Source organism: Boleophthalmus pectinirostris, unplaced genomic scaffold, assembly GCF_026225935.1.
Source record: "Boleophthalmus pectinirostris isolate CB_2022bp ecotype Guang Dong unplaced genomic scaffold, ASM2622593v1 HiC_scaffold_17, whole genome shotgun sequence".
NCBI lineage: Eukaryota > Metazoa > Chordata > Actinopteri > Gobiiformes > Gobiidae > Boleophthalmus > Boleophthalmus pectinirostris.
In genome coordinates, this window is record NW_026571115.1 from 27071367 (window position 1) to 27143455 (window position 72089).

At 38.1% G+C, this 72089-nt stretch overlaps 1 protein-coding gene across 2 annotated transcripts; it reads left to right on the forward strand.

The window, feature by feature from the left end:
* The first annotated feature begins 10987 nt into the window (after positions 1-10987).
* LOC110160571 (SEC14-like protein 1) lies at positions 10988-56831 on the forward strand. Of its 2 annotated transcripts, none has more exons than XM_055152531.1 (16): positions 10988-11154; positions 11449-11534; positions 24835-24984; positions 26877-27008; positions 31223-31351; positions 35180-35351; positions 39238-39347; positions 40618-40807; positions 42208-42296; positions 44261-44331; positions 45577-45748; positions 48029-48163; positions 48238-48372; positions 49762-50013; positions 52170-52348; positions 54221-56831. In XM_055152531.1, exons 2-16 carry the CDS (start codon positions 11472-11474, stop codon positions 54354-54356), a joined length of 2115 nt encoding a protein of 704 aa, XP_055008506.1. In that variant the 5' UTR covers positions 10988-11154; positions 11449-11471; the 3' UTR covers positions 54357-56831. The 2 variants fall into 2 exon arrangements, with proteins under 2 accessions (XP_055008506.1, XP_055008507.1); XM_055152532.1 differs by lacking the exon at positions 10988-11154 and adding an exon at positions 11170-11308.
* The last annotated feature ends 15258 nt before the right edge of the window (positions 56832-72089 follow it).

Consider the following 72089-nt stretch of genomic DNA (forward strand, 5'->3'; position numbering starts at 1 on the left):
CAGCGGGCGCATACATCACACTGAAACATTCTGAGCAGACTGAGCAGAGACGTCATTAGTTAAACTGTCCCTATACCGCTCATACATTTCTCCCTATAGCCAAAACACACAGAGGATTCCACTGCACATGAATACAAGCTGCTGTTTTTAGTATTCAACAGCTTGCATTTTACAACCTTTTTTTTTTTTTTTTTTTTTTTAAAGGGTTCTGTATTATGCTGCTTTCTGATCTGTTATAATGTTGTTTCCTCATCAAAAACACACCTGGAGTTAGTTTTTTCTACATCTGTACATGTTTAAAAGGAGCGTTAAGTCATGTTAGAATCTTATTACCTCCACGAAAACATACCTGGAGTTATTTTTTGCTTCAAGTTGATCTATTACTCATATTATAATTTCAGTGTTTTTTTATGTATTTATTTTATGGGCCTATTTATTTGACTTTTATTAAGTGCTGCGCACAATTATTATTAATACAATTTAGTTAAACAAGTTAATATGAACAGGCCAACCTACAATTTGTAATTTTTCACTCACCTTTGCCAATGTCAATCACCAGATGTTTCTTACCTTGACAGTTTCTTACGTTGATATTTATACCTTTGATGTTATTGTTATTAGAAAATATTAATAAAATAAATGGAATATCTGTGGTATTACTTACTACTTTTGCAAACCAGTAGTAACGATAAACAAATATGTGCCAAGAATTATGTGATGATATAGTGTGTGTAATTTCTACTGCACAATGAGGCCTGCTGGTGGTCATTTTTAGCCTGATTCATCAGCCGGTTTTACTTTGTTTTGCTTTATACAAACCGTCTTACCTCGCAGCCTAAGATTTCGTTCGCTCAACGGTAAGCGGGTACTTTTTATCATTTAACCAATCGCTGCTATTTGGTCATGATGTTTGTAATGCGCCGCTAACGGGGCTAACTGGTATATTAAGCTTTTTCCCAAATCCCGTAGGAAGAAGGAGAATAACGTCTTTCCCCTTGATAAAATTCACCAAACATTCTCTTTGTTCCGGCTTTAAATCCTCGATCTCGGGAATCGTTGACAACGCTGAATATATCACTCTTCACTGATTGGCTGGGGCTCGAACTCGCACTTATATTGTATTTTGATTCCTGACCTAGTGGCTGGAGAGACATTCAATTGAGCGGAGTCAGTCACAGAGAAAAAAGTTTGGTGATCCCTGTGACAAAACCAGGGATTCAGCAGCAGCGCTCTTCACAACCTGTCAAAGCTTTCCACGAGGGACACGACTCTAATCGCGTCTTCGATGTCAGGCAGCTGGTTGATCCACCGAATGGAACAGAAAGCTACAATGACATATTTTTAACATTAAATTAGACAGATGATAATACACTAAGTAATAGGCAATTTCTAAAAGGAAAAAAACCCTGAAAACTAGAGCTTCATAACATCACAAAGTGGATCTGAGCGTTTTGAGCTTTGGAGATGTAGACAGACTAATAACGCAGGATTACTCAAACATATGTGAATGAAACAAAACACAACTCCAGGTCTGTTTTTGATGAGGTAACAACATTATAACATGGCTTAAAGTTCGCAAGAGTCAAATTTGTGTGATATAGAAGCTTCAGACTCACACCTGCATGTCTGTTTTTAAACTCATCGATGCTGGCAAAATCCACAGCAAGAAAATCACAGGTAGCTAACGAGTTTTCTGAGCCAAATTGGACATTTAACTAAGAAACATAATTACACAAAATGACTGGAGCAAGATGGCGCCATTCCGAGTGAAGATTTTTGGCTCAGTTCTTTGCTTGATTTGCACCATCAAATTACTTTTCTGGGGGCGTCAGTAGTTTCTGTCTTACGGGGATGAGAATTTGAGGTTTTTGAGTTTTAGTTTTCTCGATGATTCTTGGAACAGTTACAAGTCTTAAGATTTTCTCTCCAACTTTGATGCTCTGAAGTTTTGGATTTGTAAAGTTTGCAGAATTTCAGTTTAAAAACAAATCAGAAAAAGGTGAAAAGGGGGTAGACGTGATCCTTCATAATGATGCTTTTTAAAAAGTTGGCACAAACTTAAAGCCAGTATGTTTTTAGCCAGACAATAAACTAAAATCAAAGCTTTTTTACTTATTTTAGTTGTGTTTATTGAAAAGAAAAGAATGGAAAAAACATGCATCCTTACTCCATAAACCTTACTCTTACTTGTCTTGGAAAAGGGCCTCTTCTTGTTTGTTTTAATGGAAATGTTGTTCCTTTGGCTATAATCTTTCATTGTATGGCATTAGCAGTGATTGAAATTTCCAGAGCTGAAATTTCCAAAAGATTCTACTGAAGGTATATAAAGTTTAAAAACACAGTGGAGCACTTCCTGTATCGTACAAACACACACTCACACACCTTATCCCTGTCTTCCTGTCAAAAATAGTAACATAAACAAGGGAAATGTAATTTACTAACTGCATCAAGAAAAATAAAAAACAACTATTTTCTTTATTATTTGTCTCCAAAACCAAAATTTAAAAAAAAAAAAAAAAAAGGATAATGATTCGTTTTTTTACTTTTCAATTTGTTTTTAAATGAATAATGAAAAAAATGGTTTTCCTGACTTAAACGGCGATGCTGGACTGAACCAGGACTGAACCAGGACTAAACGAAGACTAAACCGAGACTAAACTGGTCTCAGTCCTGGTTTCGGTCCCGGTCTCAGTCCCGGTCTCAGTCCCGGTCTCAGTTCTGCTCTGGTCCCAATCTGGTCCCGGTCTCAGTCCTGGTCTTGTCCCCAGTCTCAGTCCTGGTCTCAGTTCTGGTTTGGTCCTGGTCTGGTCCCGATCTCAGTCCCTGTCTCAGTCCTGGTCCGGGTCCCAGTCTCAGTCCTGGTCTCAGTTCTGCTCTGGTCCCGGTCTGGTCCTGGTCTCAGTCCCCATCTCAGTCCTGGTCCTGTTCGTGGTCTCAATTGTGGTCTGAGTCCTGGTCTGGTCCTGATCTCAGTCCTGGTCTCAGTCCCGGTCTCAGTCCTGGTCTCAGTTCTGGTCTGGTCCCGGATAATGATTTGTTTTTTTACTTTTAAATTTTTTTTTTAAATGAATAATGAAAAAAATGGTTTTCCTGACTTAAACGGCGATGCTGGACTGAACCAGAACTAAACGAAGACTAAACCGAGACTAAACTGGTCTCAGTCCTGGTTTCGGTCCCGGTCTCAGTCCCGTCTCAGTCCCGTCTCAGTCCCGGTCTCAGTCCCGGTCTCAGTCCCGGTCTCAGTTCTGCTCTGGTCCCGATCTGGTCCTGGTCTCAGTCCTGGTCTTGTCCCCAGTCTCAGTCCTGGTCTCAGTTCTGGTTTGGTCCTGGTCTGGTCCCGATCTCAGTCCCTGTCTCAGTCCTGGTCCTGGTCCCAGTCTCAGTCCTGGTCTCAGTTCTGCTCTGGTCCCAGTCTGGTCCTGGTCTCAGTCCCCATCTCAGTCCTGGTCCTGTTCGTGGTCTCAGTCGTGGTCTGAGTCCTGGTCTGGTCCTGATCTCAGTCCTGGTCTCAGTCCCGGTCTCAGTCCCAGTCTCAGTTCTGGTCTGGTCCCGGTCTCAGTCCTGGTCTCAGTCCCGGTCTCAGTCCTGGTCCTGTCCGTGGTCTCAGTCCTGGTTTCAGTCCAGGTCTGGTCCCGGTCTCAGTCCCCGTCTCAGTCCTGGTCCTGTTCATGGTCTCAGTCCTGGTCTCAGTCCTGGTTAAACCTGGTTCAAACAAACTTGATAATGACTGGAACTTGGTGAGGTGTTTTTCTTTTGAACTCATTTTTCTCAGTTTCACACTCTGGAAAGTTCAAGTCTTTACCTGGAGACCAAACTAGACATATGTTTTTAAAGATATTTTTGAGCAGTAAAACACCTGTAACTGAATAAAAGTAAAGTAGAGCTGTTTAATGTCATACTGCAGAACATTCCAGGCAGAGCAGTGACAACAAAACCCAACCAAAAAGTTACACAATGCACCTTTAAGATATAATTTGGACATTTTAAAACGCAATATTCATCTAAAAAGAGTTAAAAGATAGTCTGCGTTAGAAAACTGTGGTGCCCAGTGGGAGCTGACGTCGCCGTAAACGTCATCGCAACAAAGAATCGTCGATGCCAGCTTATTTTGTTTAATTTGTACCGAAATGACTACGAAAACACTGACGAATTCTGCGTGTTTCATCGATCAAGAAAGTAAAAATGGACAACAGAGTAAGTACAGAGGAGCGTGCGTGTGAAAATGGTAATTAATCTGCAAAATGGGGTCTCGAAAATAAGCCATTACCCAAATATACACGAATCCGGTGAGTAAATAAAAAGAGTAAACAACTATAACATGGATAAAAGCTCTGAAAAGTCGATTTGGATTTCAATTACACTCCATTTAGAATCACCTTGCATCTTTGACACTAGTAATACCGAGATCACTATTACGTTTTAGCCCATTCACCTTGTGTGAAGAGATAATATTATAAATGCCCCAAAATATGATTGCTTTATTTGACATCAAGCAGTACAAGCACTTTCTCTCCCATACTGCAGCTGTCATATCTGCAATTCCAAGATTACGCTTTGGCATCTCTGACTGTGAAGTGAATTGGACGTAACAGCGGCCATTTTGTGCAGGTAAGTGGCTATTTAAAAATAAAGGGACAGTTGAATGACTCCAGAGAACGTGTGGTGCAAAAATAAAGATTTCTTCTTCAGAGCCTGATGGGAAAACAGGCTAAATATTTCACTGTATAAACACCACCCAAAGTCTGCCAAAACGATATCCAGATCTCTCGATACGATATTATCACGATATGAATCTCACGGTACGATATTTATTGTGATATTTTGGACACTTTTTAGCTTTTAAATGACCCTGACAAGATTTTGGTGTGAATTATTACCATCATAATCCCAAGAATTCCAGTAAAAAACATATTTCTTCATGTTGTCTGCGCTGAAATGAATCATGGGATATGTAGTTCCCGATGTTTTTAGCTATTATTAAAGGAACTTGTAATATTTTGATATACTGTGACAGCCCACGATATTATTATTAGACTTTTGACGATACGATATCACAATATTTTGGTTATTGTTACATCCCTACAAACCACACAACAAAACATGCACATGTTTAACACACAAATCCTGCATATTTAGCCTGAATTCTTCTCTCAGATGTCATGTGGTAATACAAACAAGCGCTCCACTATGTTTTTAAACTCCATACCCCTTCACTAGAATCATGTGGATTACTTCAACCCCACAATTTGCCAATCTCTTCTAAACGAAAAGTAAAAAGTAGCTGTTAAACTAGATTACATGACATCACAAGGTAGGACAGAGCATATTATGTTATTAGCTTATTTTTTCAGACCAAGAGTTTGTTTTCTGATGGTTTCGACTACTGACTAGCGACCTTTCTCAGAGTCGTCACGTGATGTTACTGTGACGTGTCCAGTCAGCTGATTTAAACAGGTTTTGGCGCTGTTTTCCTACCAGTGGAGGCAGGACGACAGCGCCATCTGCAGTCCGACTTCCTCAGGACAGTATCCCAGGTGTGTGGGAGTAAAAAAGCCCCCTCATCCCGGTTTATAGTCCCGTGAGCACGTTTCCGTATTTCGATTGCCTCTTTAATCCAGCGACGGTGTTTGTTTTCCTCTGTCCCAGTGATGTTTGCTCTGTCTCAGTCCATAATGTGCTTCTCTCTTTTAAAGCAGTCAGAGGCCAATTTGAGTTGTTCCTGTTCTGCTTTGTGTTTTGTTGCTTGTGTGTCTGCCTTCACGCTTTCTTTCTCGCGTTATGCCCTATGTTCAGTTCAATTCAATGTAACTTTTTTCCACAATTTTAAATTATAATTCCACAAGGCACAACTTTATACACACATATATATAAATATGTACACGCATTTGACATATATATTATGTATACCATATGTGTTTACTGTGATAAAAAGCAACTCCCAAAGAAGCTGGGGAAGATCATATATATGGGACCCATCACCACAGCATGATTAATTTAGTGGCTTGACACTAGTTTTGGTAGAATTACAACCACAGACAAGACAGTAAATTAATTTAAAAAATTATAATAATATAATACAAATTTTCCTTTTTCCATGTACTGAACACCCTCCCTGTTTCCCCAATGTATGTTTTATTGCAGGACGTGCAGCGTATTTCATATATGACATTATATTTATGCTTCGGTTCTATTTTATCTAGCACCAAAACCTGTATAAATCAGCTGAGCGGACACGTCACAGCAACATCACGTGACCGCTCTGACGAAGACCGCCAATGAGCAGCCCAAACTGTCAGGTATGAAAACAAACTCTTGGTCTGAAAAAAAGAATCTAATAACATAAGTTATCGTAACAGCAAATGAACCTCATTGGACTATGTGGGACAGAGCATTTTGAGCTTTGGAGATGTGGCCAGATGAATAATAAAGGGTTACTCAAACATGTGTGAATGAAACAAAACACAACTCTGGATGTGTTTTTGATAAGGTAACAGCATGATAACAAGGCTAAAGCTCACAAGAGACAATCCAGCATAATATAAGACCTTACATTTTACCTTTAGTTCAGAAGAAAAGGGCAATTCCAGGGTTGAAATTACCTTTTCAAAATCAGGTACAGCACCTTTAATGGTCCAATATTTAGAATTTGTAGTTAATCTTTTATTCCGACTTTGCAGTTCAAAGCTCAAACTCCAAACCAGGTCAAGCTCCGCCCCTCCCCCCTCGCCATTCCAGCTTCATAATTGGGGAAATATTCATGCAGGAATTGACATAAATTCCTAATTGGAATGTGATCGCACATTCTTTTAACATCTTGCTGTAAGTGTAGAAGGACTGAGTCGGATTTTAAAACGCAGGGTCAGAGTGAGGGGGTGGAGGAGAGCAGCCAGCCACGGAGAGAATCATTTTGTTGAGGAAAAAATTTAAGTAAAATGAACTCGGTCATGTATTTTTGATGAGGGGAATTTAACTTACACATTTCTAGACCCCTGTATGAAATATGTATTAGTCTATAGGCTCAGATTGAATTCTTGCCAATACTGCAGTGTAGGCTGTAATAGTATAAACCGTCGCCATTATATAGCAATCCAACATGAACCGAAATGTACTTTAGTAAGCGTATTTTTGTATTGCGTAGAAACCAGAGCATTGCTGGTTCAAATCCCACAAATAAATGGTCACGTTTTTATATAGAGCGTTTCCACCTTCAAGCCGCTCATCAAGGAACCACTCACCCATTCACACACACACTGATACACCAGTGTACGCAGACACTGGAGGTGGAGTAGGTTAATCTTGCTCAAGGACACAACAACAGCATTCATCTGTGGGAGCTGGAATCGCAGTCTCAACCTGTGGGTCACTGGATCTGACCGCTCAACCAGTGATGTTTATGTCAAGCAGGATTTGAAGTGCCAACATTCGGATCAGTGAACAAACACTGACAAACACAACTGAGCTACTCCATCCAACCATTCATTTTCTTCAACTTATCCGGGCCGAGTTGTGAAGGCAGCAGACTTCCTTCACCCCGGACACTTCCTCCAGCTCCTCCGTTGGGACCACAAGGTGTTCCCAGGCCAGCTGAGAGACACAGTCCCTCCAGCGTGTCCTGGGTCTTCCTCCTGTCCTCCTTCCAGTGGCACATGCCCGGAACATCTCCCAAGGGAGGTGCCCATGTAGCGTCTGGAACAGATGCCCGAGCCACTTCAGCTGGTTCCTCTCGACGTGGAGGAGCAGCGGTTTTACTCCGAGCTCCTCCTGTGTGACTGAGCTCCTCACCCTATCTCTAAGAGTGCGCCCAGCCACCCTGCAGAGGAAACTCATTTCGACTGCTTGTATCTGCGATCTCGTCCTTTCAGTCATTACCCAGAGCTCATGACCATAGGTGAAGGTAGGAGTGTACATTGACGGTAAATCGAGAGCTTTGCCTTTCAGATCAACTCTGTCTTCACCACAACATTCCGATACAGCGACCACATCACTGTCGAAGCTGCACCGATCCACCTGTCAATCTCACGCTCCATCCTCCCCTCACTCGTGAACAAGACCCTGAGATACTTACTCCACTTGAAGCAAGGTCTCTCCACCTGAGCTACTGTCGCCCAAAAATCACATCACTGTTGTTGTTTCATTGTGCAAGACACATCACTAACGTTGCCCACGCCAGTTAAAGCCATGTTATAATGTTGTTACCTCATCAAAAACAGACCTGGTGTTATGTCTTGAGATTACCAATTTCAGGATTGAAATTATCGAGATGATTCTAGTGAAAGCGTATGTTTAAAAACACAGTGGAGCACTTCCTGTATTATCACGACATCACAAGGTGCTTTCTGTTTTAAGACAAAGAACGATGCAGGTTTGTGTGTTACACATGTGTGAATGTTTGTGATGAGGAAACAACATTATAACAGATCAGAAAATAGAGTAATATGAGTCTTTTAACTTTGACAAACTTCAGTTATTGACAACAAAACTATGACTATGTTTTAATCTAAAAAAAAAAAAAAAAAAAAAAGCAGCAACAATATTCTAGTATTCTTTTATATGAGTTCTGACTTTGCATATTTTGTATCACTTGTGGACTGTTTTTGTTGAAGGAATGGGGACATCTAGTGGACAATTTGAAAACGTTTTTTTTTCATAGCACGTCTTTTTTTTCTTCTTTTTTTTAGAAACAGGATGATAGGTTAGACTACACTTGTCCTTAAGATGTAGTAACATGTAACATAACCTTGTCTAGATCATGTTGACTATTCAAATTACAAAAATGGAACAATATAGGGAGCCTATATTCCCAAAACTTAACAAAAGGTTTTTACTTAATACCCCTCAATACCCCAAATCAGCGCATTTACCCCAACAAGCTTGAATGAATTCCTAATGTGAAGACCCATTATTGAAATATTTTACTGAGATTCCCTTTGGACTATAAAGAATAATTTCTAACTCTACATTTTGCTAAACCTTGATGGGTGAAAATTCTACGAACAGCTGCTAAAGGTGGAGCTATTTCATCCTTAACACCACAGGGACACAGCTGGAGTCTTCATGCCTGTGGTGAATCCTCAAAAACATTTACGTGCACTTCATTTCCCCTCTCCATATGTCCCCCACTGGACACTGTACTTCACACGCACTGACAGATGCAGGACTTTGAATCCCTCTCCTTATACGTCTCTCAGCGTGATACCCAGAATGCACCACTCTGGAAAGAAGAGGAGAAACAATGTGGAAGATGACAAAGTGACGTTCTAAAAATGAACCAAAACTCTGGGGAAATTAACACAGAGATAACCCCATATGTGATTAAGAGTTAAACACAAAACTATTATGGAAGCTGTGAAAGATAAGTGCGTAATCGACCGAAGCCAAGGCTGTTAATGAAGATTCAAACCAAAATACTCAATGTGCCAATGTGGAAAATAGCTACTTTAGCTCACGTACTGTTAAAGTCTGACAGATGCTTTAACGGAGTAATTAAAGATCCTGAAAATGATTTTGAAACACTCGTGAGGTCAGAACATCTTGAACTGTTGCTTTTGGCATAGTCCCAGTTCTCTGCTGAGATTGGCCTTATTATTTAAAAGTACAAGTCTAATTCATGTACAATTTTGACTTTTATTTACAGGTGTTAAAGAATATTTACTCCTGGGACAATAAAACTGTTTCTGATATCACCTGAAATTCACAAGAGGGTCAAGATGAGGCTGCTGTATGAAGTAGAAGGTTGGCATCATTGTTTGAAAAGTGGAGCCCCACGCTTGTCATATCCTCTGTCAAAAATGAAATTACTTTTTTAAAAATGGGAAGTCATTTATTCATTATTTATTAATTTTTAGTAGCTACACGGTTAAGTTGGTTAAGGTTATTGAGATAAAGTTAAGGGTTGATAATAGACTACTTAAACTAAACTGGAAACTCCAATCATCATGGCTTTCCCTTATTGAATGTCATATCTATTATATACAATATTTTTTTCGATCAATACCAACAGTATCAGCTATAAAAAGCTAATTGAAGCAGTCTTGACAAGTAACAGCAACAGCCAGACTCTTCTTGAAATGCAGTAGTTGATGTATTATTTTAAGTAAAGTATTTTGTATTACTGTTGTTTTATTACAATATATATTTAATTAATAGCAAATGTAGGGTGACCAGATTTCCAAAATAAAAAAACTAGGACATCCCTGGTTTGGGTTGGCAATAATAAAATTGTGAAATGAGTGCGCAGTTAAATAAAATTGTACAGTATAGTCACATTTTCTTTGTGTTTTGGTCAATTTTAAGCAGCTTTTCTGTATTTTACCTCAACAAATGCCCATTTATGCCTCTTTTTTACTGTTGGCAGGTGTCAGATTGGTCAAAAATAGGGACACCTGGCACATTTCTTGTATAAAATTGGGACAAATTACTGGTTTTGGATAAATCTGCTGGGACAGGGGACAAAACTGGGACTGTCCCGGGTAAATAGGAACGTCTTGTCACCTTAAGCAAATATGTTACTTATAAAAAGCTAGTTGGGGCAATCTTGACACTTGTTGCATAGGCCTGGCTGATTAAGACTACAACGGGATAATTATTTAGCCTCTCATTCAGAATGTTACACCAACTTTTAGGATATCAAACAAATATTTTCTTCCTTTTTTTTTGGAGAGTGTTGAAATTCTAAAGTACTGGCTGTGCTGACCATTGCTGCTGACTCTGCTCCTCTGGGCCGCGTTCAATTCACAATACTCAAACCTTGCTACAACTAAACCTTAACTTTCAGCAGAGTATTTAAAAGTAGTCCGATAAAAACAGTAAAGATTGAAATGTATGTGTTTCTTATAGAACTGAAATGACTTTGAACTAAGTTAAGTATTCAAATTTAACAATTAATAATAATCGATAAGTGAAATAAGTAAGCTTTGAAGAGACAAGTCGCGAGAAACTGGACGCAGCCGCATTGACAGCCGCTTCCTGTTTATCTCCGGTGAGTGGGCGGGGCTAACTCTGACGCCGCTGACGTCCCGTGCTACACTTTTTATAATCTCATTTTTTTAGCACTTTAGAGGTGAACTTTCGCTTCGGAGTTTACATCACGGGACAGTCATGGACACTTTATGACTTTCGGAGGCTTTATTCTCTCCCTGACTGTTCGTAACTAGCGTAAGTAAACTTTTTTTCAGACGGCGGTTACAGCCCACGCCCGAGGAGACGTTTTTCAGTGGAATTTCTAACCCTGAGGCCACTAGCCTTTTGCGTAATACAGCAACAATTTTAATCAAAAGCTGAATATTTGAGCAACCTTTCGTAGATTAAGGTAGCTGCATCTCCTAAAGCTATTAAAAGCAATATAAAATGAATGCAGATCATAAATATCTTTGAAAAGCCAAATAATAGTGAAGAAGCTGCTACTACTAGCCTATATGTAAGTGTAATTTTTCGTGTTTTCTGTCACAGATCGCTGCATACAAGAAGAAAACATGGTGCAAGAATATCAGTCTCCCGTGAGGGTCTACAAGTACCCATTTGAGTTAATTATGGAGGTAAGTAAGCCTGAACAACACTACAATATTGTGTCTTAAGTGTTATTGCTTATGACTGAATGGTGCTCAGTTCATTGTAACTGTATTCACTTTTTAATTAAAAGCATTCAACCTAAAATAATAATATAAAAGCATGTAATAATACCTAGGGGTGTGCAAAAATATTGTTTTGTTTAATATGATGATACAGTATTGATATCGGGGACTGATGTGTCAATATATCATATTTTTGGTATATTTTACTAAATATTTTGTTACAGAGCTACAGTTTTGTTGCTTGTTTAGAAGAAGGAAACTCTTTTATGCAACACATTTGACATTTGCACAGTTTTGAGGATTAAAATGTTTGTGTTTCATATGAACTTTGAATAAGAAGTGGTTTAACAAAGACTTTTAGTATCACAGCCATAATTTTGCCACTGTTTTTTTTATTAAACCACATCGAATAGATTTGAAATATATTGTATTGAATCGAAAGCTCATTGTATCGAGATATGTATTGTATCTTGGCCTATGTTTCGAGGTATGTATTGTATTGGCAACTCCTTAATGATACCCAGCCCTAATAATAACTACTAATTTAACAATTGTGCATTACATATACAAGCCTATTACAATTTGAGTTTGGGTTAATATGTCAATGAATTACATTAATTACATTACTAATTGCAATTTTACTGACGGGCATTGCGATTTATGTTTTAATAACAGAATTATTTTGAAATGTCTGACAAACTAAAACAAGAATCATATTTCAGAACATGTTTGCACATCTAAACTACAGGGTTAGCAGTTTTTTATGCAGAATAAGGTATTTTGTTGTTTGTGGAGGAGATGATGTTACTTAAAAAATTGCAGCCTGCGATTTCGATTTGATGGAGATTAATTTTTTGGCCCAGGGCTAAAGCGTACAACAGGAAATTAACAAAAAATGGCTCCAGCAAAGCTTATCTAACCATTTCCTAAACATCTAAACTTAGACCTTTTATTTAATTTAATCATTAAGAATTTCATAAAGTCTGAGTCACCATTTTGTAACGCCTTGCTTCGCTTTTTCAAATATACCACAAATAACCCGATTACAAAATTGACCTCCGGAGGGTTTCTGGGCCGGGGTTGTCAAGTACAGCTGTTAAAGTGCTGCTGACATAACACAGTGATAAGCAGTGCTCCGCGAGCCAGGCAAAAGCTTGAACTTCTGGTACATTTTGTATTTAAACTCTACAATCACAACAAGTATTTTTTTTTACCTTTTTTGAGTGGCAGCACGTTTTATTTATTCATTGCTTTGGTTGAAAGGATGCTGTGTCTCACTATATGCTATATTGTTGTCAAAATACAAAAATGTCAAGCTTGATTTTGATACTAAGGAATAGACTTGATACTCAATACAGATTCTGATACTACAACACTCTTTCTTTAGAGAATAGAATTTGATTTTCAACATTAAATCGCAGTACTTTCTTATATATTAACTAGAGATGCACCGAAATGAAAATTTGTTGCCGAAACTGAAACTGAATAAAAATTAATCACTTGGCCGAATATCGTAACCGAAACCGAATATCAAATATGTCTGTTAAGTTTTTCACAATGTTTTTTTTAATATTGCCTAAATAGCGTAGAATGCATTTTTAGACATGTTTTTTTTTTAAGTACATGTTTATTTAATATTCTTTAAATATTCCAGTAGCCTTTCCAGTAAGTATACCAGTAAGTTTTTCATTTATATTAGGTTAAACCTTCAAAACAAAACAACAATTCCAAAAAAAAAGTTCATTAAAGTGGATAAACCCACAACAAATTAATTCTTGTCCTTTTGGCACAAGTCTGCTGAGCCACAGTAGATAAGCTAATAATGTAAACAGAAGGCTCAAGTAAAGGTCAATAAGTGTGTGCTTGTAACCTCAAACACTTTGGGTGCATTCACACTTGATCTTTAGAACTGTGCCCAAGCACGGATCGCCCCTAAAGTGCAGTGCGTTAGTCCAGTGTAAGTGCAGTTGATCCATGCCCAGGCACGGCACAGCTGGGACTTTGGCCCGTTTGGAGGAGGTGGGCCAAAGCACGGCCTGGAGCCCATGTACGTGCAAATGCACAACTTCACTTTAAGAGCCCTGTGTGTGCGTCTGTGTGTGCGTCTGTGTGTGCGTCTGTGTGTGCGTCTGTGTGTGCGTCTGTGTGTGTCTGTGTGCGTCTGTGTGTGTGCGTCTGTGTGTGCGTCTGTGTGTGCGTCTGTGTGTGCGTCTGTGTGTGCACTGTGTCACTCATACGAGAAATACAGTGAATAAACTCCACTCCAAAACATACAGCAAATTGATGCTCACATAAAATGAGGACTGTGACAGACAGAAGTTTCGCTTTCTCTCGTGTCCAGCTGTCATCACTGCTCCACGCTCTTTTTATATCCATAAAGTCACGGAGGAGCGCGTATTTTAAGAGAACACACATCTGTCTCATTATTTTTCAAAATATTGCATTTTTCACTGCCGCTTGGATTCATCATTAACTGATCACTAAAGTCGATAGCATAACTAGTCTATCTATACTTGTTCTGCTCAAAATCATTCTAAAGCTATTCAGGAAAGATTCATTTCTGTCCTGTGAATGTGACTTTTTTTAGTATTGATACTCATTCAAATGAGTATCTAGTTTTGATACTAGTTTTAGTATTGATTACTATCTGATTTTTGATCCTTTAGACCACCGTAATGTGCTAAAACACGATCAAATGACTCCAATTAGAAAAAACTGTGTAAATAGCGTGTCACTGTCTGGCATTAGGGATTTTCTGGTTAAGAAGTTTGCTCAGGGCATTCCAAAATTGGCAATTATTAGATTAAACAACTTTGTGAAGTCAAATTGGATTTTTTCTTTCAGAGCACACCCAGCGGGCCCTCGAGGCACAGTGGTTAAAAATCAGGGAATTACAGAGTCAGATGTGCCGCAAGAACAACACAATTTTCCATGTTTTGATTAAACTCATTCAAATCCCTCTCTCTTTAGTTACATATTAAACCACCTACTTGTGTCACCAGCACAGGCAAAAGTCAGTCTGTACATCGAAGCACTAAACATTTTATTTCCATACTGTTCCATAGTCCAGAGTGGTCATGTAATACACTTTAATCTGATTGGAGTTACGTGTTTTTTTATATAGATTACAGATTATTTAATAGGTTCTGTTCATAATAGCACAGAAGTTCACTGTAAAGAAATAATTATTTAAACTTAACAAAACTAAACAAAAAAATCCTTGTATGTTTAAAGCAGACCTATAATGCAAACTGGACTTTTCAGAGCTTTTCACCATGTTATATTGTGTTGTATTTGGAGTGATTTGTGCATGAGTAATCTTTAATCTCTTATTTTCAACACATAATTTTGTCGATCAGCTCCCGTTTTCACCGCCACCAGCATGCGCCCACTGCTCTATACTTATTTCGCTTTCAAATTGTACCTTTTATTTTATTTCTGGATTGTCATTTTGGTAGAAATCAAAATGTTATGTGATTGTGTTGACGTTTACGACGACGTCAGCTCCCATCGGGCACCACAGAAGTCTTGTTTTGTTTGTCTTGTGCTTTTGTCAATTTAAAGCTTAAGTGAGCAAATTAATTTTAGTTCATTTGCACTTAAAACGGCACTTAACTTTATGCCAGTTTTTGTTTCCTGAATTAATTACAGAGATATAAATAAGGACAGCATTTTGACTATGGCTTCAACTAATTATTATTTTAGTAGCTGATTAGTCAAGCAATTATTTCTATTGTAGATTCCACTTTATCTTTGCTAAAAATGTCTTTCGGCATGTATTTAAGAGGCTAAACGGTCCATAGTGATAACAAAGATGTTCAAAATACGATTATTTTAATAGTCAACTACTCGTGATTATTTCAGTGAACTGTTGCAGCAGTTCTTATGAGATTTAAGTCATGTTAAAATGTTGTTACCTCCTCAAAAACAGACCTGGAGTTGTGTTTTGTTTCATTCACACATGTTTGAGTAATCCTGCATTATTACTCTGTCTACATCTCCCAAGTTCAAAATGCCCTCTTCCACCTTGTGATGTCATTAAGTGGCATCCTTTAAAGTCCTTTACAGAATAATAAATAGATTAAAATCCCAATAAAAACAAATCAAAACTTTAATAATCATAAAATTAAAAAAAGAGAGAGACATTAATTACATAAATTTGAGAGAAGAGTGCGGAATGAAAACCTTTCAGTCATAAGCACAGCTAAACAGAACTTATCAACATTTTGAGTTTAGAACAAACACTCCACAAAAAAAAAAAAAAAAAAAAAAACTCACAAGGACGAGCTCACTGTTGGTGCCAGATAATCATTAAAACACACTGTAAGAGTAAAAAAATAAAAATAAATAAATAATAATAAATAATAATAATAATAAAAATAATAATAATAATAATAATAGTTAATTTTAATTCTATGACTTACATAACAAAAACACATGTTAATAAAATAGCCAAATAATAACAACAAGAGTTACCAAATAAAAAAAATTTAAACGTAAAACACACACAGCAAGTTTTTCAATTTACTATGGCTTTAAGTATCTGCTGATACCCGATATCATCCAATACAAATACAGAGACTAAAAACAGTATTTATTTCCTTTAAACAAAAATAAAATAAGACAGAACTGATCCAAATGTGTTTTATGTAGCTTCGTTGTTATGTGTCACTTAAGTATCCGCAGAACAGCTCTGTGGCCTCTTTCTCTCAGCAAATATGACCAGGAAATAGTCTTATCACATCAGTTCATATGTAAAACCAGGATATCGACTGAACCCATATTTGGAAGCCAATATCCAACACAGTAAAGTTTTCCATATAAGTGCCGATTAGGAAAGTAACGATATCCAAATCCCTCGATACAATATTTTTTGCATCCCTAGTGCCAATATCTGATACCAGTATTGGATAGGTGCGTCCCTAAAAAACACAGTGGAGCGCTTCCTGTGTTATTTTCAGTTTGAGAGAAGAACTCAGCCTAAATATGCAGGTTTTCTGTGTTAAACATGTGTGAATGAAACAAAACACAACTCCAGGTGGGTTTGTAATGAGGAAACAAAGATCAGAAAATAGCGTAATGTGGGCATTTTTAAAGACAAATTCTAATTTAAGCTTAATCTGTAAAGCATGAATTCTAACATAACACAGTCAAATCAAATGCTTTAAGCCCAGTGGATCGAAAAAAGGCAAAGAGAAAATCCAATCTGCAGTTTCCTGTTATGTTCTGGCCGCTGATGGTCCGCTGACAGCAATTAAAGCTGCTAATAGTCTCCAGGATATTAGCTCTGGCTGGATGTCTTAACTAGTCATGTCTTTATCAGCGCTACTATCATTGCAGTGAGTTCATGTATTTTTAGATGTTAGGATTTGGAAAGAATTTGTTCTCATGATACTTGAATGTCTTGATGATTCTAAGGAAGGAATATACTAAGGAATAGACTCGATACCGATTCTGATCATTGGAAAAAAACACATTTATTTACACAGTAGAATGTAATTTCTGACATTAAATCATAATACTTTCATTTATATGATTAACAGACAAGAATGTTGTTGTTATGTGTGGTTCTGTTTGTCACATATAACAAGAAACTGTCCTAAGTTATAGCCCCTCTAAGTAACATGTCAGTCCTTAGACATACTACTGTACATTAGGACTATAAGTTGCTCTGGAGTATAAGTCACACCAGCCAAAAAATGCATAATGAAGAAGAAAGAAACATCGCACATTTTGGGGAAATTTATTTTATAAAATCAGAGACCAGGAGCCAATATTTTGTCTTGAAAGGCAAGTTTTAGTAATAACAATAGAGTAGAGAACAACAAACTGTTAACGTCACATATTAAGAGTTATTGAGATAACTGTAGCACAAACAACATAACAAGTTTACCAAACTCTTCATCTCACTCCAAACCACTAAATCCATTGAATTCGTCATCCTCTGTGTCACTTCTGAGCAACTCTGTGACTGCGAGGTAAACAGAGCACCACTTCCTCTTCTGCGTAGCTGTCGTCAGACTCAGCATCAGTTCCAGTTAGAATTATTCCGGTCTTTCTGAATCCCGACAGGATGTTTCAGTTGTCACTAAAGTCCAGGCTTTGTCGATCCATTCAATGACTTCCAGGAAAGTTGCATGGTACGTCCTCCCGGATACCGTGAAGCTGTGTTTTCCATCCCCGCCTTTCGCCAGTCCCTATTATAATATTTCACTACTTACAGCAGGACAGCTGCTCTTTCTGCAGGAGACGTGCAGTAGAGCCAAGTGACAGTGGTACAGGAGTAATAGGAGGAGCAGATACTGACACTCGCCTAGAGCGCCCTCTTGAGGCTGTCAGTGTGAAAATTTTAATATATAAGTTGCACCGTAGTATAAGTAGCAGGAACCACCCGAACCATGAAAAAAGTGCAACTTATAGTCTGAATAATACGGTAATATAAAAGCATCCATTTGGTTATAAGTGCTTTTAATGCTCAGAAAGCTATTAAAAAAAAAAAAAAAAAACATGCATTTTTACTGTGAGTGGGCATGCCTCTCCACAGACCTGCCTTGTAACTTCACCTGGTAGTGGGCATGTCACCATCTTGCATTTGATCAAACAGTGAACATTCATATTTAGCCTACTTAGTGAGACTTAATTTTGCTACATCACAATAGTAACAACTATGGTTGATTTCAGATTTTATTTCCATCCTCAAGACTCGATACTCGATACCAGTTTGATCCTGCAGTGATAAAAAAGACAGTTTAGACAATAGAATGTAAGTTTCTTTAATATTATCTTGTGGTCTTATACTAGTTTTAATAGATTCAAACATTCTAAAAATATGCCTGGAAGAATAATTACATTTTGTATTGATTAGTTAGGGCTGCACAGTGCACTATATACATTACAATCAAATCAAAATTGCAATTTGAGTAGACATAATTATCACTAGCGAGTATCATAAAGGCTGAACTTATTTAGAAAGCACCATGTCCTCTGTAAACAAAGTGTTCTGTTTTTATAGACAAATCTTGTTGTAGCTGTAGTTTAGACCTCTGCAAACATGTTCTGAAATGCATGGGTTCTTGTACAGGGTCAAAATAAAACAGACAACGCACATCAAAGTTCTTGTAGAAGTGCAAATGCAACGAACAGCAATTTAAGAGTGAAAAAAATGCATAGCACACTCAGATGGCCGACGTTCAAAATAGTCCAGGTGCTCATACCAATGAACCCCCACCACCATTCGTTTGTTGAAAATCAAATATTAACCGATACTTAAACTAGTATTGAAACTAAATACTCAACAAATGATTGACTAAGGGAGTGTGATGACCCTCATAGCATTTGGTTGCAACCAAATGAAGGTCGCCGATTAGCCGCTATAACTGATAGCGGCTGCAAACAGGGACCATATTTGGAAATCTCAGCCAAATCAGCCAAATGAGGAGTGAGGCTGTTGAAGGTACATGCCCCCTCCCACTCGCACCTCCAGGGAAAGTAGTTAGTTATTAATGTTCATATCTTAATTTAGAGACAGAATAGTGAAATAAACCCCAGCATGATGTAGAGCAGGTTAATACAAACATTTTAAGACCAAAAATGATGAGGCTCACAGCGAGGGGGTGATGTTGTTTTTAATAAAAGTCTATTCCAACCAGTGCTCGAAAAAAACACTCTGCACCCTTGATCTCTTCCTAATTGGAACATGACTAGCATATTAGCTTTGTCCAGTTTAATACAGTTTGTGATACTCATTTAACAAGTACTGATACTGAAAAGAATCACATAATTGGATAAAATTAGACCTTTCCTGAACTGTTTTATCTTGAGTTTCATCCTTGTAAGACTAGGGGTGTTCAAAAATATCTAAATATCAATATATTGTATTGTTTAATGTGATGATACAGTATCAATATTGTGGGCTGCTGTATTAATATATCTCCAAGGTATTTTTTGGTATATTTTGCAAAATTATTTTGTTAGAGCGCTACAGTTTTATCGCTTGTTTAGTGGAAGGAAACTTGTATGACATTTCACTGACTGTTTCACGGCGTGTTTCTCATTAATTTTACACAAGAAGTGGTTTAACAAAGACTTTCAGTATCACAGCCATGATTTAGCCATTATTATTTAATGAACCGTATTGAATTGATTTGAAATATATCGTACCAAACTGCAAGTGCACTGTATCAAGATATGTATCATATCGTGGCCTATGTATCGAGGTATGTATCGTACAGCTCTATGTAAGACCACATGGTGTAATGAACAATTTCTTACGTATCCAAATGTTTCCTTTTTGGTTCTTCCTGTGGATCAATCCTGCCCATCGCCTTCACCTTTCACTATTTTCGAATTCCGTTGTGAAGAGAAACAGGTTGAACAGAGGTTTGGAGTCACAAAAATCTGATTCCCTTTTGCATTTATGGAGTTCACAAACTTCTGAAGCCCCAGCCGTTTTCCGCTGTTAGGACATCCAACAACCGCACAATTACGATGTCCGAATCCCATAACTAAAATATGACAATATCAGAACCAGAAACAAAAGCGATATGGTTCAAAAGACTTGAAAAGACTGGCTTTGTCAATAGATGCATCAGACTGGGAAATCAAACATGGTGGTTTGATCCTCACCTTTTCAGAAAATCCTTCCCAGTGTGCATTGCGCGATGATCGTAAGTCTGAAATTCATGATGCATGTATAGCTAAAAAAACAGAGGGAACTACATAGACCATGATCCTTTGCTCCATTTCAGTGCAGACTACATGAAGAAACTAGAAAAGCACTCAGAGAGCGCAGACCTCCGCCAAGGACTACCCCCATTTTTTATATAAATTGCGATAAAATCAGTCTTCTGGATCAGATCCGGATCAGCCTTTGGAATATGAAAGAGGATCCCATTGTCCATCCCTGAGTCAAATTTCATGGGGTTTGGTCAATAATTAACCGAGATATTGAGAAACAAAATTTTTGGCCCCATTTACCACAATGTTAACTAAAATTTCAAAGTGATCCAGAATCCAGGATTTCTTCCGGATCACCCCCAAAATGAAGTCAGTTCTTCCTTTTCACATTTCCAACAAATCCTGAAAATGTCATCAAAATCGGTCCATAACTTTTTGAGTTATGTTGCTAAACAGACAAACAAACAAACAAAAACAACAAACAAACAAACAAACAAACAGACAAACGCCGGCAAAAACATAACCTCCTTGGCGGAGGTAATAACAGCTCTGAGTCACTTCTAGTTCTTTGGATTAAGTCTTGTCAAGGCATTTTACGAGAATAAAGTAACATATTCAGTTTTGTTAACCTCCACAAAACATCACAATAAATATACCGTGAGATATTTATCGTGAAAACATCGTACCGAGAGATTTGGATATTGTTACATCCCTAATCGCGAACTTTCCCACTTTATCGCAATAAATATCGTACCGCGAGGTTCATACCGTGACGATATCGTACCGTGACACTTGGATATCATTACACCCCTAATAAACGCTATTATTTTGTGTTGAAAATTACAATATTATCTAAAAAAGAGCTTTTAAAATGATCACTTAGGTGTCAAAATCGGTGTTGAGTATCAAGTGTATTCTTAAATATTGTTAGGTTTGAAAGTGTGAAATGTTAGTATTAGTTTATCGGTTCATATTTCAGTCTTCGCTTAATGAGTTGTTTACATTGTGGACTGTGAGCAGAATCCCTAGTATCTGTTGCCAATATTACCACATACTGTATGTCGTATATAAAGCGTATACTCGTAATAGACGGGGGCTTCTTGTACGTGCCAAGACAGTGAAAAGACTATTAGAGGCGTTTTGACAGTCCCTCTCAAACACTGGTAGAATGAGTCCACTCCTGCCGTCAGTGCATTTCATGTGGAGCTTTATTCTCTCTGTTTGTTGATCGTCTAAGAGGGAGGTTTGAAGGCTGCTCGTCTAGGCTCGTCTCCGGCCATCTGCTCGGCTGCGTTTGAACTGCTCCCACGCCGAAAGAGGGAATATGAAAGAGAGAGGGAGAGATGGAGAGAGGGACGGAGGGTAAGAGAGAAAGAGAGAGACATATAGGGAGAAACATGGACAGATATGAAGAGAAAAAAAGAGTGGCTAGGAGAGGGACAGAGAGAGAATGTGAGACATGGAGAGATAGATGGAGAGAGGGAGGATAAGAGAGAAAGAGAGAGAGGCTAGGAGAGAGAGACAGAAAGAGAGTATAAGATAGAGAGAGAAAGTGAAACAGAGAGACTAACAAAAAGGGAAAGAGAGAGTGAGAGAGACACAGAGAAAGCAAAAGAGAACATTTGAGAGAAAAGAGAGGCCAGAGAAAGAGAGGCCAGAGAAAGACAGAGAATTGCTCCTACACCGAAAGAGGGAATATGAGAGAGAGAGCGAGTGAGATGAGAGAGTGATGGAGGATAAGAGAGAGAGAGAGAGAGAAAGAGAGAGAGACATATAAGGAGAAACATGGACAGACATGGAGAGAAAGAGAGAGAGAGTTGCTAGGAGAGGGACAGAGAGAGAATGTGAGACATGGAGAGAGAGATGGAGAGAGGAAGAGACAGAGAGGATAAGAGAGAAACAGAGAGAAAGACATATATGAGAGAAAGAGGCTAGGAGAGAGAGACAGAAAGAGAATATAGGATTGAGAGAGAAAGTGAGGCATAGAAGGACTAACAAAGAGGGAAAAAGAGAGTGAGAAAGAGACTGAGAAAGAGAGACGAAGAGTGGTTGAGAGAGAGATAGAGGGTGACAGTCTAGGATAGAGAGAGACCGTGAGACATAGAGAGAGTAACAAAGAAGGAACAGAGAGAGTGAAAGAAAGAGACAAAGAGAAAGAGAGAGTATCTGAGAGAAAGAGAGAGGCGAGAGAAAGAGACTGAGAGAAAGAGACGGAGAACTGCTGCCTCGCCGAAAGAGGGAATATGAGAGAGAGAGAGAGAGAGGGAGAGAGGGATGGAGACATACAGGGAGAAACATGGACAGACATGGAGATAAAGAGAGAGAGTATAGGACAGAGAGAGAATGTGAGACATGGAGAGAGAGATGGAGAGAGGGAGAGGGAGGGAGGATAAGAGAGAAACAGAGAGAAAGACATATGGAGAGAAATAGAGAGCCAAAGAAAGAGAATGTAGGATAGAGAGAGAGTGAGACATAGAGAGACTAACAAAGAGGGAAAAAGAGAGTGAGAAAGAGACTGAGAGAAAGAGACTGAGAGAAAGAGAGACGAAGCGTGACTGAGAGAGAGAGAGAGATAAAGGCTGAGAGTATAGGATAGAGAGAGAAACTGAGAAATAGAGAGACTAACAAAGAGGGAAAGAGACTGTGAGAAAGAGAGATGAAGAGTAGCTGAGAGAGAGAGCTAGAGAGTGAGATTATAGGGTAAAGAGAGAAAGTGAGACATAGAGAGACTAAGAGAGTGAGAAAGAGACTGAGAGAAAGAGAGAGGCGAGAGAAATAGACTGATAGAAAGAGACGGAGAGTGGCTGAGAGACAAAAATAAAGAGAGAGAGAGAGGGAAACAGAGACAGGAAGAGAGACAGAGACAAATAAGGGAGAGGGAGACAGAAAGAAAGAAACGCAGAGAGAGTGAGAAACAGAGAGGGGGACAGAGAGACACAAAAAAAGACAGACAGACAGAGAGAATGACAAAAAGAGAGAGAGAAAGAGAGAGACAAATAGAAGAAGACAGAGAGAGACAGTTCAAAGTCCAGGTGTCCCGGTGTGTCCTGTCTGCAGCCTGATCACTGGTGACAGGTGCAATTAAAAGTTGTCAGTGAAGCAAAAAACTGTTTATAAAAGCACTTACATAATCCCACATATAAAACAGATTCTTATTCTTATGCAATTTGTGTTTAAGGAAAGACACAGCATGCAAGTAAAGTTTAAGTATTTTTTTTTTTCTATCATCTCTAATTCTCAAATGTCTCTCTTTGCAAATAGTTTTTGCTCCCAAATCTCATCATCTATTTGTGTTCAGGAATTAGTTTTGACATAATCATTTTTGGGCTAAGCAAACATTTCAAAAACATGTCTGCCAGTGATACCACGACTAAACCATGTTAACATAAAGCTTTTAAATGCATCACATATCTATAGAGACTACTACTACTAGTACTACTACTACTACAATTATTTACTACTACTACTATTATAATTATTACAGAGATTTCAATGTGATAACTTTATTTGTGTTCTGTTTTATTACTGTATTGTTACTATAATGTTTGTGTTATTGTATTGTCTACTGCTACTACTACTACAACTACAACTACTATTAATACTACTACTACTACTACTACTACTACTACTACTACTACTACTACTACTACTACAATTACTACTACTACTACAACAGCTACAACTACAACAACAACAACCACAATTGCAACTACAATTATTACTACTACAACAACTGCTACTACTACAACAAGTACAACAACAACTACTACTACTACTACTACTACTACTACAACTAGTACTACTACTACTACAACAACTACAATTACTACTCCTACTACTACAACTACAATTACTACTACTACAACAACTACAACTACAACTATAGTTACTACTACAACTACAGCTACAGTTACCACTACTACAACAACAACTACAATTACAACAACTACAACAGCTACTACTACTGCTACTATCATTACTACAGAGATTTCCATGTGATATCTTTATTTGTGTTCTGTTTTATTACTATATTGTTATTATAATGTTTGTGTTATTGTCTTGTCTACAGTTACTACTAGGGGAGTGCAAAAAAATTAAAATATTGATATATATCGTATCGTTTAATGTGATGATTCAGTATTGATATTGTGGACTGCTGTATTGATATCACCAAAAGTATTTTTTGGTATATTTGACAAAATTATTTTGTTATACGTGTTTGACATTTTCACTGTTTTTATAAGTAAAATTTTTAAAGTTTAACAAAGACTTTTAGTGTCACTGCCAAGATTTAACATTTATTTTTGATTGAACTATATCAAATCGATATGAAATATATCGAACCGAAAGTGCACTGTATCCAGATATGTATTGTATCGTGGCCTATGTGTCAAGATATGCATTGTATCTGCAACTTCTTAATGATACCCAGCCCTAATTACTACTACAATCACTACTACTACTACTACTACTACTACTACTACTACTACTACTACTACTACTATAATAATAAACAGAAATTTTCATGTGATCTCTTTATTTGTGTTGTGTTGTATCACTCTAATGTTTGTGTTATTGTCTTGTACAGGCGTATGTGCGCAGGTTCCCAAAGTGTCCTCTGATCCCGGTGCTGGTGGACTGTCAGGTCCTGAGTGAGACTCACAGTGAGGACGGCTCTGTGGTCGTGACCGAGAGACGCTGCACTATTGATATCGAGATCCCCAGACTCCTCAAAAGGGTAAACAAAACCGGCCGAGCAAAATAAAGGGCTGGATTGGAGGGAAAGAAGTACAAGTAGTAAAATACTGTAGTAGTAATGTAGAATTTGTAGGTATCTACTTTATTTATGTCAATTTTACTCTGGATACTTTTTACTTTGAATTCACTAAAATTTAAAACTAAGTAGCTACTACTTTCTCCACAACATTTTTGAGCTGGACTGAAAAGTAAAACGTAATTTTCATATGATTTGAGGGGTAATTTTTGCCTTAAATACTTTTACTGGAGTAGCTGTTTTGCCTCTGCATCTGTACTTTTACTGAAGTAATAAAATTGAGAACTTCATCCATCACTGCTTAATAGCAATGTGTTGTGTTAAAGCCACAGTATGTAACTTTTTAACCAAAAATATACTTGTTCCTTTGGGTATAATCAGTGATGGAAGAAGTACTCAAGTTTGTTACTTAAGTGAAAGTACAGATATTGGAGGAAAAAATACTCACTTGAAAAATTTGCGTAAGTAAAAGTATTAAAGTTAAAGTTTTTAGCACAGATTTTAAGATAAAGCTTCAAATGTAGTGATTTTGGTAAAGATTTGTGCTGAATTTTGTTCAACAGAAACAACTGAATCGATCGTTTTTTTTCCTTTCTGTTTTTATTTGTATGTTCTTGTTTGCTCAAGCTGTGAGCATGTTAAAAATAAACCCCCAGGATTTTCAGCAGATCTCAAACTATAGTAAATCAATACTTTTACTTTTTCAGTCCTGTGAAAAAAATACAGTGGAGTAGAAAGCAAAGATACTTGATCTGAAATGTATCAAATATGAAAAGTATGCACTTTAAAATCTACTTAAGTAAAGAACATATACCTAAATACTTATACTTAAGTAGAGTATTGTAGTACTTTTACTTCGTTAAGATCCACGGTATGGTATAAAACGCATCTATCTCCATGAAGAATGTGCTGAAGCAGGAGTGTCAAACTTAACAGAGGGCCAAAATTAAAAACTGGGACGAAGTCATGGGCCAAACTAAATATTTACTGAAATAATTTCAACAACACCTGCATGTTTTCTCTTCTTTCGAGATATGTTAAACCTTTTCTTATTATATAAATGTTTAATAATAGTTTTGCTTAAACATTGAATCCAGAAAAAGCAAAATATAAAATAAAAATAAAGTCTCTATAGCCTTACTGTAGCCAGCTCTAATACATATTTGATATTTTCTCGCGGGCCAAATATAATTATATTGCGGGCCAAATTTGGACCCCGGACCTGAGTCTGACATGTCTGTGCTGAAGTGTGCTTTTAATTTGTATTTCCATGGAATAATACAGATGATGTTTCACCTCCAGAAAGTTACATACTGTACCTTTAATGAAGCTTAATATAAACCACCTTATTTATGTAAAAATATATATACATCAAAAATAATTAATAAATATGTATACATAAATACAATTAAATCACAAATCATAATTAATCAAATGAAAAAAAAAAGAATAAATTTTTGTTCATATCATATTCAATCCAACTCCAATTTTCTATACTATATATATTTATAGTATTATACCATTATTTGGGATCCAGAATACACTTCTTCAATACTTTACGAAGATGTGAGTCTGTATTTTTTATACATGTCCCCCTGTATAAAAAATACAGAGAGATATCATTCTAATTCACTCTAGTCAGACTGACCAAATTAATTATTACTGAACCAGACCTAGGATCAGGCTCAAACTGAAATTATTTTCTTTTTCAAATTTGTTCAGTTTCTTGCGATGTGTCTACTTCTCTTAGTGGATCACAGGCTAATAAATTTGTAACATTTTGTGCAGCCCCAAGAAATACGAGTCTGTGGAAAATCCTTGTGAAAGTTTTCATGTTTGTTTTTTTACCGTTTCAGATTGCTGGTCTGGACTACTTGTACTTCATTCAGAAAAACACACTGAACCGCAGGGAGAGGACTTTGGACATCAGGATCCACAACGAGACCTTCTCCAGCAGAGTCCTGGTCCGGGAGCACTGCAGGTACTCGGTGAGTTATGCAACGTGTCCTCTGCTCGGTTTATGGTTTTTACATAACTCTTTTACATACAGGCCCTTTCCATAACACCGTGGAAGACAGTTTGTAAGTCCATACAAAGTACCAGGTCATGAAATACTGTACAGTGGTCCCTCGTTTATCGTGGGAGTTATGTTCTAAAAATAGTAGAAGTAGTCAACTTTATATTTTACAATTATTACATATGTTTTAAGGCTGTGAAACCCCTCACCACACACTTTATACACTTTTCTCAGACAGGACAGTTACAACTCTTTACTCTTTACTCTTTTTGCATCCTTCTTAATACTTATTGCTGCTGTCATCTTTATGTTATTTTCCTCCTTCTTTATGTAACGAACCAAAGATTAATTTATTCCGTTATGGAGCCCTACAGCGCACAGTCCTGCACGGGTCCATTTTTAAATCATACACAAATTAAGAGCACTCTAACTCAAGCATCCATCAGAATATGAATTGAAAAGTTACGACTTCAAGAATTACAATCATAAAATGAAATGAAACTGTTACTCTTTCTTCAGTACGAATACAAATTCACAGACGCGACTCGACTGTCTTCACTTCACAGGTTTTATTTAATGAGCAGAAGAAACACGCCACGGACTGAACCAGGACTAACTCAGGACTAATCAGGACTGATTCCAGGATTAAACCAGGACTGAACTCAGGACTAAAACTGGACTAAACCAGAACAAAACCAGGACTAAACCAGAACTGAACTCAGGACTCACTGTCGGATCGGCACACAGAACACCCCACGGAGGTAGAGTAAGCACAGCCGTCACCCGATTGCAGACTCGGGGTTCTCTCTCTTAAGTCCAAGATTAGTCCTGGTGTAGCCCTGGTTTAGTCCTGATTACCTGGTCCCCGAAGTGTTGACCGGGTTTTGTATTCACCCAGTGTGTCTGTGTGTGTGTCTGTCCACCCGCGATAATTCCGCCATGTATGAACTGATTGTCACCAAATTTGATACGTGGGTCAAGCCCCCGTGCCTGATGCCCCCCAAAAAGTTTGGTGACGATCCGAGGTCATTTGAGTTCACACGGGTCAATTCAAAGGTCACGCCGTTATAAAGGATAGGCAATTTCGGCAATTTCTGAACCATCTGCGGGCTAAAATATTCACCCAATCATTACACAAGTTGGCACACACATAACCGGGGTGTGGGCTGGGCTCCTCATAAGCTGCTTCTGTAGTGATGAACTGCCCCCACCGATGCCTCATGGGGGACCAGGTTGCTGTCTTTGATTGCGCTTGTTTAGTCCTGACCTGCCCTTGTGTAATCACTACCTGCCTGCATACTCGCCCGTAAAATTCCACAACGTTAAAACCCGCCCGTTTCAGCAACTATTTGCCTGACCCAGTGCAGGACTCTGGTCTACAAAAAAAATGTTTTAAAAATCCGTGAAACAGCGAGGCCGCAAAAGGAGAACCGCGTTATAGTGAGGGACGACTGTATACACTAGCTGTCAAAAGTTTGGACACACTTTTCCACTTTTGTTTCCTTTGTATTTCCGTAGTTGGTGAAATATTGGATACTGGATCGGATATCTGCTTCAAGTACTGCTCCAGCCGTCAGTAGTCAGCCCAGAAAGTCTCATGATGTTTGAACTTTAATTTAGTTTAGTTAGTTAGTTGTTCTGTAGCTACTTGAGGATAAATAACATCTAGACACATTTGGATCACTTTTATTTTTGTTTGAAGAAAATAAATGGTGTTTTCAGTCTCTGCATTGGTATCAGTTAATATCAACATAGTCCAAATCAGTACTGCAACTGAAAAAGCTAGATATGTGCAGCCATAGAAAAAATAAACTCAAAGTCACGCAACTTGTTTGAGATAAAAAAAAAAGCCCTTGCCCTTTGCTTTGAACCCCGGTATTCAGTCTTGGCATTTCTTGACCCTGACCCGGCACAACTGTGAAGTGAAAACCATTTTAGGAGACTTTGTCAAGAAGCTGACTGAGAGAAGGCCAAGGGATTTGCAGCGCTGTCAACGAAGCAAAGGGTGAAAACTCTGAGGATATGAATATAAAAAAATGTAGTTGAGTTATTTCATTTTTATTTTCTTTACTACATAACTCCATATTCTTGCTTCATTAGTAGTATGTATATAAAATGTTGAAAGTAGTAAACATAAAGAAAAACAAAATGAGGAAGTGACTAGTAGTTAGGAGTGTGCAAAAATATTGAAATTTCGATATATCGTATCGTTTAATGTGATGATACAGTCTTAATATCATGGGCTGAGGTACCGATATATCGCCAAGAGTGTGTTTGGTATATTTTACTAAAGTATTTTGTTTCATTGCTGCAGTTCTGTTGCTTATTCAGAGGAAGAAAACTTGTTTATGCAACACATTTTACACATTTGACATTTTCACAGTTTTAGTGTGTGAAGTTGGTGTGTTTCATTTTCACTTTGCACAAGAACTGGTTTAACAAAGACTTTTAGTATCATAACCATGATTTAACCTTTATTTTTTATTGAACCATATTTAATCGATTTTAAATATATTGAATTGAATCGTATTGAATTGAAAGGTCATTGTATCAAGATGTATATCGTATCGTGACCCGTGTATCGAGATATGTATCGTATTGGCAACTTCTGAATAATACCCAGCCCTACTGGTAGTGTAGGTTAAAATTTGTGTTCTTATTATATTTGAGATATATGTTTAAAAAGTAGGTTTTAGTTCACATATAAACAACTCCAGGAGCACTGACATTTAAATACCCATTTTTTCCCCTTGTATTTAAAGATGCACTATGTAACTTTTTGACTGGGGGGGGGGCGTGTCCTTCTTGTTTTTATGGAATGTTCCACAGTATGACATTAAACAGTTCTACTTTACGTTTATTCAATTACAGGTGGTTTAGTTGGTCACAAATACATAGAAAATCAGGTATTCTGACTGAGAGCGGGGTTGCCTCTCCACAGATCTGACCTGTAACTTGGTCTAGTTCGGTCTCCGTGAAGATGGAAAGGTTTAATACAGGGGTGTCAAACTCATTTTTGTCCGGAGGCTGTATCCAACCTACTTTGATCCCAAAGGGGCCGGATCAGAAAACTACCCCAAAAATAGCAATAACTTCAAATATTTGTGCAGAGAAACACAAATCTATTACAGAAATCTTTTTTAATTGATGAACTCTTTTCTTTTACAAAATATTATAATATTATGAACAACCTGAAATTTTAAGAAAAATGCCATTTCAACACAATGTTTTAACATGAACCTGTATGCATTTCATAGAATTTAATCATGCTTTCTTTTTGCTCCTGAAACTTGGCATCTTTTAGTAACTGTAAGTCTATTATTTCTAGTTGCATGTCTGCAGGCACATCAGAGATTTTGACTGTGAATGGTGTGCGAAAAATTGCAAATTCTGTCTTCAGGTTTTAAAATATAATTAAAATATTTTAGTCGAACATCAGCTGAGGGCCAGATTAAAGGTCTTGGTGGGCCGTATCTGGCCCCTGGGCCGTATGTTTGACACCCCTGGTTTAATACCAGTGCACTGTGAAACATTCCAGCATCTGATGGACCCTTCACCAGAAAAGTTACACAGTGCACCTTTAAGCAACTTTTGTCTTGCTCCGTTGCAGAATATTGTATAGTTTTTGAGGTCAGAATGGATCGTATGTGTAATGTCTGCATCAATTTAGCAAGTGGTTTATAAGTGATAACAAGGAAGTGCGTGGTTAGCATGTTAGTTTTTGTTACCATGATGACACATGCAGCTATAACCTCTGAAAGTAGTGAAAAACTCTTATAAACTAATTGCAGTGAATAATTAAAATGCTTGAGATACATAAGGTAAGTGAGGAATAATTTTTAAATGAACTAGTTCTGCTTTTCATCTTTTTAAAACAGTAAAATTCTGGCACGGCGCACAGAGAGGACTGAAATCTAAACTGATAAACTGGCGCAAGAATCCCATGCATTTCAGAACATGTTTGTAGACGTCTAAACTACAAGGTTAGCAGCTTTTGCAGATAAGACCCAGTGGAAGCACCAGGACTTTCAGCCCACTGCAAAGAACATCATATGACCTACATAACTGCAGACTTTGCCATTTTGCTATAATTCACTTGAGATTTGAAAACATTTAATCTTTCTACACACATGTATTTACTTATGGCAATCTTTTTTTTTTCCTTTTCAATGTTTGTTTTTCTAGGTTCATCCAGAAAATGAAAACTGGACATGCTACGAGCAGACTGCCAGTATGGACATCAAGTCTTTTTTTGGCTTTGAGAGCACTGCGGAGAAGATAGTCGGAAAACAATACGCTAGTAACATTAAAAAGGTGTGTATTTTTTATAATTAGGGAAATAATAGGTGGGTAATACTTAGGGGTGTGCAAAAATACTGAAATATTGATATATCGTATCATTTAATGTAATGATATAGTATTGATATCATGGGCTGCTGTATCGATATGTCTCCAAGAGTATTTTTTGGTATATTTTACCTAATTATTTTGTTACAACTGCAGTTTTGTTGCTTGTTTGGATGAAGGAAACTCGTTTATCCAACACATTTAACATTTTCACTGTTTTGATGATTAAAAAGTTTGTGTTTCATCTTAACTTTTTACAAGAAGTGGTTTAACAAAGACTTTTAGTATCACAGCCATGATTTAGACTTTATTTTTATTGAACCGTATCCAATGTTGGGAAGGTTACTTTTAAAATGTATTCCCCTACAGATTACAGTTTACATACCCCAAAATGTAGTTTGTAACGGAATCCATTAAGTTACTTAAAGTGAGTAATGTAATCTGAATACTTTTGATTACTTGATTTATTGTAGAGTAGCAAAGATAAGGAACTCTTCACATAAGATGTTTTGTTTGCTAAAATAAATGAAAAGGCAGATTCTTTAAAAATATTATTGATAGAAGATGAGGAGACACAGCATCATGGTTTAGTCCTGTTAAATCCTGGTTTAGTCCTGGTTTTAGTCCTTGTTTAGTCCTGGTTTAGACCTGGTTTTAGACCTGGGATTAGATCTGGTTTTAGACCTGGGTTTAGATCTGGTTTTAGACCTGGGTTTAGATCTGGTTTAGTGTCCTGGTTTAGTGAGTGGAATTACAGAGGGGAAAAAAAAAGCCCCAAATGTGAAAACAGGAAAATACCGCCATGTAATCCATTTATTTCAACAAAGTAACTGTAATCCAATTACCACTCACTGAAACAGTAACTGTAACAAAATACAGTTACTCATAATTTGTACTCTGATTACGTAACTCTGGTACATGTAATCTGTTACTCGCCAACAGTGACCGTATCGAATTGATTTGAAATATATCGTATTGAAACAAAAGCTCACTGTATCGAGATGTGTATCATATTGGCAACTTCTCAATGATACCCAGCCCTAGTGATACTGTAGCATTCTGGTGTGAGGAAACATGCCAAAATTCTTCTTGTTTATTTTCTGAACACGAGGGATACTGTAGGCTGGAACTCACACCAAAACAACAAAATAACAGCAGTCTCAACTCAGCAGAGCCAGTCTAAAACCTCACCAGTAACAGACCAATGGGACTTTGACATTTGTCTGCACAGCAACCGAAAGTGTCACATACAAAAGTAAACATTATCAAAAACACATGAACAGTTACAGGAACAATGAAAGGGGTCAACCCTGAACAAACACAAAGATCATTACATCACTTTTGCTTGAGTAATTATTTATTGTATTTTTTGGACTATAAGGCGCACTTAAAATCCTTTAATTTTCTCAAAAATCGACTTTAGTGTGCTTTATAATCCGTTGCACCTTATGTAGTAATTCTAGTTGTGCTTACTGACCTCGAACTGATTTCATGTGGCACACGGCGCTCAAAAATCTGTCAAAATGTTTTAGTATGACTTTGGTAAACTACGAAGCCGCGCCGCTTGATGGATTGTCGGAGCATTACGGCTACAGTAGTCAGGAGCCTCGTAGAGCATTTTTTCAGCTCTTATAGTTTATGCAAATTGTCCATGTGGTTTTAAGTTTTGTTTCTGTAAATGTAAACAAATGTGCGCAAAGCTGCATTACACACATTATTACTCGATGTATATTTGAGTTCCCTTTGTAGGAAATAATAAAACAAATTTAAATTATCCATCCACATTCACATTCATAATACACATTCACCAACAATTATGCCAGGATCTGCCAATGGATCATGGACGCCTGGGCTAAGGGATCAGTCTCAAGTGTCATCCGTTTGTTTTGCTTATTGCGCATTATAATCCGATGCACCTTATGTATGAATATAGACAAGAGAATTCAACATTATTGATATTGCACCTTATAATCCGAAAAATATGGTAATCAAATCATACTTTTACTTGAGTGGTCTATTTTACAGAACTGCAGTGCTCTTACTTTTTAAGTGTTGGCTGCTCTTCTCACTGTGAGTAAGCTCCTGTCCCAATCCCCACACAGTTTCTGAAAGCGCCTGAAGTGTGTGAGTGCTCAGGGTGCAGGGCTGTGAAGAGTGAGAATTGGGACAGTCCTCTTCAGATCACTCTCTTAGTGAACATGGTATTAGTGTGTCAAATATAAGAGCAGTGCTTTAACCTTTAGTTACCTGTCGTCATATTTATCAGTATGATCAGTTTAACTACTGAGGCATTCCTTTTTTATTGCACCCACTTGACGCTCTCTCTGCTAAGTTGCTCATAAGTTGCAAAGGTACAGGCGCTGCACCACTTGAAAACTTTCCAGTGAAGAGCGTCGTGGGGAAGTCTGCATCGCTCCACACTCGCTGAGAGTACGGAGAGAGCGGGGTGGTGGAGTGTGGATCAAAACGCTGTACAGAATGTGCACTTGAGCTCCTCTTGAGCAAGTGCACAGTAGTGTTGGGATAGGCCTAAATCTACAAGTGACAAAAGCTTTACGTCGACAGTATTAAATAATTATTTGAGTTTCTTGTGTGTGCACCACTCCTTCAGATATAATCAAAGTAACTACACTCTTAACTGAATTCATCGTTTGACTGCTCCACCATCTCTGTATAATTTAGAGATGGATGGAGTAGGCCAAAGTAGAGATAAAATTTTCTTAATCAATCGTCGGGACAATTAACAATAGATTTTTGATTAATCATTAAAATGTTTATTAATCATTAAAATGTTTATGTTAAAATTATCATAATTATTATTACAAATCTGCATAAATAAACTCAACTTTACAACATATAAACCATAACTACATCAGCCACATCAGCCCGTTTGAGATTATAATGTGTTTAATGGAGTTTTGACATTTGTTTACGTTTTACAGAAACAAAACTTAAAACCACATGGCTAATTTGCATAAACTATAAGTTCTTTCTGTGACAGAGGGATGTTGATGATGATGGTGAGTCTGCTCTGTGTGTGCGTCACGTTGGAGATGGTTCATGTTTTCAGAGATCATACAGGTGCAAATTTAGCGCATTATTTCACTCACTTTATTTATGTTGGTCACTTTATTTATTTTGGCTACAGTTGTGATGAAAAGACTGAAGTTTTTATCTTTTGGACGCATGTGCACTCAACTTTATGTTCAGTAACCAGGATACTATGTATACATGCACCATGAAGAAACCAGGATACTCAAAAAACCCGATCATACCCGGGACACTGATGTGCATGTAAATGCATCACTGAGTGGTACAGTAATCTCCAAGGAGGTGCCAGAGCCCAAACATGAGACTGTGAGGCCATAACTCCAATGTTTGTGCTGTCAGACGCAGCCTCGTCTCCTTACGCTACACAACCTACAACCTAAATTTAGTTTGTTGATTAAAAATGTACATGATCAATGAAATTCTTAAAGATCTATTATCGATTAGTGGACTAATCATGCCCATCCTTAGGTGAAAGCTTAATTTTCGTCAATGTAATCAGTGCGTATTGCTGTGAACAGGGCAAAACATATGGGGCGCCCTATTTTGCATAAATGTCTTCTGTCGTAAGAGAAAGTATACCACAAAAGTGCATAAATATGACTTTTCACTTAGTTTGAAAGCGTCAGCTCTTTTTCAGGTCATTCAAATCGGGTTCCCTCATTCCGTCATACAGTCTGTCTCACACTGACACCTGGTTTCCACCTGTGAAATCCAATTAGACCCATTTCCTCTCCTCCTGTGCAGGGGAAAGAGATCATCGAGTATTACCTGGCAGAGATGGAGCGGGAGGGCATCAGCTTTATACCGCGCTGGACTCCTCCTCTCTCTTCCTCCTCCTCCTCCACGGCCATCCCAGTGTCCACCCCCAGAGACGCAGCCCTGTCCGGCCCCAGCGAGCTCGCCGGCTCCCCCGATGGTCAGTTAACCACATTACCATGCCTGTCTTACATTATTACCAGGTTATTCAGTTCAGGTTAATTTGAGGTGGAGATGTCAAGATTTCCATTAGACCACATTAATCCAACACAAAAATGCGTGCGGTGGCTAAACACTAAGAGACACTTCTCTTATTTTTAAATCTAAATGAATAAAACAGCCTTATTAACCTCACCTATAATTAGCAATTATAAAACACTTGAACATAATAATTTAAATGTTCACAGTGTACCATTTTACCATGTTCTTGTCTCCATGGAAATGTTGCTGAGTTGTCCTGTAAAGTATTTATGAGGAACAGAGTTGTAAAAGATCAAAAATTAAATGCTAATCGATACTATAACTAGTATCAAAACTAGACTCATTTGAGCAGGTATCGATACTAAAAAAAGTCACATTCACAGCACAGTTATTAACCTTTTTGAATAGGTTTAGAATGATCTTGAACTGTATCAGAACAAGTATAAGAGCACATAGACTAGTGTACGCCCACGGACCACTATGGAACTTACCTGGGCGACTGAAGGATTACACAGATATAAGGCCACATGGTAATATAAAAGTAAGTACTATGATTTAATGTTAAAAATCACACTCTACTGTCTAAGTCATCGTTGTCATGGAGTCATTATTAAGTATCGAGTCTATTCTTTAGTACTGAAATTAAAACTGTGCTATTAATGGAATTTTGATCGCGATTTCGATTTGTTTGTCAAACGATCTCCAAATTCATATAATTGAGTTGAAACCATTTAAACTCAACGGTTAAAAAGTTTATTTTGGGATATTTTTTATATAAATAAGTATATTTATTTTAGTTTTTAAATATAGAGATTGTAGAACAGCTGGATATATAGTTTATTTTGGATACATTTATGTTTTTCTATGCCTTATTTCATGTTCAAAGCATATTTTATTACCTCCGCCAAGGAGGTTATGTTTTTGCCGGCGTTTGTCTGTTTGTTTGTTTGTTTGTTTGTCTGTTAGCAACATAACTCAAAAAGTTATGGACCGATTTTGATGAAATTTTCAGGATTTGTTGGAAATGTGAAATGGAAGAACTGATTTCATTTTGGGGGTGATCCGGAAGAAATCCTGGATTCTGGATCACTTTGAAATTTTAGTTAACATTGTGGTAAATGGGGCCAAAAATTTTGTTTCTCAATATCTCGGTTAATTATTGACCAAACCCCATGAAATTTGACTCAGGGATGGACAATGGGATCCTCTTTCATATTCCAAAGGCTGATCCGGATCTGATCCAGAAGACTGATTTTATCGCAATTTATATAAAAAATGGGGGTAGTCCTTGGCGGAGGTCTGCGCTCTCTGAGTGCTTTTCTTGTTCATTTTATGTTTTATACATCGCAAAATTGCTCTAAGGTACATATATGTAGCCTTTCAATTTGAAAGTTTGTGTAAATTATCAATAACAAAGTGTTTTTTTTTAAAGAGAAATACTGCATAAATGCATCGTGTAACTAAAAAATAATCATTTGCATAATCATGATTTCAGTATTGACCAAAATAATCGTGATAATGATTTTTACCATAATCGAGCAGCTCTAATTGAAATGCTAAATAGATAAATATAATGCCATACTGTGGAATATTTCAGGCAGGGCAAAAAACATTGTCATGGAAACAAGCAGGTGGCGTACTGTACTTCAGAAAAGTTACACAGTGCACTTTTGAAGCTTCTATATTCTGTAAAATGTACTGTTCTGAGCTTGTGTCCGTTTTAGAATGTCGGTACTTCCTCAGAAACATACCTGGAGTTTTGTTTTGTTTCATTCATGCATGTTTGAGCAATCTTTAGGTATTATTAGTCTGTCTGCATCTCCACAGCTCAACGTGCTCTGTTCCACCTTGTGATGTCATGAAGTGATAGTTTGACAGTGTAGTGATAGTGAAGACCAAAATTTGGATCTTATTTGCTTTACTTCACTGTGTCTAATAGATCTCTCTCTCTCGTCCCTGTAGTTAGTGACTTGACCAAAATGAAAGTGAATATGACCTCGTAAACGAAAAAAGATTATAGCACTTCACATTTCGAAAATTTAATCACATACATTTGGTTCTAAATTTTCATAATTATCTATTAAAAATGTCTTCAGATCATTTTATTACGTCTATAATCATAGTTAGGAATGAGCCAGTTAATCTTGACGACCCTGAGGTGCTCAAAATGTGATAATGTGAATGAAGCGAATTTTGATTTTAAACATTTTCAAATCTCTTCATTATTGCAGTGGATCTCCTAAATATCTAGACTAAGACGAAGCTTTTGTGCCAGATTTTTACTGTCTTAAAAGCATTAAAAAAAAGAACAATTTCTTAATAACAGTTTGCAGTGGTCCAACATTATAACTCACTTACTTTATGCATTCAGGGCAATGAGTTTTTAAGAGTTTTTCACAACCCCCTTCCAAGTACTGTATTTTTTGGACTATAAATTACACCGGAGTATAAGTCTCACCAGCCAAAAAGTGTGTAATGAAGAAGAAAAAAAACATATATAAATCGAACTGGATTATAAGTTGCACTTTTTGGGGGAAATTTATTTTATAAAATTAGAGACCAGGAACTGATTTTGAAGACATACGAACAGTTCTTCAGATAATTATAGCATAAACAACAGAAGAGAACAAGTTTACCAAACTCTCCATCTCACTCCAAATCACTAAATCCATTGAATTCTTCATCCTCTGTGTCACTTCTGAGCAACTCCGTGACCTCTGGAGGTAAACAGAGCGCCGCTTCCTCTTCTGTGTAGCTGTTGTCAGACTCAGCCTCAGTTCTAGTTAGAATTATTCTGGCCTTTCTGAATCCCGACAGGATGGTTTCGGTTGTCTACATGTTTATTTGAATTAAAAAATGTCATTGGTACAGAAGTAAAGGTGTGATCGAATGACATAATCCCAGACAGGACAGAGGCTCTTTCTGCAGGAGACATGTGCAGTAGAGCGAAGTGACAGTGGTACAGGAGTAGGAGCCTAGAGCGCCCTCTTGCAGCTGTCAGTGTGAAAATTTTAATATATAAGTTGCCCTGGATTATAAGGGACCACCCAAATCATGAAAAAAGTGCGACTTTTAGTACGAAAAATACAGTAGCTCGTCAAGGGATTTCTGAATTTTATCTATTGTGCATAATAATAAAAGTAAAATTTGATTAATTATGTGTATAATGTATCATTTTGATGCCCAACTTCGTGCACTGATAAATGGATAATTGTTTATGTTTTATAAGCACCAAACTGTTCCCCATCTAAGACTTGCTGTTTCTTTGCGACTTCTGAAATTGGCAGCTCTCTGGCATTTTTGTTTCGTAAAGGTAGCTCACTGGAGAAAAAAGGTTGGAGACCCCTGCTCTATAGAGCTGTTTTTACTTTGTCTAGAATGTTTCACAGTATTAAACCTTTCTATCTTCATGGAGACCGAAACCAGACCAAGTTACAGGTCAGATCTGTGGAGATGGGACCCCACTCACAGTCAGAATGCCTGTTTTTTATTATGTATTTTTGAGCTATAAAACCATCTGTAATTGAATAAATGTAAGGTAGAGGTGTTTAATGTCATACTGTGGAACATTCCAGGCAGAGCAATGACATATCCAAAGAAACAAGCAGATGACGGACCTCCAACCAAAAAAGTTACACAGTGTACCTTTAAGTCAAGGTGTAAGATTCTGAAAACTCCTGAAGTGTGACTCAAAAGTTGTATGAATTTAATATTTGTACATCTGTTTAAACCTTGTAATGCAAATGTATTTTAACAAGTATTTCCCATTGTAGGATCTTATTTAAACCAGTGTCTGTCTGTGCCCGGCCTAAGACTGATTATGTATATTTATGTATGACTTGCAGATAAGTTGGATGCAGACTACATCAGGCGTTACCTGGGCGATTTAACCCCCATGCAGGAGAGCTGTCTCATCCGACTGCGCCAGTGGCTCCAGGACGGACACAAGGGGAAGGTCAGTACATTTACATCTGCTTTGTTCATTAAAATTCATGTGTAATGGAAATGAAGTGAGTTTATATTAATCTATACTTGTATGTATTCAACGCACTGTACCTGACTGATGAAATGTGATGAAAAGACGTGTAGTTTTGTCCTTCATTTATTTTAATTATGAAAATGAAAGTAGAAGAATAGCCCAAAAACATGTAAAGTAAAACACTGAAAAAAATATGCTAAATTCTTTATTTATGTATGAAGTTTTAATATTTTTATGATGGGTGCCCTCGCTAACACACTATGACAGTAATAAGCAATGGGCGAGTGAAGCGTCTTAATAAAGGACACAAGGATGGTTAATACTTGAGTTAATGCTCACTTCTGACTTTAATGTTATTGTAATCGTCAGATTGTGTTAAAGAAAAGTTCAGTTTAAAGTCGATGTTCATGTAAATATTCATGACATCACTTGAAAGGCATCTTACTACCATATTTTTCGGACTATAAATCACACTTTTTTTCATTGTTTGGGTGGTCCTACGACTTATACTCCGGTGCGACTTGTATATTAAAATTTTCACACTGACAGCCTCGAGAGGCTCTAAGCTTGTGTGTCTCAGTACCTGCTGCTCCTATCACTCCTGTACAGCTGTCACTTCACTCTACTGCGCATGTCTCCTGTAGTAAGAGCCTCTGTCCTGTCAGTCGGTCACACCATTACTTTTGTACCACTGAAAATGTAAAATTTAAACAAACTTAAAGACAACTGAGAAGACTGAACACAAATGCCTCCAAAAGAAAATCATATTTTGTAGATTACAAGCTGCAAGTAGTGAAATATGCAGCCGAAAACGGTAATCGAGCAGCAGAAAGAAAGTTTGGAGTGAATGAGAAACCAGGAGGGTGCACCATGCAACTTTCCTGGAAGTCATTGGATTCATCGACAAAGCCTGGACTTCAGTAACAACCAAAACCATCCTGTCGGGATTCAGAAAAGCTATAATAATTCTAACTGGAACTGATGCTGAGTCTGACGACAGCTGCAAAGAAGAGGAAGTGGTGCTTCAGTGTTCCGTGTATTTTATTTACCCTAAAATGTGATTGGTAAATGGGTTTATAAGATCTCATCCCACAAGCTCACAAGAGATAAAATGTCTTGCCTTGTGTGAATTGTATCTTGTTTTATTCTATCATGTTGTAACTTCTAAAACACATTTATAAAGTTCATTATAACATCCTTCAGGGCTTTACATTCTCATATAGTGGCTTACTCTTCTTCTTCACAGATCCCCAAAGACCAGCACGTTCTTCGCTTCCTCCGCGCTCGGGACTTTAACTTGGACAAAGCGCGAGAGTTCCTGTGCCAGTCTCTCACCTGGAGGAAGCAGCACCAGGTGGACTTCCTGTTAGACACCTGGCAGCGCCCGCAGACCCTCCACGACTACTTCACCGGGGCCTGGCACCACCACGACAAAGGTACTCACACAATCACAAACTTTGGTGCTTTGACCTCGACATGTAGAGAGTGTAGAAAGATAGATTTATTAGAAAAAATTAGATAGAGATGTTTGATATGACAAAAAAAAAATCCAAATATTTTCCAAATTTTTTAAGAGCCAGATTGCCATTTCATTTTTTACATTCATGTTTTTTAGTATCTTTTTTGCTGTATCTTTTTTGCAACTAAAGCTATTTGCTGTATCTGAAGGGTCAGTCTTGGCTGTGATTGCTTATATCCAGCTGTCACACAGAGCGCTGACCAATAGGAAGTGTCTGTTTTTAATTATAGATTTCCATTAAAGATCCTATTTTGCTCAAAATTGACTCTGGTGAGCTTTTAGCCATGTTGAATGTTGTTGCCTCATCAAAAACAGACCTGGAGTTGTGTTTTGTTTCATTCACACATGTTTGAGTAATCCTTTATTATTAATTTGTTTACATCTCCACAGCTCAAAATAGTCTGGTTCACCTTGTGGTGTCATGAATCGGTAATTTTCAAATGAACAAACTTTCTTTTAACTTTTATTTAGTAGAGATTGGCGATTTCAGAGCTGAAATTATCCACATGTTTCTAGTGAAGGTATTTTGAGTTTAAAAACACAGTGGAGCACTTCCTGCATCACTTCACGTCATCACAAGGTGGAACAGAGTGTTTTCTGTTTGAGGGAAGAGCTCTAATAAATGAAAATGTTTATGATGAGGAAACAACATTATAACAGATCAGAAAATCATCACAGGGATGAGAAAACACTTATGATTTGTATCGCCATATCACCCAGCCCTATCTGCAGTTATCTGAGTAACTCTCGCAAAAAAAAAAAGACTGTCAACTGGACAGAAGTTTTAAGAGTGAATATCTTAATATTTCACCACTCATCCAAGTTTCAGCACTCAGTTCTGACGGGGTTCCTTCTGTCTGTCCAGAGGCAGTGACTTACCACAAACCTGTCAGTGGAGCTACTTGGGTGAGCAGCGAAACATATTCACCCTTAAAACTTTTGTCTAGTTGACGGAATTCTTTTTTTTTCTTCTTTTTTTTTTTTGCTATGGGCCACTTGTAACTTCTCAGAGTACTTTTCAGATGCCATACTTTTTCTCCTACTTGAGTAATATATTTAACAGTGTTTTGGTTTCCGCTGAGAGCAAATCTAACAAGAGTTTTTGTTAAGAATATTAAATGATTTGAAGTAGGGCTGGGATTCGCGGAGTTCCTCACGGTTTGATACTTGATACACGAGTCACTAGAGACGTAACAATAAGCAAAATATCGTATTGTCAAAGCTCTCACAATAAGATGGATCACAATATAGCGAATTGTAAGACTCTTCGCTTAAACTTAAAGTAATTACGTGCTTGTTATGACTGTGATTTTCAAGATGGGCGCCCTCTGTATGTCTTGCGTCTGGGACAAATGGACACAAAGGGACTGGTGCGAGCTTTGGGAGAGGAAGTGCTGCTCAAACAGGTAAAGTACTTTTGTTATACTGATAATAAAATACAAGTTTTCCATTACGCAGTGTGCCTCCATATCAAAGTATATTTAGGTCAAACCATAGACTGTATAAAGAAGGAGTGTGACATAAATAGATTTATGGACAAAATTGTGAAATAAAAACACCAGGATCATGTAAAGTGGGTCAGGCTCCTCATTTTGGGTACGTTCAGACTGCAGCCTGAAGTGAAACCAAAACCGATTTTTTTCACCGCTATGCCCCATTTATTTGATCTTTTAATGACAGTCTGAACGACACAGATCCGATTTTTTCAAATGTGACCCAGGACACTTGGATATGTGCCCCTAAAACCGATACATATCCGATCTTTTGACATGCAACTTCAGTCTGAACGGCCAGGTCACATTCATCCCACCTACACCCTCACAAATGTACACAAACATTCTTCTCGTCATCCGAAAATTGTGTATGAACTCCGTGTCAGTAAAGCAGTGAAGCCCTCCACCCTTGGCTGCGACTCTGCACCCACACGTTCCTTTCCACGGACGTTGCTGCTACTACCCCACAAAACGCCACGGCCAAAAACCTCGTCCTTCTCAATCTCCTCCTTTAAAACAAATAAGTTGTACATGTTCTGGCTCTGGTACGACAGCAACTTTAAAATCACCAGGTGCTCAACGTTAACATCCCATATTTAGGCGACTTCCGTAAACACTGAGCACACTCGCTGCGTGTGACGTTGTTGTGTCATCTAGTGCACATGCGGGACACTTTTGGGGCGTTTAAAGTTCACACTGGAGCTCACATACAAGCACATTTAACTGGAAATGTGAATGATCTCATAAAAAAATCTCATTTCACAAAAAAATCAGAATTGAGCATTAAGCCCTCGAGTCTGAACACAGCCTTAGAGACCAAAATGAGGAGCCTGACCGCAGCAGTTAGATATTGAACCAAAGCAACACTGAATAGCATGTCCATTTATGTGAGTGCTCTTTTGGTTTTGCTTTGTTTCCTTTCCTGTTTTGTTTTGTTTTTTTTTCTTTTCTGCTTTGGTCCCTTTTACATAATGAAATAAATAATTTCAGTTCAATAATTCACTTTATTTATCCCCACAGGAGCAATTTACAAGGCACACAGAGCGGTTGTACATACATTACATCACATAAAAACAAAGACACATTTGATTGCAAACCAAACACGGTGCGGTGCTTTCTGAGGAGACCTGAGATTTAATTTCAGAAGTGACAAACTTGCCAAACATCAGACTTGACAATGCACCAATTCAATCACTTTCTATCAATTTCTGAGAAGTCACATTCAAATTCACATTCAAATCTAAACAATTACTTTGAACTGAAAGGTGCGTTGAATGTGTTTTACGAACTGTGATTACATTTTCTCGCTACTGACCCATATTTGAGAGTTAATTAAGTCACTGGCCAAACATGTGGGGGGAAACATTGCGCTCATTTTGCATACAGCCTGCCAACAAAAACAATTCGAAGAAGTGTGTTGCATAACTTTTTTCTGATAAAGATCCGCCTTCCTGATTTCTGGAATTTAAAGAGACATGGAAACAACTGAATTTGCTGTGAGTAACGTGAAAGACCATGATCAGGAAGAAGTTGGTTGATTTTTGCTCTTTACATTTCATTTTTATAATCTTGTAACTGCAACAATGTGACAATAATCAGATTTAGAGGTCACATACTAGTGTCACTGCAGCCACTCAAATGTTCTTGCTTTGATACAGTGTTGAGTATGACATTAAATGTTCATTAACTTGCATTTGTTCAATTCCAGTTGTTTCTATTCCTCAAAAATACTTATGAGACAAGCAGGTTGCAGACCTTTCACCAGAAAAGTTATGCAGTGCACTTTTAAACAAATACCATTCAGAAAAATATGTAATGTATACAGTATGCAGATGTAAGTATTGTGTACACTAGTTTGCTGTGTGTTTCTATTACAGGTGCTGTCTCTCAATGAAGAAGGGCTGAGGCGCTGTGAGGAGAACACCAGAGTTTTTGGTCGGCCTGTCAGGTACAAACATTAAAGGAAACATATTACTTGAAATCCACTTTAAAGCTACAGAAACCTTTGCCAAGAAACAGTCTAAAATAAAAACAGTTTTTTCATTATGGATATTTTTATTATTTTATGTGTCCTTATTGTGAATGAGCTTGCTGCTCCATAAACCTGACTCTTACTCGGTCTGAGCGAGTAGTCCAGTCCAACTAGTTTGACTAATTGATCATCCCTGCGTATGCACAAGGATGATCATCCAGTGATCAGTAGGGATGAAACAGAACTTATCTATCTATATGGAGAATATTATTTTTTAACTTCCTGTTTCCATGGAATCAAACAGTTGACTTTCCAGCTCCAGAAAGTCCCATATTATCACTTTAAGGCAAAAAGAGAAGTTAAATTTGTCAACTGGACAAAAATGTATTTGAGCTGCAAAATGTATTTGACCAAATAAAATTTCTGTCCAGTTGACATATTGAATTTCTCTTTCTGGCGTGGATTCTACCAGCCTCACAGCGTTAGAATTCGTTCGCTCGATGGTAGGCGGGTACTTTTTTTTATTTAACCAATCTCTGCTATTTGGTCATGACGTATGTAATGTACCGCTAACGGGGCTAACTGGTATATTAAGCTTTTCCCAAATCCTGTAGGAAGAAGGGCAATAACGTCTTTCCCCTTGATAAAATTCGATCTCGGGAATCGTTGCCAACACAGAATATATGGCTCTTCCCTGATTGGCTGGTGCCCGAACTCGCATTTCCGGGATTTTTGCGAACCGTGTAGTGTATTCCGATTCTTGACCTAGTCGCTGGAGAGAAATAAAATTGAGCAGAGGCACTAGATGGCTCCGCTGGCTAGGATTCTACTTGGACAAGTGAGGGATTTGACACACATTATCACTTTAATTAAAAAAACAAAAAAAAACAAACTCTGACTCTGGATAAAAAAAATGTCACATGGTAATTTTTCCACAATACAACACATATAGTACGTACGTTGCTATAGTGAAACACCACAAACAGTGTGGGGTCGATCAGTTCTGTGGTTTTGAACAGGGATTTAAAAGCTGTTTCGATTATGAAGCTGTTTTCAATCAATATTGCAGTTTACAATGAACACAATAAAATTATCATCTACAGATGTTGTAGTTCATTACTAAATACCACAAAGTAATGAATAACATGTCATCTTCCTGCTGTTTTACGTTGCAAATTCACAAATCCCACTTGAATCCATTCTCTTTTATTTCTCCTGTAGTTGCTGGACCTGCCTGGTGGACCTGGAGGGCTTGAACATGCGCCATCTGTGGAGACCTGGCATCAAAGCCCTGCTCCGCATCATCGAGGTGGTGGAGGCTAACTACCCCGAGACACTGGGCAGACTGCTGATCGTGCGCGCGCCTAGGGTCTTCCCCGTTCTCTGGACTCTGGTACTGATGAGGCTTTTGTTTTTGTTTTCGTTTGCATCTGATCCCGAAAGATCAGAGACAAGTTTTAAGCATTAACCTACTTAATCCTGACGTCCCCGAGGTTTTTTAAATGTGTGAAACGAATCTTAACTTTAGAACTTTACGATTTTAGAACTGAAGTAATTTTAGAATAATATTTAAAAGTGCTATACCAGATTTTTTTACAGTCTTAAAAACATAAACAGTTTATTTTAAAGCTCATTTGTAGTGATCTAAAGTTTTTCCTCACCTTTTGCATCTTGAGCATCCTAATTATTCACTGCAAGAGTTTATAAGAGCTTTTGACAACTTTCAGAAACCACAGCAGACTTTTGTCATCACTGTAAACCCAAGAACAACTAGCATGCAAAGCGCACACTTCATGAGTCTTGAGCAATAAAATGCTTTGTAATAATTAGATACAGCCTATATCGGTATATCTGTCTGGGGCAACACATTTTATTAGTTTCATTTGCATTTAATCCTGAAAGCTCCAAGACAAGTCGTAACTTTAAAATGGAGTTATTCACTAAAAAGAAAAAGGCAAAACAATCTAAATCTTAACCCTATGGGGGAGTTTTGATGAATTCAGCAATAAACAGCGGCGGAGATAAGCGCTCAGAGACAAACAATTAAAAAACTAATTTGAGCGTACCATAGAGACTGAGTGTAAAAAAACAAAAGTGGAAATGATGCAGACTACTATTGGCAAGTTTCAAATTAAAATCCTATGCATAAATATAAAACATTAGTATTGATTTTTGCTTTAATGTGACAGTAAAACTCTTCTGTGGTCTCTGAAAGTTGTGTATGAACTCAGCGGTGAATAGGTTTAGGTTTTATTTTATTTCCTCGTGAAGAAATTTGGCTTTGAGCAGTAGGATATTCTGAATGCATGAGGTAAGTGAGAAATTTATGAAGAAAGAAAGCTATATTTGGCTGTAGTTGAGCATAAAATAAATATTCGCGAACTCTTGAATGAGTCCAGTCGTACATAAAATGTGTTTGTATTTTATCCATCGGAAAACGAATTGAAAAGTTATGACATCAAGAATTACAGTCACGAAATTAAAATTTATGATTATGCTTTATTCAGTCCTAATACGAGTTCACAGACGGGACTCGACTGGCAAATGAAAAAAATATGTCATCACTTCACAGGCAAAAGAAACATCAAACGAGATGCTCTACTTTTGTGCCGCATACGGACTGAACCAGGACTGAACCAGGACTGAACCAGGACTGAACCAGGCAAAACTGAGATGCTCAGGACTGAATACCTGACTGAACCAGACTGACTGAACCAGGACTGAACCAGGACACTGAACCAGGACTGAACCAGGACTGAACCAGGACTGAACCAGGACTGAACCAGGACTGAACCAGGACTGAACCAGGACTGAACCAGGACTGAACCAGGACTGAATCAGGGCTAAATTAGAACTACACCAGGACTGAATTAGAACTGAACCAGAACTGATTCCAGGACTACACCAGGCCTGAACCAGGACTGAATCAGGACTACACTAGAGCTAAACCAGGACTGAACCAGGATTAAACCAGGACTGAACCAGAACTGAAACATTACTGAACCAGGACTGAATCAGGATTAAACCAGGACTGAACCTGGACTGAATCAGGATTAAACCAGGACTGAACCTGGACTGAATCAGGATTAATCTTGGACTTGAGACTGAGGGAGAACCCTGAGCCCTTGGAGCAGGGTGTCCACAAAGTGCAAGTCGGGTGACGGAGCTTTCTTACTCCATATAAATAGCTTTGGACCACTGCAAACCATTAAAAAAAAAAAAAATAATAATAATAATAATAATAATGATCAGGACCTTACAACACCATAAAGTATAGAATGCATACAGAACTGAACCTGGTGTGTCATTAACAACAAATGCTGTTGTCATGTTACTAAAATTTCAAATCTGATTTCAAGACTAAGTAAAAGGCTCTATGATCTGTACCAATTTACTACATATACTAGAGGACTTTTTACCACCTTGTTTATAGTCATTTGATTGGGAAACTCAAAAGAAAATTGAGTAGCTCATCCTGTTTTGATGGGATCAGTTTTGATTAGTTTAAAATACAGTTCATGCTAGATGATAAAATAAAGTAAAATCAATATTTAATTTGAATATATCTGAGGACACACATGGGTACGATTTATGAAATATGAATATAAATATAAAATAATACAATATAAATAAATATAAAGATTAATCCTGCATGTATTCTCTGTTTTTTTAGGTAAGTCCTCTGATTGATGAAAATACACGAAAGAAGTTTCTCGTCTACGCTGGAAACGACTACCAAGGAGCCGGGGGACTGGTGGACTACATCAACAAGGAATATATCCCAGACTTTTTAGGAGGAGATTCAATGGTAAACTAAAATACTCTCTTTTTTCACATTTAAATTTTATATTTCCTACCTAAATTAAATCTTTTTTCTTCTAGTGTGACATTCCTGAGGGAGGGTTGGTGCCTAAATCTCTGTACCGGACGGCGGAGGAGCTGGAGAGTGAAGAGTACAGACTGTTGACAGACTCTATTTACAAAAGTGCCTCCATCTTCAAAGGAGCTCCTTATGAGGTACAGTGGAGTAGTGTCATAGTGCTGGCTTTGGCTGCCCCCTGCTGGAGAAAATATGTATTGCAGCCAGGTTCTTCATACTATATTGCAGTGGTTCACAAACTTTAGTCTTTTGTTTTGGTTTTGGATACTGCTAATACCACTTGACTCTTATAAACTGAGACTTCTCCAAAACTTTATAATACAAGAGACATTTGGTTATTTATTAAAAAAAAAAAAAAATACCCACGTTCTTTGTACCTTAAATTATTATTATTATGGTACTTTTATTTTATTTTATTTTTTTTACGTTTTTTTTTTTTCCATCCAATAAAAAATCATGCATTTGGTTATTTATAAAAAAAAATAATAATACCCACGTTCTTTGTACCTTAAATTATTATTATTATGGTACTTTTATTTTATTTTATTTTTTTTACGTTTTTTTTTTTTCCATCCAATAAAAAATCATGCATTTGGTTATTTATTTAAAAAAAAAAATACCCACGTTCTTTGTACCTTAAATTATTATTATTATGGTACTTTTATTTTATTTTATTTTTTTTCCGTTTTTTTTTTCCCATCCAATAAAAAATCACGCATTCTGAGAGTGGACTTGCATCTCCACAAACCTGAGTCTTCACGGAAATGTTGTTCTTTTGACTATAATCTTTAATTTATTATTTCAGGGTAGCTGGTAGTCTTAAAAAGGTCTTAAATTTCATGCTCCTAAATTAAGGCCTTAAAAGTCTTAAATTATGTTGTCCATGTCTTGTTTTTGTTCACAAAGGTCTTAAATTTCATTAGCCTATTTTTTTGTTTACTCAACTGGACTGCAGTGCAATTTTAAACGGAGGAAAAAAACAAAACAAAACAAAACAAAAAAGTCTAATTTGGAGTATGTGCAAACAATATTTAGTTTGTCTTGTTAGAATGTTATAAATGATTTTTTTTGGCCATTTTACAAGCAATGTGTACTACTATAAATGAGTTCTGAATGAGATTTTATAATTAAAGTATTTTTTTGTTATTTAAAGCAGTGAGTAATGGGCATTATTAGAATTTGATCTGGTGTTTTTCACCCGCATCATAGGTGCGATGTTGGTCTTAATTTTCATTTAAGTGGTCTTAAAAAGTCTTAAATTTGGGGAAGTCAAACCTGCAGCTACCCTGTATTTATGTGACATCATGCAGGTAACATGCCACCTCCAGAAAGTTACACTGTACCTAAACAAATAACAAAAATAAACAAAAATACTACTTTCTCTCTGTTGTTCTACTTTCTCTTTTCATTATGTTGTATTTTTGAGCAACTGTATTCAAGAAATGTCCCCGTCAATAAGAATAATTTAAGTATTTTTTTCATTTACTCTTCATTTTTCCTTTAACCTAACCCTCCTCTCTTCTCAGATGCTGATCGAGATCTCAGAAGCGTCCTCCGTAATCACGTGGGATTTCGACGTGTCCAAAGGCGACGTGCTCTTCCACCTGTACCACTCCAGACGGGCCCCTCAGCCACAGAAGAGGGACACTCTGGGGGCCCACGGCATCACCTCCCTGGGGGCCGTCAACGCTCCGCTCATAGACAAGAGCTGGGTGCTGGGGAAGGACTACAGCATGGTGGAGAAAGCCCTGGTCTGCAGAGAGGGGGAGAGCGTGCAGGTGAGGCTTTACAAGTTTTATTTAGGTCTTTTAAACTTTACCAGGAAAGATTTGCATGGCTCTGGTTGGATTAATAACATAATAATAACGTATTGGATTTATATAGGGCTTTTTTGGACACTCAGGAAGCTTTTCATTGCACTATTCTAACAAAAGCGAAGCTGCCAGTCTACACCATCTGCCCCTCTGATCACTTCACCCACATTGCTTGAGTATGAATGTGGTGTGTGCGTGTCTTGCCTTAGGACAACAACATTTTCCACTAGTCACTGCTCCCTCACCGTGGCACCTTGTATTTCCAAAGGGTCTTTCATTTTTCATTTTAAGTACTAACCAAGCATGATTTTGGTATTTTTCTGACCATAAGGCGCATTAAGCAAAACAAATGGACAACACTTGAGACTATTTCAATGGCTCAGGTGTCCACGATCCACTGGCAGATCGTGGCATAATTTGAACTTTGTTGCCTCCCTGTCTTGGTGAATGTGGATTATGAATGTGAATGTGGGTGGATAATATAAGTTTGTTTTTTTATTTCCTACAAGAAGGACTCAAATATACATTGAGTAATAATGTGTTTAATGCAGCTTTGCGCACATTTGTTTAGGTTTTACAGAAATGTAACTTAAAACCACATGGCTAATTTGCATAAATTATAAGCGCTGAAAAAAACAGCTCACTCCTTGTGCACTGATGCGGTTCAGCTTCTGTCAAACTTAAGGACATGTCTTACTCTGCAAAGCTCCTGACTACGATTGCTGTAATGCTCCGACAATCTTTATTTATTTATTTATTTATTTATTTGAGACAGGGACAGCGCACAATTTTCGCATTAACCTTGACAGGAGAGACGCATTGTACATCAGGTTGTAGCATCAGTGCTAATTTCCACCTGTCGTCCCTGGACAGGTTCATTGATTGATTGTATTTAACTGACCTTGACTATCAACTGTTCTGGAGACCTGCAGCATGTTTTGGGTTGATGGGGGAAACCGGAGCACCTGGAGGAAACCCATCCAGACACGGGGAGAAACATGCAAACTCCACACAGAAAGGCCCTGGGCGACCTGGGGATCGAACCCAGAACCTTCTTGCTGTGAGGCATGAGTGCCACCGTGCCGCCAATCCATCAAGCGGTGCGGCTTCATAGTTTACCAAAGTAGTACTAAAATATTATGATGAATTATTGAGCGCTGTGTACCACATAAAATCACTTTGATGTCAGTAAGCACAACCAGAATTAATACATAAAGCGCACTGTTGATTTTTGATAAAGTTAAAGGATTTTAACTCTGCCTTGTTATCTGAAAAATAAGGTAAATGTATTTAATCTCCATTGGTCGTAAACCTGCTTTAGTGTTGCCGTGACTCAGTTTTGATTCTAATACTTCTAATACAAATTTTGATTCCATATTTACATTGAAAAAATGTTTTACATGCAGTAGATATATAGTTACAGTTGTACAGTTACAAATAACAATTTGTTTATTGCTCTTTTGACTGTTTTAATATGTGTTCTGTAAAGCGTCTTTGAGTGTCCTGAAAAGCGGTATATAAATAAAATATATTATTACTATTACAGGGTCATGTAAATCCTGGAAAAGTCATGGAAATTAAAAATGTCTTTTTCTAGGCCTGGAAAAGTCATGGAATTTTAGTTTCTCTTTCACGCAACTACAGCGTTCTGTTAAGTTCTCATTAGGCTATTACGATTATTTCTGAACGTATGCGCTTTTGTTTAAAAGAGACAACAATAAATGCACTGACGTATTTTAAATGTTCAAAACTATAATACCAAACCATAAGGTGAGTGGAAAGAGTTAACATTTCATATTTAGCTCTAAAAGTCTGATCAATTCTCCACATGTAGGTGCCGTAAAGTCAAGGAAAATTCACTTTAGGTCATGAAAAAGTCGTGGAAAAGTTTTGAAATTTTGTCAGTGATAAACAGTAGGAACCCTGTTATTATTATTATTTAAATCTAACCCAGAAAGGTCCTATTTTGTCCTGTTTATTAGAATTTTTTCCAATATTGATATGTGAAAAATCAAATAATCTAGTTCCAATTAAGTACCCCATGTCCTCACGTTGTGTCTTTAAAATCCTTCATCTTCACATCATCCCGTGTCATAACTATTGTTTTTCCTCCACCTCAGGGCTCCCACATCACGCGCTGGCCGGGCTTCTACATCCTCCAGTGGCGTTTCCACAGCTCTGCGGCCTGCACAGCCTCCAGCCTGCCCCGAGTGGACGACGTTCTGGCCTCTCTGCAGGTCTCCACCCACAAGTGTAAAATCATGTACTACACAGAGGTCCTGGCGTCACATGATTTCAGGTACGTTTATTTCTCATCATTGCCGCAAAAGAGAGCTGATTTCTTTCAACTGGACTAAAGTTTTAAAGCGTGAATCCATTTTGCTCACTTATTCTGGTAGCTTCTTCAGTTCTGACAAGGTTCTTAGTTCTGAACACTTGTTTCATCTTGCCAGTTTGTTTACCTTGATATATTTCGACTATTTGTCTGGAGTGATCCTCTGAAGAGTCACTAGCCCTGTCAGAACAGAAGAATCTTTGATGATGAACGTACTTGACTGCAGCTTCTGGGGTTTAGGTAGCGACGATTTAGATCAGAGAGAGTGATTTTAGGTTTGAACCAACTGGATTTCAGCATCGAAACTGGCAACGCAAATGTAAGACTCATTCAATTCAAGTTTATTTATATAGCACAATTAAAACAACTTCAGCTGACCAAAGTGCTTCACATAAAAGTCAACAAAAACAGAAGAAACAAATTACATATACACATACACATACACATGCACAAATAACATGTGAAAACTCCAATCCAAACACCAAAATAACCTGACTGGCTCGTATTAAATGCCAGGGAGAAGAGGTGAGTTTTCAGTCTAGTCTTAAACTGTGTTACAGACTGAGAGGATGTGACAGGAAGAGGAAGGCTGTTCCACAGTCTGGGCGCTGTCACAGAAAAGACTCTGTCACCTCTCGTCTTGAGTCTAGTTTTGGTCACGACAGGAGCAGGTCGGCTGATCTCAGGGCTCTGGGCGGAGTACAGGGCGGCAGTAACTCCCTCAAATAGACTAGATCCATAGAGGGTAAACATTTGAAAACAATAACATTTTAAATTGCATCCGGTACGTGAGATGCATTGTGCTTTCTGAAAGGATAAGCGTCTCGGGAAACAAAATAGCAGCTTGTTCATTATGTCCAGGGTTTTTTGTAATTAAGAATAAATACACATTGGAATTGTTATCAGTAAAAGCTATATTTGATTTGAACATGTTCACCTCGTATCTGGGAACACAAATCGTTTATATGTTTCTATATATATATGAAAGATTTAGGTTAGAGTACCGTATTTTTTTTCCGGAGTATAAGTTACACCAGCCAAAAAAAGCGCAACGAAGAAGAAAAAAAATATATAAGTTGCACTGGACTATAAGTTGCACTTTTTGGGGGAAATGTATTTTATAAAATCAGAGACCAGGAGCCGACATTTCAACTTGAAAGTCAAGTTCTAGTAATAACAACAGAAGAGAGAACAACAGACTGTTAACGTCACATATGAACAGTTCTTCAGATAAACTATAACATAAACAAAAGAACAGAACAAGTTTACCAAACTCTCCATCTCACTCCAAATCACTAAACCCATTGAATTCTTCATTCTCGGTGTCACTTCTGAGCAACTCCGTGACCTCCGGAGGTAAACAGAGCACTACTTCCTTTTCTGTGTAGCTGTCGCCAGACTCGGCATCAGTTCCAGTTAGAATTATTCCGGCCTTTCTGAATCCCGACAGGATGATTTTGATTGTCACTGAAGTCACTTAAATTTTAAATTTTCAGTGGTACAGAAGTAATGGTGAGATCGACTGACATGATACAGACAGGACAGAGGCTCTTTCATGCACAGTAGAGCCAAGTGACAGTGGTACAGGAGTAATAGGAGCAGGAGATACTGACACACAAGACTAGAGCCTCTCGAGTCTGTCAGTGTGAACATTTTAATATATAAGTTGTACTGGAGTATAAGTCGTAGGACCACTCAAACCATGAAAAACATAGCGACTTACAGTCTAAAACATATACTACTCATTTCACTAAAACATAGTTAACATGTCATCTGCAAAAACCCATCTTCTTCTCATTATGTTGTTCTCATATTTGACCTTCTCTTTGGCTCCAGGGGCTCCATGACCAGCCTGGCCTCCAGTCACAGCGGCTTCTCCCAGCTCAGCGCCATGACCACCTCCTCCGGCCAATCAAACGCCAGCTCTACCTGCTCCAGCCAATCACACGCCAGCTCTAACCTCTCCAGGTAACATCCACTCAGCGGGACTCAAGAGCCTAGAATGACTTTGAAACATCTGGACCAAGCTGTGCCTCGTGTCTTCTCCAAGGGACCAACAGAAATGTGGTGTAAAAGACTTAAAGGTCCTATATTACACAAAAGTGACTCTTGTGAGCTTTAAGTCGTGTTGTGATGTTGTTTCCTCCTCAAAAACACACCTTGGAGTTGTGTTGTTTCATTCACACATGTTTGAGTAACTTGAGTTTGAGTAATCATTGGTAATATTAGACTGTTTACATCTCCGAAGCTCAAAATGCTCTGTTCCACCTTGTGATGTAGTGAGTAGTCAAATACAGGAAAGTCCAAGCTCGAGTCTCGAGTCATTGGCCCATAAATCCAAGTCCAAGTCATCTGCTTTGAGCTTCAAGTCATTTCAAGTCTTTAAACCAAAGTACTTAGATTTTTTCCAATTTATATGGATTTTAAACTAAATTATACTTAAAAAAAACATTTTTCCTTTTTAAATGTCTTGACAAGATCTTAGTGTGACTCACTGCACTCAGAACAGAAAGAATTAAGATTTAAAAGTGCTCAATAACAGTTATATTGTCATGTAGTCTGCACTGAAATGGAAGGACCATGGTCTGTCAGGGGAGTCAAACTCAAATTCACAGAGGCCAAAATTAAAAACTGGGACTAAGTCGTGAACCAAACTAAATATTTATTGAAAAATTTCAATAACATCTGCATGTTTTTCTTTTCGAGATATGTAATGTTAAACCTTTTCTTAAAATAAATGTTTAATCATAGTTTTGCTTAAACATTGAATCCAGAACAAGCATAATATAAAATAATAACAACATTTTAAATAATTAATGTCTCTATAGTCTAACTGTAGCCTGTAGCTGGCGGGCCAGCTCTAATACTTATTTGATATGATCTCGTGGACCAAATATAATTATATTGCGGACCAAATTTGGCCCCTGGGTCTGAGTTTGACATGTCTGTTCTGTGTAGTTCCCTCTGTTTTAATGTATTGTATGTTATTGTATATTACTGTAGTACATTTGAAGATACCGTCTCAATTCCTTCAGTTCCATCCAAAGTAACAAACAGAAGTGGGAGGGACATGTTCCAGTTTGTTCCTGTAAAAGCAGCACATTTATCAACTGTAACAAGAAAAGTATTTTTAAAAAAACATATATTTTTTTAGAAGAAGCCTCAAGTCTTCTCAAGTCAGAGGACCCATTTTATCAAGTCAAGACTCAAGTCCTTAAAATAGCAGGGTAGCCGCGGGGTCTTAAAAGTCTTAAAAAGTCTTACATTATGTTGTCCAAGTCTGGATCTGGTGTTTTTCGCCTGCATAATGGGTGCGATGTTGGTCTTAATGTTCATTTAAGTGGTCTTAAATAGGTCTTTAAAAAGTCTTAAATTCAGGGTAGTCAAACCTGGGGAAACCCTGAAGAGTGACTCAAGTCTGACTCGAGTCCATGCCGCGACTTCTAAGTCTCTGGTGATAGTTTTCAAGTTAACATTCAAGATAACTATTAACTTTAAACGATTATAGTGAAGGTGTATGAACTTTAAATAAACAATGGAGCACTTTCTGTATCACCACATGAAGTCACAAGGTGTTTTTTTAAACGTGTGTGAATGAAACAAAACACAACTCCAGGTTATGTTTGTATCAACATTATAGCGTAGATTAAAAACAGTGTAATCTAGGCCCTTTAATTGCTCTTACTTCATATTGTTGACTTAAACCTAATGTTTTTATAATTCAGAATTTTATATTTATGTGTTTAGACTTGTTACAGTAGTTAATGTTGTTGTCCACTAGATGTCAGTATTGTCTTCTGAAAATGTTAGCTGCTCACAGAAATGCTCTTACTCCTCGGGTGCATTTAGTTTTTAAAAATTCTATAAATTAATAAATATGAGTATAACCTTGAATAATATGAAGTCTTTGTGTGTAGAAAACTTTAATTGCGGTTTCTCTTAAATAAATCATGATTAGACTGTAATTGGACTGTAAATTAAAGGTGCACTGCAAAACATTTCTAATCGAGGATCCACTTAAACATATTAATCATAAGAAAGACAAGCAGGTTACTGAACTAGATTAAATTACAGGTCAGATCTGTGGAGAGTCGCCCCCTATTCACGGAAGGAATTGCTGTATTTTTAAGTAACAGAATCTCTCCTAATGAATAAATGCGACATGGATTTGCTTAATGCCACACCATGGAACATTCCTGGCTAAGCACTAACATCTCCATGGAGACAATTTGGTAGCGGACCTTCCACCAGAAAAAGAAAAGTTGCGCAGTGCACCTTTAATTACATAAAGTTCTGCAGGATCATGAGCCATCTGAGGCCTTTTTGATTTAGAGTTTTGAATTATGAAATATGGGAAGTTTAATAATATAATGATAGTACATGTCTTTTCTTTTTTTTCTGTACATGTTTTTTATAATGTGACTGAATAAAAAAGTTTTACTGTAAACGCAAAGGTGCTTCTGTCTGGTCACCATGGAAACCGAGTGATGTTACAAGCAGTTCTTATCAAGCAATATCACTTTATTTGTCCTTGAGCGCCAATTTTATGTTCCTTAGACTTCTCATTTTCAGGATTCCCTCGGTCATGGAAATCCTGGAAAAGTCATGGAAAAAAAAAAAACGAATTTTCCAGGCCTGGGAAAGTCATGGAATTTTGTAAATTCAATTAAAGTTTTGGAAAGTTATGGAATTTTAGTATGTCTTTCACACCACTACAGCGTTCTGTTAAGTTTTCATTAGGCTATTATGATTATTTCCGAGCATATGCGCCTTTTGTTTAAAAAGAGACGACAACAAATGCACTGACAGGATTTTGAATGTTAAAAAACTATAAAACCAAACCATAAGGTGAGTGGAAAGTGTTAAAGTTTCATATTTAACCCTAAAAGTCTGATCAATTCTACACATGTAGGTGCCGTAAAGTGATGGAAAATTCACTTCAGGTCATGAAAAAGTCATGGAGTTTTGAAATTTTGTCAGTGAAAAAAGAAAACTAAAACACACTTAAGACCATTAAAATTGTGCTAAAAATGTCAGCATTTTTCCCAGTTTGGTAATATTTTTAGGTTTCAAAATTTACTTCCTAGTTGTAAATCTTAGATACCAGTTTTCGAATTCCTATCAACCATAAGAAAAAAACATACAACAACAACACTGGACTATAACTAGACCATAAACCACATAACAGACCAAGTTGACCAAAGTCTCCATCTCACTCCAGATCACTAAATCCATTGAATTCTTCATCCTCTGTGTTACTTCTGAGCAACTCCTCGACCTCCGGAGGCAAACGGAGCGCCGCTTCCTCTTCTGTGTAGCTGTCGTCAAACTCAGCATCAGTTTCAGTTAGAATTATTCCGGCCTTTCTGAATCCTGACTGGATGGTTTCGGTGTCACTGAAGTTCAAAAGTGGTTCAAAAGAAATGGTGCGATCGACTGACACGATACAGACAGGACAGAGGCTCTTTCTGTAGGAGACATGTGCAGTAGAGTGAAGTGACAGTGACACACTAGTAATAGGAGTAACAGATACTGACACACAAGACTAGAGCGCCCTCATGGTTGTCAGTGTGAAAATTTTAATATATAAGTCAGACTGGAGCATAAGTCGCAGTCCCACCCAAACCATGAAAAAAATGTGACTTTATAGTCCAAAAAATACAGTAATATGAGCTCTTTAATCTTCTCTGTAGAAAAGCAGGTGACACCACCAGGCCAGGTTACAGGTCAGATCTGTGGCGACACAAAGCAATAACATCTCCATGGCGACCAGCTGGTGGCCAACTCCCCACCAGAAAAGCAACACAATGAACATTTAATTATTTGAAAAACCTTGATCAAAACTCTTGCAGTGTGTCGACCGAATAAATATTGCCAAAAATAAGCAATAACACACCAAATCTCTCATAATTCATTTCTTGACTCTTTGGGCCCAGCGTTCGCATTTTAACAAGCTGCTAATGTGAAAGCAATATCGCGCTGTCTTCTGTAATGTGGCACGACCAGAAAGAAATTTACATAAAACTTTAATTCTGTGTAAACTTATCAGATGCTCCCAGCTACATCTTTATTGAATTTCCCCATGTATTCCTTTGTTTCCTCGTCTGGGCAAACTGGCTCCGCGCTCCTTATCCTATAACTGTATTGTAGTCCCCGAGGCTGACAAAATCAACAATCTGGCAACCTACTGGAACAACGTTAGAAAGCAACAACAGAGTATGGCCCGAATTACGGCTTTTCTAATGACGTCCCGAGATACCAATTTACTGTCCACACACCCCTAAGCCTTCTGGAGAGGTCATGTGGTAGTTTATTAGTAGAATGGGTTTAATATGTTTCTACGGTAACGAGAAACTGGTCAAGAATATAGCGTGTAATGAGCCCCGTTATGACTAGTCCTTGGTGTACTAGTCCTTGTAAAAGTAGAAGAAGCAATAACTAAAGTGGAGCGCTTTGAGAGGCTCTGATACTGCAGTAACCACGGACGCACCGATACTAATTCTTGTATTGGATATCAGCGCGGATACTGGAAAATTAGCTCGATCGGGTATTGGTTCCATAATATTAGGTCAGCAGATTGGTTGGTTGGGCCTTCAGTTCGATATTATTAGACTATTTACTGTGGGTATAATGTTACACAAAAGTCACGGTTCGATATGTATCTCGGTTTTGAGGTCACGGTTTGGTTCATTTTCGGTACAGTATGGGAACAAAATGCTTGTTGTTTATTTGTGTTTATTAAACCAACAATTAGTGTTAACATTATACAAACGGGAAAATTAAATAAATGCAAAGTGCTGCTTGGTAATACTAATCAGTTAAATAATAATAGATATAATCATAATTGTAGATTGTAATGTAAATCCTGTTAATTTTTTGTTTGTGTCATTGTGTTTTTCCCGCACGAGGGTGCTGTATGGCTTTGCGCGAACGTTGAAAGATGACTTGCGGTTGAGAAAGCATCAGAAGGGTTCTATGTTTTGCTGGAGAAAGATCTGTTTAGGCCACAAAAGTTCATACTCGACCATATCGAGGTGCCACTGCCGTTTTTGTGTGGATGTTTTGTGTATCGTTATTTTAGTGATAACGCTGTAATAACGCCCGTTGGTTCTGTTTCTGAACTAGTGAAGAGAAAGAGAAATAAAGAACCCTAAAATTTGAATTTTTACAAGGAATTAAAAAATGTATTCCTTGTAAACGGTAAACAATTCCAGCATGAAGTTTTACTCAATCTTCATATTTTTGGCCTGAAAAACCAACTTGTCCACATTGTCTGCAGTAAGTGCAAATCTGCTGCAGGTACAATGTCCCAGAGGTTGAAAATACACTTCCATGAGGGACACAGGTCGCAGTTACGGGACGGGAGGGGGGGTGCTGGCGAAACGCGAAAGTGACGTCCGGGGCACAACGACTGATCATAGTTTTGCAAGGATTCGGAGGGACATAGTCAAGGTGGGAGGCAAATGTTGTCAAGGCGGCCGCCCTAACTATAAAGCGCTGCCACACTGCCACCGCAATCACGGACGAGTTCCCTCATAAATATTAAAGAGCTGAGACTTCCGTGTAGCTGCACATGTAGTGGTGAAATGTAAACACACATGCAAAGACAAATTGCATGAACTCACTCGTGCTCAGCCCTGCACCGAACCAAACGCCCCGTACTGAAACGGTTCCACACAAAAACATGTACCATTACACCCTTATTATTTACAGTCTGATTTTGGCCTAGAATGACTCATAATAGTTGAACTTTTATTCATACAAAGGTTTTTCAGTAGTTACTTGAAGGAAAAATAACACTATTGGATCTCTTGTTTAGTAAGTGTGTTTTACGGAAATAAGTGCCACTTTCCATCCAAACCGTATCAGTATCGAATCAGAAAAAGCTGGGTCAGCGAATCGCCAAGCATCAACCAAGAGTCCAGGGAACGAGGCACAAACTGTGAGTCAAGACGAGGGAGCTTTCCAACTCTCCCGCACCAGACCAGAACACACTTCACACATTGTACCATCTTCACTACTTATTTCACTACAATTGTACATTCATAATTTAAAAATGCCTCTAAATTTTTGACCTCACAGATTTCTAAAGAGATAAACATCAAGGGTTTAGACATCATCATTATCATCATCGTCCATGCATGTTTGAGTACTTCAGGCATGTTCTGTGACGAGAGAACATTATAACATGGTAGAAAACTCCAAAAAAGTGAGCTTTGTGTAATATCTCCTCTTTAATTCTATTGGCAGAATCTGCATAACCACAGTGCTCATTACTCTTTATCACTCCCCCATGGGCCAGACTCAGAGCACAGACTCTGTACGGCGCAGACACACCGCTGAGGAGCTGATCATTAAAATGTACTGTTTCATTTTCCCTCTTACAGCTCAGACCTGCTTCTTATTGAAACAAAGACCCCTGGACTGGTGAACGCTTTTTGTGACTTAAAGCTGCATTGTGCAACTTTTCTGGTGGAGGGTGCATCAAATTCTTTTCTCCATGGTTGTGCTATTGCTTTGTCTGGATTGTTTCTCAGTACAGTATTAAACCTTTCTATCTTCAAAAGAGATTAAACCAGACCAAGTTACAGGTCCGATCTGTGGAGAGGCATTTCGCAGTCAGAATGCTTGTTTTTCTCTGTATTTTTGAGCCACAGAACCACCTGTAATTGAATAAATGTAAGGTAGAGCTGTTTAATGTCATACTGTGGAACTTTCCAAGCATAGCAATGACATATCCAAAGAAAGACCCCGAACTTACATCAGTTAAAGGTCCTATTAGTGCCATAGTACTTGAGACAGGTCTTGGTCTCGAGATCAGCCTGCAGACCGCTTTTTTACGGTCTTGGTTTCGTCTTGAACTTCGACCACTTTTGGACTCGGTCTTGTGTCGGTCTTTACGCCGCTTGGTCTCGGTCTTGTCTCGGACTCGAGGTCTGACACTTGATCATATTTCACGACGGTCGGTAAATTTGTAGAGGCTGCTAAATATCATTGCAAAACCAGTAAGATAATGTAAATGTTATGAACTTTTTAAAACTCACTCGATTAAGTTATTTTCTGTAAAGTGCCAGTGGAAGTGGGATTAAAGAAGGGGTTCTCAAACTGTGGGTGAGGGCCCAAAAAAGAGGTGCACAGTTTGATTGACCTTTTAAAGCCTAAAGGAACATGAACCAGATCACGTGGAGATGTATTTACAAAAACATTGATATATTTGTGGCAAAATAACAGTAAAATACAAATAAATGTAGAAAATGACAAAGATTGTTTCATTTTAGTCTCGATGGGCCGTGGTCTTGGTCTTGTCTTGGCCTCGACCCTCAGAGGTCTTGGTCTTGTCTCGGCCTCGGGACCCTGTGGTCTTGGACTGGTCTTGGTCTTGATTATTGCGGTCTCGACTACAACAATTGACTTATAGCCATGTTATAATGTAGTTACCTCCTCAAAAACAAAGCTGGACTTGTGTTTGATCTCATTCATGTGTTTGAGTAATCCTTTATTATCAGTCTGTCTACATTTCCAAAGCTCAAAATGCTCTGTTCCACCTTGTGATGTCATGAAGTGGTAGTTTTCAAGTTTACCTTTTACCTTTTAGTTCAGCAGAGATTGGCAATTCCTGGGCTGAATTAATACAAATGATTCTAGTCATTGGAGTCATGAAGATGGATATGTTTTAATACCATACTGTGGGACATTCCAGGCAAAGCAATAACATCTCCATGGTGACAAGCATGTGATAGACCCTCACACTGTAGTCTACTGTATCACTATTGTTGTACATTTTGAAATTCTAAATGTATTTGAAGAAAAAAACAATTAAAAAGAGAAGAAAACTGAGTGGACTATTACGAGATCACACACTGAGGGTTTTTGGTTATTTTGTAGAAGAATAAAAAGTTGTAAAAGTGATTCACTGGAAGTAAAAATGAAAACCCCAGATGTACATGCAGAGCTTTCACTGACACTGAGCACATGAGTAAGTGTGTGTGAATAAGTGCGATGATGGAACTGTGAGCGGCCGGCTTCGTATTACCCAGAATGCCACGCTGTCCTGGTCTCCTCTTGTTCGTGAACTGGACATGGCCTGAAGACGATACAGAAGGGAGTAAGTTTTAAATAAAATAGCAATACTCAATTTTCAAACAGCCGTATAAACGTCACAAGCCCAGGTGAGACTTTAAGAATTCAACACTCAACTTTTTTTTTTTTTCTGGTGGAGGGACTGTCAAACGCTTTCCTCCGTGGAGATATTATTGCTTTGTCTGGAATGTTTCGCAGTATGGTATTAAACCTTTCTATCTTCATGGAGACCAAACCACACCAATAGTCCAACGAGATGCATTTGGTCTTCTGATATTCTATGTTATTAGGTTCTTTTTTTCAGACCTAGAGTGTTATTTCATACCTGACAGTTTCGATTTCCTCAGAGTCACGTGATGTTGCTGTGTCGTGTCTGGTCAGCTGATTTAAACAGGTTTTGGCGCTGTCTTCCTTCCGGTGGAGGCAGGACGACAGCGCCGCCTGCAGTCCGACTTCCTCAGGACAGCATCCCAGGTGTGCGAGAGTAAAAAAGCCCCCTCGTCCCGGTTTACAGTCCTGTGGGCACGTTTCCGTATTTCCTGTTTAACCTGTTTAAATCAGCTGACCAGACACGTCACAGCAACATCACGTGACTCTGAGGAAGACGCCAGTGAGCAGTCGAAACTGTCAGGTATGAAATAACACTCTAGGTCTGAAAAAAAGAACCTAATAACATACAAACCACACCAAGTTACAGGTCAGATCTGTGGAGAGGCAACCCTGCACGCAGTCAGAATTCCTGTTTTTCTAGGTATTTATGAGCTATAAAACCATTTGTAATTGAATAAATGTGTGAGATCTGTTTAATGTTATACTGTGGAACATTCCAGGCAGAGCAATGACATGTCCATAGAAACAAGAAAGCAACAGACCCTCAACCGAAAAGTTACAACGTGCACCTTTCAGTGGAACATTCAAAACAAATCAATAACATCTTCATAGAAACAAACCAAAAAAGCTGAATAGTGCACATATTATATTCTATAATCAAAAAGAATCAGGTACCCCGACATAAGGCCGTGCAATTACTTGAATTTTGATCGTGATTTTGATTTGTGTGTCAAACGATCTCCAAACTCATATAACTGAGTTGAAACAATTTAGAATGCGCTCACACTAGGACTTTAAAACCGTTCCCAAGCACGGATCGCCCCTAAAGCGCAGTACGTCTGTCCTGTGTGAGCACAATCACACCGGGCCCAGGCACAGCACGACTGAGACGTAGTCCGGTTGGAGGAGATGGGCCACGGTTACTCTTGTACACACACACACATGACTTTACTATACAAGCCCTGTGTAAGCGCTGATGTCACTCATACAATAAACACATTGAATAAAGTTGCTCTAAAACACACAGTGAATCTGCGCTGACCTTCAATAAGGACTGTGACAGAGACTAAAGTTTTGCAACATTGTCTCTGGCTGTCCTCATCTCCTGTCCTCACTGTCCTCACTCCTCCTGTCCTCACTCCTCCTCCTGTCCTTCTCCTCTTGTCCTCACTCCTCCTGTCCTCATCTCCTCTTGTTCCTCACTCCTTTGTCCTCACTCCTGTCTCTCTCCTCTTGTCCTCACTCTCCTGTCCTCATCTCCTCTTGTCCTCACTCCTCCTGTCCTCATCTCCTCTCCTCCTCTCCTGTCCTCATCTTGTCCTCACTTCTCCTTGTCCTCCTCTCTCTCTTGTCTCTCTCCTCTCTCCTGTCCTCACTCTCTTGTCCTCACTCCTTCTCCTGTCCTCATCTCTCTTGTCCTCACTTCTCCTGTCCTCTCTCTTCTTCTTGTCCTCTCTCCTCCTCTTGTCCTCACTCCTTTTCCTGTCCTCGTCTCCTCTTGTCCTCATCTCCTGTCCTTGTCCTCTCTCCTCCTCTTGTCCTCACTCCTTCTCCTGTCCTCACTCCTCCTGTCCTCTCTCTTCTTCTTGTCCTCTCCTCCTCTTGTCCTCACTTCTCCTGTCCTCACTCCTCTCCTGTCCTCTCCTGTCCTCCTCCTCTTGTCCTCACTCCTTTTCCTGTCCTCATCTCCTCTTGTCCTCACTCCTCCTGTCCTCTCTCTCCTCTTGTCCTCACTTCTCCTGTCCTCATCTCCTCTTGTCCTCACTCCTTCCTGTCCTCATCTCCTCTGTCCTCACTTCCTCTTGTCCTCACTTCTCCTGTCCTCTCTCTTCTTCTTGTCCTCTCTCCTTCTCTTATCCTCACTCCTTCTCCTGTCCTGATCTCTTCCTGTCCTCATCTCCTCCTGTTCTCATCGCTCCTCCTGTCCTTGTCTCTTCCTGTCCTTGTCTCCTCTTCCTATCTTCATCTCCTCCTGTCCTCGCTCCTTTGTGCTCTTATTATATCCATAAACTCAGAGAAGCGTGTATCGCAGCAGGACTCATATCTGCGTCACCATTTAATAGATTTTTCTACCGCTGGACTCATTTTCTCCACTAAATTGTTAGCTCTGCTGCATGGCATGTAAACAAACAGTTGTGCAGGTGTGATATATAAATAAGTATATTTATTTTATTTTTTAAACATAGAAATTGTAGAACAGCTGGATATATCGTTTATTTTGGATACAGTTATGTTTTTCTATGCCTTATTTCATATTCAAAGCATATTTTATTCATTTTATGTTTTTATACATCGCAAAACTGCATCTACAAAAGGTAAATATTTGTAGCCTGTATTTATTTTTATTTGGATTTTTGGATGGAATTGAATGAAGTTTTGTGTAAATTATCAATAACAAAGTGGTTTTTTTGAGAGAGAAAATGCTGAATAAATACATAGTGTAACAAAAAAAAAACAATCGTTTGAATAATCGTGATTTCAATATTGACCAAAATAATCGTGATAATGATTTTTTCCATAATCGTGCAGCCCTACTTCTACATTATATGCATTGATTTAATCCAGATGTCATGTTACAAAAATATTTTCAAACTTCACCATCTTTTCCTTTACTCTCCCATGAAATCGACTGCTCGACATTTCACATTTCACACTTCTATCTCCCGTCTCTATCTCCCAGCGCGGCAGCCGAGTCTTTCTGGCCATTTTCAATTAACTCCGGGGGACAGGTTTGAGCGAGACACCGGTGTAGCGAATATTTTTTTCTCTCCGAGCGGAATAGAGAGTTGGACAGGCCTGTGGGGTGAGATATGGAGTTTGGCAGGTCTCTCCATTGTACGCGTGTGAGGATAAGTCTTCACCTGTCAGGCCTGAAATCACCGGGCTCCCAGCGGCGGCCATGTTTGTTGACGTTGGCGCTCCTGTACGATGAAGTGTCAGGCCCCCGCGCAGTCACCGCCACAACCTGACAAAGTGAGACAGGATTCCCACGCTGGTTATCCAAAGCCCCGTCAGGAATATAGACAGTTTAAAGGCCCTGTACTATTTTATGATCTGTGTTATAATGTTGTTTTCTCATCACAAACAGACCCGGAGTTGTGTTTTGAGTTCTTCTCTCAACCTAAAAACTGTTCCACTTTTGAACTACACTAATTAGTTGACTTATGCATTGAGTTTTGTTTGTTTTAATTTATATTTTGCTCTTATAAATACAGTAAGTCAGAAGAGAAATTGCAAATTGTTCATACGCTGCCTTTCTTTCTTCAAATTCTGTCATTGTTTAACAGGTTTTGGCATTCTAAGTACTTTTTACTTCAGTTTAAACCCTTTCGGTCATGATCCATGGTCTTGTAGTCTATGTTTTGTTTTGTTTTGTTTTCTTAATGCTGTAAAACCGAATAAACTACTACTACTAGGCAAGGCAAGGCAAATTTATTTGTATAGCACAATTTGTACACAAAGTAATTCAAAGTGCTTTACAGAATAAGAAATACATTAAATCACAATAAAAACAAATCAAAACATAAATAATCATTAAAAAAAAGAAGAGAGACATTAAATTAGAGAGAAGAGTGCAGAATGAAAAATAAAAACCTTTCAGTCATATGCACAGATAAACAGAACGACTACTACAACTACAGTCCCTGACAAAAGTCTTGTCGCTTATCCATTTTGTAGAAACAAAAGCTTATAACTTGACTTAAAATTAATCGATTGGTTTTAGAAATGTCTCATATGAAAGCTAAAACCCTCCCAAATTATGCTCAATATACTAAAATAAATTTGCTTCACTGAAAGAAAGATTGATCATTTAATGAACACAGAAAGGTCAGATTTTGGCAAGACAAAAGTCTTGTCGCCTTGTCATATGATGCACCCAATCCTAGATTACAGCCTCACCTGTGATCAGTTACTGATCAATCAATTAGTGGGTGTGTATAAAAAGAACCCCAGCACACCAGACCTTCACATCAACTGCAACTTGACCTCTGACAACATGCCTAAGATCCACCCTGAGACCAAAGCGTTAATTATCAAGAGGCTGAAGACCAGATCCACTGCTGAGGTGGTGACACCTTCAATGTGTCTCAGCGTCAAGTACAAAGAATAAGAAAAAGATCTGAAATGACTGGAGATGTTTTTGACAAACCCTAGGTCCGGCAGACCCCGCAAGACAACTGCTCGGGAGGACCGTTTGTTGATTCAAAAAATCCAAGGCCAGCCCCTTTTCCACTGCAGCAGACTCCACCAGGCCTGGTCACCTCAAGTCCCTGTGTCAACCACAACAGTTTGTAGAATTCTGTCTCGAAATGGCCTCCATGGTCGAATCAGTGCACAGAAACCAGCACTAAACAAAAGGCAATTAAAAAACCGTGTGGCATTTGCCAAGGCCCACAGCCTGCTAAAAGGATGGACACTGGAAAAGTGGCAGAAGGTGGATTTCTCTGATGAATCCTCAGTTGAATTACATAACAGCTGCCACAAATATTGCAGGAGACCTACTGGAGCCGCATGGTCTGGGTTACATCCAGTATGGGGGTGTGCGAGACATTTGCAGGGTGGAAGGCAATATCAATAGCCTAAAATATCAAGACATATTAGCTCCTCTTACATTCCCAACCATAAAAGGGGTCAAATTTTGCAGCAGGATGGTGCTCCATCGCATACTTCTATCTCTACATCAAAGTTTCTCAAGGCGAAGAAGATCAAGGTGCTCCAGGACTGGCCAGCCCAGTCACCAGACATGAACATCATTGAGCAAGTCTGGGGTAGAATGAAAGAGGAAGCATGAAGGCAAAACCAAAGAATCTTGATGAACTCTGGGAGGCATGTAAGACGCTTTCTTTGCTATTCCTGATGACTTCATCAACAAATTGTATGAATCATTGTCGAACCGCATGGATGCAGTCCTTCAAGCTCATGGAGTCATACAAGATATTAAATATGGATCTCACAGCACCACTACTTCATTCACTGACGTTATGCAACATATTTTTGTATTTGAAGTAAATTATTTGTTCAATTTTCTGTAGGCGACAAAACTTTTGTCTTGCCAAAATCTGACCTTTCTGTGTTCATTAAATGATCAATCTTTTTTCAGTGAAGCAAATTTATTTTAGTTTATTGAGCATAATTTGGGAGGGTTTTAGCTTTCATATGAGACATTTCTAAAACCAATCGATTAATTTAAAGTCAAGTTATAAGCTTTTGTTTCTACAAAATGGATAAACGACAAGACTTTTGTCAGGGACTGTAGAATCATTTAGATGATTTCAGTACTTGAATTGTCAATTTTTACTGAACTAAAGCTAAAAAGTAGCTGTTAACTTGAAAACTACTGCTTTATGACAGGTGGAACAGAGCATTTTGAGCTTTGGAGATGTAGATAGACAGAATTTTCAGTCCTGCTCCCGCCTGCATCTGCAATATTTTGTACCGCTCTCGCCCGCAAATCCCGCAGGATGGGGACGTTTTCTTTCCTTCTCTAGAAAGGTCTTTTTATTGGCTCTTCAAAGCTCTGTCAAACATGGAGAAGTGAAAATGAATTGTCTAAAATGTGCGCGAGATTAAACCACGTCTGCAAGTTTAGGCTGCTTAAAATGTTTTTATTAATGCCAAATAAAATATACAGCACACAAATTATTTATGATAGGCAAACATTAATCATCTATATATTTTACTTTACACTCATATTTAGTTTGCGAGACTGCAGTTTATCATCTCCCGTAATGTGTCGAAATGTGTCCTGCACCGCACTGTTTTGCATCAGGTCTCGCGGGCAACATGGCTAATATAAAACCTTTTGTAGAAGAAGTTGTGTGTTGGTAAGTTAGTTGCCATTTACCAAACAATATTGTGTCTTTTATTTATTTGATTTTATTCATGCTACTGTTTTGATTTGGGATTGGATTAGTAATAAGAATGGACAGATGTCATAATTTGAGATGGAGGGCAGGGACCTTTTGCCTGGGATTCAAAATATTCACTTCTCGAATACTTAACGAAGATGTGAGTCTGGTCATCGGTGATTCTCCCCAAATTCAAATAGCCTTGATTGACAGGTGGATTATCCAATTAGGGACATGCATAATCTATTTGCTTTAAAAAAAAAAATGTATGGTGGGGAAAAAAAAGTCACAGGAGGCTGGAAAACATAAGGAATTTCTGCAGAATCAATGAGCGAAGCACAGCTCTGTTAATCTGAAGAGAATTGTCATTTTGTTTGTAAAATGATGGTTACCAATGAGCTCCTTCATTTCACAGGTGTTACTGAAATAAACAACAAAGACTGCAGCCTGAAGTGACCCAAATCAGATTTTTCGCTCCTATGTGACCTGTATCTGATCTTTTAATGAATGACACAGATCCGATTTTTCAAATGCGACCCAGGACACTTAGATATAAGCTCCTAAAACCGATGCATATCCGATCTTTTGACATGAGTCTTCAGTCTGAACGGCCAGGTCACATTCATCCCACCTACACGTCATAACAGCACGTTAACGAGCACGTGTTGTGAGCCAATACAGCCCAACGCCGACGCATTTGCTCACTGAAATAGTTTCCTCCCATGAGAGTGAAATAAGTAGACGCTCACAAATGCACACAAACGTTCTTATCGTCATGTGAAAATTGTGTCTGAACTCCGTGTCAGTGAAGCAGCGAAGCACAGAGCAATCCCACCACTCTTGGCTGTGACTCCGCACCTTCACGTTCCTTTCTACGGACGTTACAAAACAGCACGGCCAAAAACCTCGTCCTTCTCCTTCTCAATCTCCTCCTTAAAATCAAATAAACATGTTCTGGCTCTGGTACGACAGAAACTTTGAAATCTCCAGGTGCTCATTTCTCGCGTCCATGTTTAAGCGACTTCCGTAACACATGTGGGACACTTTCGGGGCGTTTAAAGTTCACACTGGAGATCACATATAAGTCACAATCAACTGGAAATGTGACCAACCTCGCAAAAAAAAATCAGAATTCACAAAAAATCCAAATTGAGCTCAGAGTGGACAAAATAGATAAACTCAAAACAGAAATATTCTCCACTGGGGGCAGAACAAAGACATTTAAAAATGAAGTAAAAATTGCATTTCTACAACTCTTATATAAATATACCATGATTTTTTAAGTACAATTTATCTTAAAAGTCATATAAACTGCTAAAATCTAAGCTGTATTTGGAACTTTGGTTTAAAGACTTGAAATGACTTGAAGCTCAAAGCAGACGACTTGGACTTGACTTGGACTTATAGGCCAGTGACTCGAGACTCAGCTTGGTAACGAGCTGAGCCGTCTTTGGGATATTAGCATTTCAAAGAGGAAACTGACACCAAAAAAATCAATTTTTGCATAACACTCACTCTTTCAGTTAACAAATTTACTTCACTTTTGTAAAAATAATAACAAAATTTAATGATCTGGAATATAAAATTGCATGGTTTTTGCTTCTTTATTTTAATTTTTACCCATTAGACAAATCTGGAACCACCAGGGTAAACTGGAATGACACATGGCCACACAAAGCCTGGGACAACACAGAAAAAATACTGGTGCCAAACATCGGCTACATTTGCAAAATAATATCATAACTTTGCCGTATCTCAAACTACCTCAAAATATCACATTTACCGATCCTGAAACCGATCTCATTCTTACTTATAATGACTTTAAAACTGGCTCCGGCGTCAGGAACATGGGTCCTCGCCCGCTGTGATCTGTTAAGCCTATTACATGTTGCGTGAGACATACAAGCAAGTCTAGGCCCAATTTGTGTCACTTACTTTGTAGCCGTCTTTGGGATATTAGCATTTCAAAGAGGAAACTGACACCAATTTACATGCTAGCCTCACTCAATTTTATAACTCGTGTGTGCATGCTCGACTGGCTCTCGAAAACAAACAGCTGCTGGGATTACAATGGACTTACAGTGGAGTTACTCATTTAAAACTAAAAACCCGACATCTCCCGGAACTTTTAAAGGTAAAACGTAGTATAACGAAGTGGAACAGAGCATTCTGAGCTTTGGAGATGCAGACAGACTGATAATAAAGGATTACTCAGACGTGTGAATGAAACAAAACACAACTCCAGGTCTGTTTTTGAGGAGGTGAAGGTTTTATAACATGACTAAAAGTGCTCAAGAGCAGAGGTGGGACCAAGTCGTTGTTTTGTGAGTCTAAAGTAAGTCTCAAGTCTTTGACCTCAAGTCCAAGTCAAGTTCCAAGTCAAATGCAAGCAAGTCCAAGCTGAGTCTCGAGTCACTGGCCTATAAGTCCAAGTCAAGTCCAAGTCGTCTGCTTTGAGCTTCAAGTCATTTCAAGTCTTTAAACCAAAGTTCCAAATACAGCTTAGATTTTAGCAGTTTATATGACTTTTAAGATAAATTGTACTTAAAAAATCATGGTATATTTATATAAGAGTTGTAGAAATGCAATTTTTACTTCATTTTTAAATGTCTTTGTTCTGCCCCCAGTGGAGAATATTTCTGTTTTGAGTTGATCTATTTTGTCCACTCTGAGCTACCTTAGCCTCCATATTGTTCTTGACTTTTCAACTGTTCTTATCAGTGTTTGATTCCTGCGAACTGTTTTTTTTTTTGGGCCCATCGAAATATCTGTCTGTGAGTATTGTAATATTATTACATGCTAACTCACTCTGTGGGGCACTTTGGGTTGTTTTATAGTTGAGATTCTTGATAAAACTGAAGATGCATGTCTATGGAGATTTCCATTGATGTAAGCATGATGCTAATCGCTTGTTTTATAGACGTTTTTTGTGATGTTGTTGTTATTGTTGTGCATATTTTGAAATGTTGAGTTGCTCTACGCTGTTTTATGTAGCTCTGCTTGTTCTTTGTTCATTTAAATGTGAAGACATAATTGTAATATGCATTTTTTTTTTTTTTTTTTGTATGTTACAGTTTTACAATCAACCCTTCAGTAAATGTCCACAACAGCAAGAGGCTTCCTGGGTGCTTATTGAGGACACTGTTCACTATCTGTAAAGCTAGTTCCAAAACACTAGTGGAGGCAGAATAGTCTTGACAAAATTTTTGTGTGAATCATTATGGTCAGAAAAGAAAGAATTAAGATATTTATTTTGTCATGTAGTTCTCTGTAGTTCCCTCTGTTTTACTGTATTGTACTATATATTACTGTAGTACATTTAAGGATACCACATGATGTACTTCAGTTACATCCAAAGTAACAAACAGAGAAGTAGGATGGACATGTTCCAGTTTGTTCCTGTAAAATTAAGCACCACATGTATCAAAATCCGTGTATCATTCATT

Excerpts from the sequence above, each read along its gene's own strand:
- LOC110160571 (XM_055152531.1), top strand. The coding sequence starts at position 11,472 with ATGGTGCAAGAATATCAGTCTCCCGTGAGGGTCTACAAGTACCCATTT. Across the intron at positions 24,985-26,876 it reads TCCCCAGACTCCTCAAAAGG|ATTGCTGGTCTGGACTACTT; the intron begins GTAAACAAAACC and ends TTACCGTTTCAG. Across the intron at positions 42,297-44,260 it reads AGGAAGTGCTGCTCAAACAG|GTGCTGTCTCTCAATGAAGA; the intron begins GTAAAGTACTTT and ends TTTCTATTACAG.